Here is a 72,089-nt window from a genome sequence, read left to right on the forward strand (position 1 = left end):
TTATGAAATGTGGTTACAGATCTTCTTTAAATAGGACTTGATAATTTTATTCCTGCTATTCGACTGAGAAATATGCTTCTTGTTTGTGTTGTTTTTTTATTTTTGCTTTGTTGTTTTTTTCTGCTTTTTTTAGTTGTTTTGTTACCATATGACCCTTTTTATTTATTGCTAATTTTCATAGTCTCTACCAATAGAGCACAGCTTATAGGATCCTCAGGGGTGGGTCTTCAGACTGCGCTACATTATTATCCTGTGATGCATACCATGGTCTCTACCAAAAGAGCACCGCTCACATGATCCCTGGTGTGGGTCTTTACGCTACTCTACATTATTACCCTGTGATGCATACCATGGTCTCTACCAAATGGGCACAGCTCACAGGATCCTCAGGGGTGGGTCTTCAGGCTGCTCTGCATTATTACCCTGCGATCATGTCATGGTCTCTACCAAAAGGGCACAGCTCACAGGATCCTTGGGGGTGGGTCTTCAGGCTGCTTTGCATTATTACCCTGTGATGCATACCATGGTCTCTACCAAATGGGCACAATGGGCACAGCTCACAGGATCCTCGGGGGTGGGTCTTTAGGCTGCTTTGCATTATTACCCTGTGATGAATACCTCCTGGTAAAGAACAAAAAAAATGAGCTCTCTATAATAATAATAAAAAAACTGATCCCTGGACCTGTGCCGCAACTTTAAAAGAAAAAAAACGGGATACTCAGGGGAGTGGCATGAACAAAGTTAGAGTAAAACTCGACATTTTTAAATTTAGTGACTGGCTCCCTTTAAGACGTGTGATTGCCAGACTAATCTCACCAATTTGTCACCTTACCCCCTTCCCATATATCAAAAATGCAAAACTGGACCAAATATGAGATTTGAGATATGAATTGCACGGAGGAATGATATAATCCTGCCACAATGCAAACATTTCCGAGCTATCGGCAGCTAATTATAATGAAATGCTCGGCATCAAAATTCATTGGAGCAATTGAACACCGGAAATAAATTCCTTGCTGCAAATTAAAGCTTCTCCACGACTCCTAGTTTACACGGTGAGTGTTCGAGTAATTCACTAATTGAATCATATCGAAAGTGGGTATGAAGGAGCCCGGAATGTGGCGTGGCGCAGGACGGAATGTTGATTGCTTCCTGATTCTCTGGCAATACAAAGCAAGTTGATATCCAGCACAATAAAATGATGGGCTACCAAATGTCAGCACAGGGAGTCATGTTAACCTTTCAACAGTTAGGAGATAGAGTTGTAAAACTCGTGTTGCCTAATGACAAATAAATCTATCATTCTCTGCTCATTTGCATTTTCCCCATTGACGATTTCGCGCATTGTTCTGCTACGAAACAGCCGCGGATTCTTATTGTTCCACTTGTTTTGCTTGCACGCTGGATAGGATTGACCGAGGAGATATTTCCTTGACAAAAATATTGTTTTTCTTAAAAAGTCCAGTTAAGTTTGCATGTAGAAAGTTCCAAACACCAGGCAGAAAGAGACGTACTGTATTTATGGTGAAAGCCGGGAGTTAGGACCGAGCAGGCGGCTTGATTGGAATTCTGCACCAACACTGCCCTCTTTTGGAGGCTTGGAGCAAATATTAGAAAGATTCATCATTTTGTTATATAGGAATAATACACATGGAAGAGCATTTAATGATTTACAGAATTTACTTATTTGCTATAGTAAGGTGCAAGCTCAAATATGGGGTGGAAATAGGTTGCAGAAATTGGGAACCCAGACATGCCAATTTTGTCTCAATGGTGCAATTAGAACCTTGACAATTTTTAAAAAGAGAAAACACTAAACACAGTACAGTGGAACCTTGGATTAAGAGTAACTTGGTTTCAGAGCGTTTTGCAAGACAAGCAAAGCTGTTTACAAATGTGTAACTTGGTTTAAGAGCAATGCTTTGCATTAAGAGCAAATTGCCACCGTGCACACTTCCGGTTCTGTGCTTTCACCACGCTCTGACCCGCTCTGGAGGTAACTTTTTGTACATATGTACTGTATACTGAAATTCTGGTACAGCATGTTCATAAAAAAACAAATTTTATTGATCCATTAAAATCCAATAAAACGGACAAGACGCATTTCAGGGACACCCTTGTTCACAATAGGTATACAGTATACCATTGTACAGTACAGTATATACTATATAGCATTTCTATCCATTTGCAAATACAGTATTGTACTTTCTTTCGGCTAACCAGTACAGCACATTACTTGTACTGTACCTCTCGCGCACAATTCTATTGGAAGCTAATGTGCAGTTTAATTTGTTTTATATGTTTTTTCTGTACAGTATTTTGTATTAATGTATGGTAATAATGTTATATGAATACAGAACATTACTTTGTATTACTGTAATAAGTTTGTATAAATACAGTAAATATTTTTGGGCTGTGGAACGAATTGTCTGCTTTTTAGTTATTTCCTATGGGAAAATTCGCTTTGATATAAGAGTAACTTGGTTTAAGAGCACACTCCCGGAACCAGTTATGCTCGGAATCCATGGTTCCACTGTATATTTTTTTTAGGACTTATTGCAATTATTGGAAGCTCTATGACCCCAACGCAATGAGCAACCGAGCCCATCACCTACCATGCACAATTCTAAAGCTTCTTATAAAGGAGTTTGCACGTTCTCTCCATATTTTGGTGGATTTCCTCCGGATTCTCTGGTTTCCTTCCACACTCCAAACATTTACTGATAGGTAATTTAGATTGTGAGCCGCAATGGGTACAGTGATCATCACATCTGTAAAGCACTGTGGAATCAATAGCGCTATATACGGTAAGTGAGTACATAATAAATAAAAGGCAGTGAAATATTTGGTCACCTCGAGCATCAAAGTCTGGCTGCATTCCCATGTGTGCACCCCCTATAGATTCACTTTGACATTTTAAACATTTATATAGGATTATTTTTGCATTGAGGAACCAATAATTAATGCATAAGTGCCCATGATTGCTTAAAGGGAATCTGTCACCAGGTTTTTGCTCCCCCATCTGAGAGCAGCATAATGTAGAGACATAGACCCTGATTCCAGCGATGTGTCACTTACTGAGCGGTTTGCTGTCATTTTGATAAAATCAATGTTTTCTCTGCTGCAGATGTAGCATTTACACAGAGCTCATGAATATGCCGGACTACCTGGCAGCATGCCAAGTAGTCCTGTAATGATAATCTCCTGCTGATTAAACTGTGATTTTATCAAAACTACACTAAGCAGCCCTGTAAGTGACACATTGTTGGAATCAGAATCTCTGTCTCTACATTATGCTGCTCTCAGATTAGGTGGCAGAAATCTAGTGACAGATTCCCTTTGAATGAAAATACCATCATCTCAATATAAGAGCATGCTCTTCTGCCCCTGATATGTTACAGCTAAGGGGTTTAATAAAAGATTTTGAGCTAGGTCTCTGTAGCTTAAAAGCCAAGAGTAAAAGCATGCTCGCGCTGCCCTCATCTCCCAAACCTACGGTTGACATGCCGGTCTCATGTGTCCAGAAACTGTTAAAATTCTCATGCTCTGTAATTAGCCACTCACTGTTTTTGAGCATGCAGTTTATCTTCATCAGCATTCTGCCAGCACTATAGGTGCTGGAATTTCTTTCTCCTCATTTCCTAACATGCAATTGTCCAGTAACTTGCCTGCCTTTAACTGAACATGACCTGTCTGCCATGTCTGTATCCAGTCTGACAGCCAGACGAGCAGGACCAGAGCGACCAAGACCCTACCTCAAGTCTTCCAACCTGTCTCATGGTCTCTGCTCATAGACACAGATTGTACTTGACAATAGGCAGATGACAGCAAGTTAAACGAAGGGAGACACCTTGTAGAGTGATTTTTGGTGGCAGAAATAGATTAGTGTCACATGCTTCTCTCCTCTAGATGTAAGGCGGTATGATCTCTTTTGCTATATTTTTAAATAGACTTAACACTTATCCACTAGATAAGTCATCAATTTAAAAAATTATTGAAGGGGTCCAATATCGATTAGTAGGACCCCTATCGATTTCTATTGAGCAGTTCATGGGAGAAAACCCAACAACATAAAGATGAAGCTGTGTTCTAGGGAGAAAAATTCCTAAAAGCCAAGAACTAATTATCGGAAATGTGGACTCACACTAAATACTAGAAGCAAAGGTTCTCATACTTTTACCACTCACAGACGTGATACTGTAATCCCTTTCCTCACTACAAAAAAAGATAAAAGTTGAATATTTTTTACTCAATTATTGCATATCTACTTTTTGGACTTCTTTTTGGATTCTGAAGAGCTCTAATCATGGTGCCTGAGAGTTTGTGAAGTTTGGATGTAGGATGAACTTGTATGCTGCCACTCCATACAAACTGAGTGCACTGACACCTCCCCCCAATATTCCATACAAACTGAGTGCACTGACACTCCCCACAATATTCCATACAAACTGAGTGCACTGACACTCCCCACAATATTCCATACAAACTGATGCACTGACACCTCCCCCCAATATTCCATACAAACTGAGTGCACTGACACCTCCCCCCAATATTCCATACAGACTGATGCACTGACACCTCCCCCCAATATTCCATACAAACTGAGATCACTGACACCTCCCCCCAATATTCCATACAAACTGATGCACTGACACCTCCCCCTAATATTCCATACAAACTGAGTGCACTGACACTCCCCACAATATTCCATACAAACTGAGTGCACTGACACACTCCAAATATTCCATATAAACTGAGTGCACTGACACCCTCCAATATTCCATACAAACTGATGCACTGACACACTCCAATATTCCATACAAACTGAGTGCACTGACACCACCCCGCTATGCCATACAAACTGAGTGCACTGACACCTCCGCAATATTCCATACAAACTGAGTGCACTGACACCTCCCTCCAATATTCCATACAAACTGAGTGCCCTGACAAAACCTTACTATTCCATACAAACTGAGTAGACCGACACCCTCCAATATTCCATATAAACTGAGTGCACTGACACCTCCCTCCAATATTCCATACAAACTGAGTGCACTGACACCCTCCAATATTCCATACAAACTGAGTTCACTGACACCTCCGCAATATTCCATACAAACTGAGTGCACTGACACACCCTCAATGCACTTCCTGACTAATTTGCATATAGCTTCAAAGTTCGATTTTTCAGCTCTGGCACATTGGATTGGATCAAAACAATTTTCAATTTTATTGTTGTCCTGGAGCACATTCAGCCTTACCACTAGTTTGAGTGGTAAGATCGTTCTGACAGATTCCCTTTAATTCTTTATATTCTACCATGTCTTACTGAAAGTGCTTAGGAGTAGAGGTGAGCGGACCCATGGAAGTTCGGTTTGATGGGTTCAGCCAGAATTTAAAAAAAGTTTGGTTTGGGACCTGGACTTAACCTGAACCCCAATGGAAGTCACTATTTGTGTAGTTTGTTCTCCGCCCACACATAGCCAGCCATAAACAGATCACTTCACACACCTGCAGCTCTTGGCAGAAAACTGTTTTTTTTTTGCCAGGAGGTGAAAATTTGGTGCTGCAATTTCTGTACCAGATTTCAGTACAAAATTTGCACCTTCTGGCAGAAAAACACTCCAAAACTGCGTCAACACCGTTGTTGTTCATTTGTTTTTCCCAAGAGATGCAGATTTGGTGCTGAAATTTATACACCATATTCCTGCACCCAATCTACATCTCTTGGCAAAAAAAAAACACTTTTTTTTATGCACACTACATTTGATCACGCTGTTGCTATCCCCAGTGCGAGCAGTTCACATACTGCAAGAAGCTTGCACTGGGCTGAGCATCGAGCGTACCCGAGCACAGCGATACTCACACGAGTGGTTTGCACCTGAACTACAATATTTGTTTTGTAAAGTCTATGTTCGGTTTGAACACCGAACATTGATCCTCAGGTTCGCTCAGCTCTACTTAGAAGGAATTTGTGAGAAATGTAAGGTGAAGCTTTATAGGTTTCAGAGGTCCCACTCCCTGGCCATTTGCTTTTTTTGCCTTCCTATAATCCGGCCATCGCAGCATTAACTAATAGACTTATTTACGCAATCCCCCAATATATTTATAATATACAATAGCCAATTGCTTGGCTTTAATTCCAAAATCTTAAGAAGTGTAGAGAAGTTGTGTTATGAATATGGTTTCCTTTCTGTCTAGAAACATCTTTAGTTCCGTTAAGTAAGTTTCCAAAATTTCCATGTGAATGCTCCTGATACTTGTTATATAAAGGAGCTTGCATCTTAGGTTTGGCTGTCCTTTAGATCTTAGTCATTTTTATACAACAATGTCAGATGTGATTGATGTGGACACAATTGTCCCCGCAGTAATGTGTCTGGGACCTTATCTGCAATGTTTTATGTCTAGATTTTGGTCAAAGCCAATGACCACAAAAGTATAAGCAAATTAAGGAAAGCGAAGTTACAAAGGTCAAATGACCACAACACGATCAACATCCAAAGAGGCTACAAATCAAAGTCAATTACCTTTCCCAAATAGATTCCTACAAAGTTTTACAATTCGAAAGTTATTTAATTATTGAATGATTGGTAACTCTTTCTTTGCCAAATGATATAATATACACGATCGTCGCAGAAATTTATCTTCGAACCGCACGGATAGGAGACTATGGCTGGGAATCCCATTAATGCTTCTCATTAGGTAGCGCTCGACTGGAGATGTGCGGAATCTTATCCACATTCCCTGTACACATGGCTAAATGCAAAGCTTATTAGTATTGAGGGACATTTTGACATTTATGAGGAAAATGAAAACAATTGTTAGACAAGATTTATTTGTATCTGACAATTTAGAAAGAAACAGAAAAAAATTACTGGCTTTTTCGAGTACAAGGCTTATTTATGACAGCATCTTCTAGACATGGATAGTTGTTGTTAAAGGGGTTGTCTACTACTTTGACATTGCTTAGGATAGGTCATCAATGTCTGATTGGCCGGGGTCAGACACCCCACATGCCTGCCGAACACCTGTTCAGTCCTGGCGGTGGCAGTAGGCAACCTGAAATGCTCAATGCCAGAGCTGCTCCGTCTTCTGATAGCGGATGCAGCTGGGTTCTGCCCATTGCCCTCCCGTTCTAATTAATAGGAGGCGGATGTGCAGTACCCGGCCGTGGTTACTACCAGAAATTGTAGCAGCTCCGGCACAGAGTATTTCCAGCTGCCTGCTGTCACAGCCGGGAACGAAAACAGCTGATTGGCGGTGGTGCAGAGTGTTGGGCCATCAATGTCAAAGCAGTGGACAACCTCTTTAAGGTGGACATATCTACTAATCACCCAAAGAGGCCAACTTAGGTCAGTCTATTGTGTATAGGGATGTCCCAACTCTTCCTCAATGGCAGATGGAAGGGAAAGAAGGGTCAGTCTTGTTGAATTTCAACATGTATAATCCTTTGTGTACAAAGGAGGTAAATGCTCTCAGATGAGTCTCATATCTACTGGTTTTCCACTCCAAACTTAGCTGGGAGGTCAGAAGGAATTGCCCTTGGCTTTTAACTCCATTGACTACTTGACAACCTTAACAAAATCCAGTTTGGGTGGACCTCTGACTGAAGGCCGTGAACTGCGCTTTGGATAACCATGCCCTCTTTCCCAGGCCATGTCTCCTGCATATTCAATTTTTCTGCCACCTAAATGTTGACTTAGATGCCAGGTATCTAGCTATCAGTACAGAGTTGAGGTATCCTGGGGTCACATAAAAGAAGCCTCTTCGAAGCACAGGGTTTGGTGGTGCCCTTGACACTCCTCAACTCATCTGGGAATTGAGCATGTTGACCTTTTTCTGAGAGATTCCTAGACTTTTCTGGATGAGGTGTCAAGTATGATTAAGGATGAATTGTAGAGGTGAGCGGTTCAGGCAAAATTCAAGTTTGCCAGTTCATGCTGATTTTCTCAAAAAATTTGATACAGAGAAAAGGTATTTTCTGCATATAGAATTTTGATTATTATGCCATCAGGTCTCTACAGATCCAGAGCATAAGAAATGTAAAAAATAAAAATACTTATATCCAACTCACCGCTCACTTCTCTGGCCTCCCCTCTGCTCCTCACCATCACCCGTTCGGTCCTCGTCACATCTTCTTATCACTGCTGCTTGTGCTGAATGACTGGATCTCTTAACAAAAGATAAACTTTTGATGTGGCTCAGGATATTCCTGCATAAGTGAATGTAACATCAAGGCGAAATGACGTGACTACGTGTGACCATGACCCATTTTTGTGCATGGTAACTTCCTGAGCCTCATCAGAGCTGGAAGTTTTAGCACAGTTTGAAGAGGCCAAGATGTCCCAGGACTGTAACCAGGACTGGTATAGGCACAAGTGCACGCAGGTATACAGGTGGGATGTCTGAGGCAGACAGGCAGGGAGGTATGGAGAGGTATGGTGGGCATGGTAGGGACAGATAGGTATGGGAAGGCAGGTACAGGGAGAGGGACCCAGGGATAATGGGACAGATGCACAGGACGCTAACTAACTAAAGGTGTTGCACAGGCACCTCCCCTAATGGGAGGGTGCCTTAAATACACAGTGCCGTTCAGCCATAGGCTGAGAGACATTTCCTGGAAATAGCATGCCAGTTCTTTAAGAGGAGGGTTGGTGCGTGTGTGACCTAAGCATACTCGAGGGAGACCTGGGCTACGTGCACAGGCCTTGGGAGTGGAAGGAGTCAGCAGCACACGTGGATGGCTGGGGGAGTGTAGGGGAGGGTGCAACCCGGCAGGGGCGGTGAGTAAGTTGGTGTCTCCGCAGGGATGCCTGGGCTACATAATTAAAAATAAGTATAAGTTTTTCTTAAGCGGTGTATACATCTGGGGTTTGTATTTAATACATTGTTTTCATTAAAGGGGAGTGCAGCTAATAAAAATTATTTTTTAAAGGGCAATGACATATTTGTAAGATATAAGAAGTAATATTGTTCCTCATGGATCTTTCCCTTCTTCAGCCAGTGATTGGCTGAGCAGGGACTTCCTGTCATTTCCTGTGTATAGAGAATGGACTATAATATAAGGATCAGTGCGGATAGGGAACAGAATGGAAGCGGAGGGGGATTGTTCACTTCTTTTATTTTTTGAAAACTAATCTAAATCCTTCAACGAGTACTTTTTAACTACTGGACAACCCCTCTATATCACCTGCCCAAATGTGATATAATCATACCCCACCATAGTCTAATCGTTTTGATGATAACAAAACTGTCCTAATATTGTAAGTTATCCCCTGTTGCACCCCATTTTCGGGATTGGTAAGGGTCCCAATGAGTGCAATTAGTAAGTTATGCCATTTCTGAAGTTTTGCAAAAGTTTATTACGTATAAATGGATGTGATCATAGAATGTACGGTATATCATACAGTTAACACCGTAAAGAAAAGGTTAAATAAATGAATAAACAACAATAGCACAATATTTTTAATATCGTCATCTTCTCTAATCTCATTGATAAAAATAAATTTCTATGTATTCAATAATAATTCCAAAAAAATCTATCAGTATGCAAAAATGAAAATAAAAGCACAAAATAGGTCACATCCAAAGAGTAAAGGGCGCTTTACACACTACAATATATCTTACGATGTGTCGGCGGGGTCACGTCGTAAGTGACGCACATCCAGCATCGTAAGGTACATTGTAGCATGTAACAGCTACGTGCGATTGCGATTGAACGTTCATCGCACGACGTTCAATTCTGAAAAATTGAACGACAGGTTGTTCATTGTACCCGGGGTAGCACACATCGCAGCGTGTGACACCCCGGGAACGATGAAAAGATCTTACCTGCGTCCCGCGGCTCCCGGCCGGCAATGCAGAAGGAAGGAGGTGGGCGTGGTTTACGTTCCACTCATCTCCGCCCCTCCGCTTCTATTGGCCGGCTGCCACGTGACGTCGATGTGGCGCCGAACGTCCCTCCCACTCCAGGAAGTGGACGTTCGCCGCCCACATTGAGGTCGTATGGACAGGTAAGTACGTGTGACGGGGGTTACTCGTATGTGCAACACGTTCAACAAATTGAACGTGCCGCACATACGATGGGGGCGGTTACGATCGCATACGATATTGTATGCTGGATCGTAACATGTAAAGCAGGCTTTAAAGGGAAAAAGGGAACCTGTCCCGGATGTAGCGACTATAAGCTGCGGCCACCACCACTGAGCTCTTATATACAGCATTCCAGAATATTGTATATAAAGAGCCCAGGCTGCTGTGTATAAAGTAAAAAAGACATTATACTCACCTAGGGGGCGGTCCGGTTGTATAGGAGTCGCTGGTCTCCGGTTCAGTGCCTCCTCTCTGCTGCAATGGCCGTCCTTCTTTGCCGACCCATGTGGATGACGCGCCAAACGTCATCCACCTAGGCTGGCTTTGAGGTCCTACCCAGGTACACTTTGATTAGACCTTTCCTTGGCCTGCGCATTACAGTACTTTCATCTTCCCTCAGAGGGGCAAATCAAAGTGTGCCTGGGCAGGACAGCAATGCCAGCCTGTATGGATGACGTAGGACATGTCATGCACACTGGGCTGGGTAGAAGGAGGACGGTGATTGCCAGGGAGAGGAGGCGCCAGACCTGTGAGCAGAAACACCCATCGGACTGTACTGCCCCCTATTAGTATTATAAAAGTGTTTTTTACATTACACAGAGCGGCCTGGGCTCTTAAGGCCTCTTTATACATTGCAACATCGCTAGCGATATCGCTGTAACGTCACCTGTTTTGTGACGTAATAGCGACCTCCCCAGCAACATTGCAGTGTGTGACACGCATCAGCGACCTGGCCTCCACTGTGAAGTCGCTGATCGCTACAAGTCGTTCAGGACCATTCTTTGGTCTCTTGTTTCCCGCTGCGCAGCATGTATCGGTGTGTTTGACACCGTTACAATCACATCGTTAGCAACCCAGCCCATAGGCGTGCTAGCGTTCCCTTTCCAGCAAGGTCATTCTGCAGGTCCGTATCGCTGCTGCGTCATTGGCCAGATCTGCCTGTTTGACAGCTCACCAGCGACTGTTCGAGACTTTCCAGCGATCCCGGCCAGGTCGAGATCGCTGGTGGGATCGCTAAAAGGTCTCAGCGTGTAAAGGGACCTTTATATACAGTATTCTGGAAGGCTGTAGATAAGGTATATAAGAGCTCACTGGTGATGACTGTAGTGGATAGTCGCCAAATCTGGTGACAAGTTCCCTTTAAAAGCATCCAAAGCCATACAATGCAGTAATTAATCCCAGATAACAGGATGGGATAACATAATGCCCACTTTCCAGGTCTAATTATTAGGTATTAGGACAGTTTCCCTTCATACCGACAGCAGATATGAATTGGCATTGGTGGATTTTCTGTTATTGGACATGTCATAGCTACAAAAAATATTTTACGTGTTTCCTGTCAAGACCTTATCACTGTGTCACACAAGTGGAGTATTTGCTTAGGAAATGTACTTAAGTCTCAATGTCATTCACGAGTCTACTGTAATGATGTGTTGCACGTGGGTATATAGACGACGCCGTGTACACCTACCTGACACTGCGTGCTTCATCAAGTATCACAATCGCACTGATGATGGACGCTGTTTAGATTATGTCCTTCATATAGTGAGAATGACAAGATTTAAATAGGGGCGACTGCCAATATAACTTCAAATGCATAAATAATCTACAGCAACATCTGTAACTGTTGTAGAGATATTCAAATGTTTTGAAATTCAAATTAATTTTAATTTTTAAATTGGTTTGCTGCAAATCCAAATACTAAAAAGCCTCCAATAACCTGAGTAGATCTGTGTCACAATCCAAGGTCTACTAGGACTGTATTCATCCTTGTTTCGAGAAACCCTTTAATGCAAACACAGACTTCGTAATATCTAAGTGACCCCAAAGAAGCTGATGGTAATCTAGCAGTAACCAACAGCTCATTAAACAAAACATTGCACCTACAGATTTTTCATGTTGTTTTAAAAATAAAAAATGTTCCAAAAATTATCCCTCTTAGTCATTTGTGATCAGGCAGAAAGTGCTATGTCAACCATTGACTCAAACTGATGCAGTTGTTGTCAGAGGTAACATCAGAAAGCAAAATGTGTCAGTGAGCCGCAATATAGGTGTGCCATGTACGAAATTGGAAATTGTGAAAATTGGACTAGTAACACAGGTGTGCAAAAAAAAAGCACTAAAATGTCTTTGTTAAACATTTTTAACAAATTTCACACCACTTTCCAAAAACAACATGAGAATGAATGATAGGTAGATACACATCCAAAAACTATGGACCTGCAACAGAGTATTGGTGTCATGTGTAAAAATGTGAAGTTTGACTAGATCTAGATGTGCAAAAAAATTATTTCTGACACACACACACTGAGTCAGATAGTCCCAGTTAATGTATAGAGAAGAGCGGACCCATGTAAGTTCGGTTTGGCAGGTTCAGCCTTTAGGTAAAGTTCGGTTTGAGACCAGGACTTGACCTGAATCCCAATAGGAATCACTAATTTAGCAGCTCAGGTCTCCGCCCACATGCAGCCAGCCATACATAGAACACTTCAAGGAGAGGGTAGGCAAGGTTTTTCCATTTATTTTTTTTTTGAGCCATTTAAACACTGGAAGTGGCTCGCACTGGGCTGAGCACTGAGAGTACCTGACCACAGCAATGCTCGCATGAGTGGTCAGCATACATAAAGCACCTGAACTTCGATCCTGAACTATGTTTTTCTGTAAAGTCTGTGTTCGATACGAACACCAAACCTCGGGTTCGCTCATCTCTTTATTGTGACAAACAAGTGCACCATTACTAACAACAATTTCAGTTCATGTTTTTATGGGAAAAATATTGCGTTGTCTTGCTGCTGCTTTTTAGTGCATTAAGAATTGAAAAAAAATAATTATAATTTAAATGCAGCAAGATAAATGCTAGCTAAACTATTTGATTCATATATCACACTGAGCCTGTTAGGACTGCTCTTATCTATCTCCAAATATCAATTGAATCTTTGTATTATTCATAGACAACTACACTCATTTTCTTCACTGCTGCATTTGTACAACACATTACTTTCGGGAGTATTGTTTGTCCAATGTTTTAGGGCTTTCTCTTACCATCTCTATTACAGAGCTGTGAGCACTGACTTCCTCTTACTTATGCCACATAAAAAGTCTATAAAAACTGTATTCCCTGCCACAGCTTTTATACAGGCTATGAAGTCACTATTGATTGGCGGTGCAATATCATGTGATGTGATATCTGCAAGGCATTATGAGGAAGCCTGCGCGGTCACGCCTGAGCTCATGTGAGCCTCTTCTGTCTACTGCAATCTTCTGCAATATGTAAAAATATGGGGGTGGGACATCTTTTTTGCCGATTCATGCAAATTAAATAAATTGCCTGAATTTGCTACAACCTGTGAATTTCACTCATCTCTAATAATTACCAACAGACTTTATTGTAAGAACGAAAAATCTTATTTCCAGTGCACTCTTTGCAGTCTAGGCTATGGCATAGAAAAGAAATATATACCTGACATTTGGTTTCATGAAAGAAAAGATTTACTTATTGCAGAAAGAGAAAAAATTAATTCATGTAAAACCCAATGCAAGATATATTTCTATGGTAGAATATGAATGTTAGTTCTCCATTGCAGGCTGTATATTAAACACAGAAACAAAGAAATAAATTAATTCTGCTCTGGACATTAAAGGGAAGCTGTTAACCAGGTTTTTCCCTTATAAAGTGCGTCCACCACCAGTGAGCCCTTATATACAGCATTCTAGAATACTGTATATAAGAGCCCAGGCCGCTCTGTGTAATGTAAACAACACCTTCGTTTTACTCCTATAGGGGGTGGATATGTCCGATGAGTGTCACTGCTCTCAGGCCTGGCGCCTCCAATCCTTCGTCCATCACCATCCTCCTTCTTAGCTCTCGGGTGGATCACGCGTCCTACGTCATCCACACTGAGGCCTCAATGGTGCTCCTATGCAAGTGTACTTTGATCTGCCCTGCTAAGTAGTGATGGGCGAACCCACAGATATCTGGGATTGGCAAGCCCAACCGGATATTTAAAAAATAAATAACAAATAAAAAAAAATGGTTAGGGCCTGGAATTAATCCCAGATTTTTTGCGGATGCTAATCCCCATATAAGTCCATGGGAACCCAAATCATGCGGTTTAAAAAATGGTGGTAGAAAACTAGGGGAATTAGAGCAGGCACATTATATGTACCAGTCTCCGCACAGCTGTAACAGTCCCTCTTGCATATGCACTGCTTCCCCCGCCCACCAGCAGTCCTGGCATCTGTGATTGGTGGCAGTCCGACCGCGTCCCCACCCTGTGTGACAGCGTGCCTGACTGCTTGGAATCACAAAAGGCTGTGTGCTTGTCTATAGTGGTGTAAAAATTAATAAATTTAAATGGCGTTTTTTGCTAATAGATACAAATTTGGTGCTGAAATTTATACACCATATTCCTGCACCAAATTTGCATCTGCTGGCAAAAATCTGCATCACTTTCGCATCAAAACCTCATTGTATTTTGATGTGTTTTTTTTGTCAGAAGATGCAGATTTGGTGCAGGAATATGGTGTATAAATTTCAGCACCAAATCTGCACATTTTGGCAGAAAAAGGCAATTTTCTGCTAGGAGATGCAGGTCTGTGAACTCAGTTCACCTGAGGTAAGGTAACTGTGTTCAATGAGGTCACCTGAGGTCAATTCCGTGCCCGCACGCTGTTACTTCAGTATGTATATAGCAGAGATGGAATTATCATGGGACCATGTGTGGATTACGTCGTAACTGGATGTTTGGGGTATAAAAAGGTGAGAGAGGTTGGGTTTTTTTCGTATTTTATTTCAAATAAAGGATTTCTTCAGCGTTTGAGTTTATGTCTTTTCACTTACAGATTAGTAATGGGGAAGTCTAACAGATGCCTAATCTAAGGCTTAGTGGCAGCTGTGAATTGTCATTAACCCCTGATATTACCCTGATTGCTGCTGCACAAAGGCAATTGGGATGAATCGGGTAAAGTGTCGAGATTGCCACATTGCAGGCTGCTATTTCTAGGCTGAGGTGGCCAAATAACCATGGGCCTCCCCAGCCTAAGAATACCAACCCACAGCTCAGTATTAGTGATGAGCGAGTATGCTTGTTACTACTCGGTACTCGCACGAGTATCACTGTACTCGGGCTACTCGGCGGGGACCGAGTAATCTCGCGATACTCGTGCTGTACTCGTGGTCTTCATCCCTGCATGTTGGCGCTCTTTTGAGAGCCAGCCCTCATGCAGGGATTGGCTGGCAGACCACTGCAATTCCACAGCCCTGTTAGTTGTGGAATTGCAGTGATTGGCAGGCCTGCACAGCGTGACCGAGCCTTTATACCGGCGGGCGCGCTGTGCTCTGCACACAGCCATCCAGACAGTGAGTGCAGGGAGAGTGTTGCTGCTTCAGGGAAAGGTTTGCGGCCCTTTATAGTTAGTTCCGGAGCAGGGCTGCAAACAGTGTGACCAGAAGTCCTTCTCAGGACTATTATAGTTGTATACAGGCAGGCAGGGTATAGCCAGGTCGGAGTACAGTAGCAGAGTCCTTCTCAGGACTATTGTTGCTGTATACAGGCAGGGTATAGCCAGGTCGGAATACAGGCTAGTGACCAGAAGAGTCCTTGTCAGGACTATTGTAGCAGTATACAGGCAGGCAGGCAGGCAGGCAGGGTATATAGCCATTCCAAGTGGTGACCGTATACCAGCCTTCATCATATCTGGGGCTGGTGTACACAGTCTAAAACAGTCCAGATAGTGTCAGACTTCTCAGTAATTGTCGCTCCTAAAAACCTGTTAGGTTCTTAGTGCGTCCGTGCTTGCATTTAAAAACCGCACGTGTGTGCCTGTCGGTGGCAGCGTCAGGCTCCATATTGTCCCTGGATAGAGACGTGCATGATGGCCTGTAAACCTGAAGTGCCCATTGTAAGGAAGTGGGTCTATTGTAGTATAGCCCTTAGGCAGGGCAGCCAAAAATTTGGAGGCTCCACATTGTCCCTGGATAGAGATGTGCATGAGGGCCTCAAAACATTGTTCCCATTGCAAAGGAGTGGGTCTCCTGTCATTGTAATGCCCATTCTGAAAGAATGGGCGAAAAAATTTACCACTGGGGGTATACCTGAAACAACGGCCTAACTATTGTAACGGTCATCATGATGGCGCATGAGGAGAAGGAGGAGCAGTGCAGCGATTAGCCAAAGTCCAGAAGTGTGTTACCATGGGTGAGTGGAGGTACATGGCAAATTCCCGTTACAAACTTTAAATTCCGCTGTCATTTGCTGGTGGTGTGGTGAAGTCTGGCCCAATCCAACCCTTGTTCATCTTGATCAGAGTCAGCCTGTCAGCATTTTCAGTTGACAGGCGGGTGCGTTTATCTGTAATGATTCCACCTGCGGCACTAAAAACACGCTGTGACAAAATGCTAGCGGCAGGGCAGGCCAGGACTTCAAAGGCGTAGAGAGCCAATTCATGCCACGTGTCCAGCTTGGATACCCATTAATTGTAAGGCACAGAGGAATGTCGGAGTACAGTTGTTTGATCTGCAAGGTACTCCTTGAGCATCTGGGCAAATTTAGGATTTCTTGTGGCACTACCCCGCACCTCAGGGGCTGTGGTATGTGAGGGGCTGAGAAAACTGTCCCACATCTTGAAGACTGTTCCCCTACCTCTGGCGGATTGGACTTGTGCCCCTCTCGGCTGTACGCCTTGGTTGTCCACTGATTCCTGACCTATGCCGCTAGCGTTTTGTGAGGGGAATGCTTTGCCTACTTCCGTGACTATGGCCTTCTGGAACTGCTGCATTTTGCCTGACCTCTCCGCCTCGGGAATAAGAGACATAAAGTTCTCCTTTTAGCGTGGGTCTAACAGTGTTACCAACCAGTAATGATTGTCGGCCAAGATGTTCTTAACGCGAGGGTCACGAGACAGGCAGCTTACTATAAAGTCAGCCATGTGTGCCAGACTCTTAACAGCCATCACTTCAGTATCCTGACCAACACGATGACTGAACATGCTGTCCTCCTCCTCCTCATCATCTACCCTGTCCTCTGGCCAGCCACGCTGAACCGAGGATATGACTGCATGTCATATCCTCAATTTGGCCGGAGAGTTGCTCCATGTCTTCATCCTCCTCCTCGTCATAGTCCTCCACTGCACGTTGTGATGAGACGAGGCTGGGCTGTGTGTTATCATCACCCACACCCACTACTGTTTCTTGCTCAAACTCATCGCGCTCCGCCTGCAATGCATCATGGTTGTTTTTTGAGCAGAGACCATTTTAGAAGGCAGAGAAGCGGTATGGTGACGCTAATAATGTCGTCATCGCCGCTCACCATCTTGGTGGAGTCCTCAAAGTTTTGGCGGATGGTACATAGGTCGGACATCCATCTCCACTCCTCAGGTGTTATGTGTGGAGTTTGACCCATTTCCCTACGGCTTAGGTGATGCAGGTACTCAACAACTGCCCTCTTCTGCTCACATATCCTGACAGCTCTGGGTATGACTTTAGAAACCGCTGAACCACGAGGTTGAGCACATGGGCCACGCATGGACCATGTGTCAGCTGGCCTCGCCTCAAAGCCGCCACCAGGTTCCGGCCATTGTCACACAAAACCTTTCCTGGCTTTATGTTCAGAGGTGTGAGCCAGTGATCTGCATGCTGTCCACACCTCTTCTGCATTGTGGGGTTTGTCACCTATGCAGATTAGCTTCAGCACAGCCTGTTGCCGCTTTGCCGAGGCAGTGCTGCAGTGCTTCTGTGTCGCCCTGGACAAGCCAGGGGCCACAGAGCACAACACTTACACACCCCACACTCAGGGCCGGATTAAGGTTGGTGGGGGCCCCTGGGCAGAAAATCTGGTGGGGGCCCCATAACGCTAACATTTTTAGCCATAACAGTAGAGCGCGAACTGTAGCATTTAGATAGAAATCCAATGAACATTTATCCTGTTCTGCCACATTCAGATTTACAGTACTACAATACAGACAAAGTCCAGGATCACTCACAGCCGTCACTTATACACGGAAAGTAGAGTTAAGGCTGCTTTACACATTTCGATCTCGTATGCGATCACACCATATGTGCGGAACAGGCAATTTGTTGCCCGTGTCGCACAAACGATTACCCCCATCACACGTACCTTCCAAACGACCTCGCTGTGGGCAGCGAACATCCACTTCCTGGAGTGGGAGGGACATTCGGCGTCACAGCAACGTCACACAGCGGCCGGCCAATAGAAGTGGAGGGGCGGAGATGAGCGGGGCGTAAACATCCCGCCCACCTCCTTCCTTCCGCATTGCCGGCAGTACGCAGGTAAGCTGCAGTTCATTGTTCCCGGGGTATCACACGGAGCGATGTGTGCTGCCTCAAGAACGATGAACAACCAGACGTTCAATTTTTAGAAAATGAACGACGTGTCAGCGATCAACGTTTTAACGCACAATCAGGGTCGCACGTAGCTGTCACACACTACAATATCACTAACGATGCCGGATGTGCGTCACTTACGACGTGACACATTGTTAGATATATTGTAGAGTGTAAAGCTTTACTCACATTTTTTACTGATCCCAATGTTAAGGCAGCCAGGGCCGGCTCCAGGTTTTTGTGGCCTCCGGGTGAAAGAGTCTCAGTGGACCCCATCCACACACAGACACGCACACACATACAGGCATACATATACATATTTGAAGACAAATTCAGAAAAATACATATAAACAGACAAATATATGCACAGTCATATACACTGACATATATGCAGACACAGACGCATTAGGGGTCGTGCGCACGTTGTGTAATTCCATGCATTTACACTGCGTATAGCACTGCAGTGTAAATGCATGCGTTCTGCGTCCCCTATACAAGCTATGTAGATTGTGCATGATACGCGCGCACGTAGCTTTTATGAACGCAGTGATTTGGGTGCTAAAATGTTGACCCAAATCTGTGCGTTCATAAAATGAGCATGTCAATTATTCCGTGCGCTATGGATGCAGCTCCCGCTCTGTCTATGGTGGGGGCAGCAGCCATAGCGCATGAAATCGGATTTTCTGTACAGAAAAACTGAATCCATTATGCAGTGTTTCTGCAGCGATTTGACGCGCACATGTGCTGTCAAATCGCTGCAGAATATTCAGCAGTTACGTGTGCATGAGCCTTTACAGGTATTAATATGGGGAAGTCGCCAGCAGCCTCACTCACCTCTCCCGCTTGTTTCCGTCCAGCTCCTTCAGGACATGTGGCTGTGTTTCACGATGGCTGTCACTAACAGACATGACTGCACACTGACAGCACTGCTGTATATACATCACAGGAGGGGCAGGGGGCATAGACGTTACTGGAGTGGCAAACAGCTCTGGTGGTGTACTCATTACTGCGATGGGTGACATAGCGCTCTGGGGGACCCATATAGTTCTGGGGGGGGCCGCACAGACTGCTCTAATTCATATATACACACACACAGTACTGCTTCTTACACACACAGCTCTGACACACACACACTACAATGCACCCTCTACACACACACACAATGCACCCCACATCACCTCCTACACACACACAATGCACCCCACATCACCACACACTACAATGCAGCCCCCCACACACACACACTGCACCCCACATCATCTCCTACACACACACACACACAATGCACCCCACATCACCTCGCACACACACACACACACACATAATGCACCCCACATCACCACACACATACACACACACAATGCACCCCACATCATCTCACACACACACACACACACACAATGCACCCCACATCACCTCACACACACACACAATGCACCCCACATCACCTCACAAACACACACACAATGCACCCCACATCACCTCACACACACACAGAGAATACAATGCACCCCCCATTACACCTCCCCCCACATAAAATACAATGCACCCCCCATTAACCCTCCCCCACACACAATACAATGCACCCCCCCATTAACTCTCCCCCACACACAATACAATGCACCCCTCATTACCCTTCCCCACACAGAATACAATGCACCCTCCATTACCCTTCCCCACACACACGATACAATGCACCCTCCATTACCCCTCCCCCCACACACAATACAACCCTCATCACCCCCTACACACACAAATTACACTGCCCCATCACTACACACTCCTCCCCCCTTCCTCGGAATACAGTACTCCTCCTCTGCCTGTCACAGAGCTGTGTTCCTTCACAAATGTTCCCCGTTGTGTCCTCAGCCCCTCCTCACTCATCCCCATTAATTACACCTGTCTCTTCAGCTCCTTCATGGAGCGCTCGCTTCCTCTTGTCCCCTGTGTGGCGCCTGCAGCATGTGACGTCAGCAAGGTGCTGATCTCATCACGTTGCTGCACGTCGGGGGCGGGGCTGGGTCCCGGCACGCTGTTCAAATGTATTTACGTCTGAAAGATGCAAATACATTTGAATAGGAACGGAAAGAGGAAGCTGCGGTCATCGGCTCTGCTGCGCTCCTCTACACTGGGTGCATGCCGAGCACAGCACACAGCAGAGCCAACAGAGCACAGCGCGCTGCCTCCTGCTAGTGTGCCTGGCATGCACACAGTGTAGAGGAGCGCAGCGGGGACAGCAGATACAGCAGCGCACTACACCGTGCCCCTGCTTCTAGGGAGGGGGAGAGAGGGGAGGGGGGGCAGCTGCCCGCCCCTCGCTGGGTACGGCCGCAGCACATAGCAGGGAGCATTAGCACACCTGACCCCGGAAGTACAAGCGGCCGCTGGTACTTCCGGTGTCAATCAGCGTCCTGTGCCCGCAGTTTGTTTTTGCGTCTTCAAGACGCAGATACAAATAAATAGCGGTGCTTCAACACCCCGCGCCTCCCCCCCCCGAAAACACAGCTGATTTATTAGACTGTCTTTACGGAGGGGGAGAGGGTGTGAAGAAAAAAAAATGCTGACAGGTGCCAAGTATGGTGGGGGCCCCCTTAAAAGCTCTTTTGGTGGGGGCCCCTGGGCTGGAGCCCCGTCTGCCCTGCCTATAATCCGGCCCTGCCCACACTCCCTGCAGGCACATCATAGTCAAAGCACAAAATCCTTGTTGCCTTCCCCAGGGGCTGTTGTCCACACCAGGGGGTGGAGCCAGGCGGTTGGTCTCCACCCACCAAGGAGTTCACAGTCCTGGAAGAGGGAAAACACAGGCAGTGAGAGTTAAGCTAAGCAAGTGGAAGGAGGAAAGTAGTAGAGAGGAGAAAAGTGGCAGCAAAGAGCCTGAAGTTGGTCTGGGTGTGTGGCCCGGACAGGACAGCAAGGTTGGCAGGATGTGGTGACCGTCTGCAGTGGAGGCTGATTGGAGTCTGCCGTAAGGACCGTGGGCGGGTGGTGACCCGGCCGTACCGGACCTGTATACAAAGAGAAGCCAGCACCATTGGCAGGGGCCTTCCGGATCCCGGCAAGGCTTGGTGTCGCCGTGAATTTGCCAAATCCGTTAGTGAAGGGGACCTCCGGGTTTCTAAACAGCCAAGTCCCGATAGAAGGCAACTGTCCAACCGTGAAGGGGAGACACCGCCACCGCCAAGGGCAACCGTCTCCCAGGGCCAGCGCCTGTGGGCAAAAGGGGCTCCTCCGGCCCATATCCAGGTCAGGGAGCGGGTTACCGGTGGGAAACCATCACTACCAACACTGAACTTAGGTGCAGGGAGAGACAGTCATCACTAACCTGCAGGGAGGAACAACCGCAGCCGTCCGAGGGACCCGTCCATCCAGCCACTTGTTTTACCGTGAACTGTGTCATCATCATTGGGCTGAGTGAGTACCCCCGTGCCGTGCGGCACAGTGCTGCCCCTGCGACCCTGCACCTCATCAGGCCCCGCAACCCGCCTGTCATCCATCTCTACCCCATCACCGGGCCCCGGGACAACCAACCCCCCTACCCACGGAGGGGAGAAATAACAACAAAGCTGCTCCCTGTCACAGGCTCCCGGGATCCCCGTCCAGAGCAGCGGTGGTGTCCACACAATCACCACAACCGTGGGTGGCATCACAGACAATATCCCCAAAACCCAAACCACCCCTTTTCACTCACGGGCGAGGAGCGCCGCTCGAGTCCCCGGGATCCGGCCATCGCTCAGACTGGGTCCCAGCTTCCACAATATTAACCCAGTGTGCCGTCAACGAGATGTAGTGGCCTTGCCCACAAGCACTTGTCCACGTGTCTGTTGTTAGGTGGACTTTGGCTGAAACAGCGTTGTTCAGGGCACGTGTGATGTTTTGTGACACGTGGTTATGCAATGCGGGGACGGCACACCGGGAGAAATAGTGGCGGCTGGGGACCGAGTAACGTGGGACAGCTGCCGCCATCAGGTCGCGGAATGCTTCTGTCTCCACCAGCCTAAAAGGAAACATTTCCAGCGCAAGCAGTCGCGAAATGTTAGCATTTAGAAGTGTGGCATGTGGGGCGTTGGCAGTGTATTTGCGCCTGCGTTCAAAGGTTTGCTGAATGGATAACTGAACGCTGCGCTGGGACAAGGACGTGCTTGATGATGGTGTTATTTCTGCGTGGGCAACTGCAGGTGCAGGGCCGGAGGAGGCTTGTTCGCGGGCAGCATGGTCAGGGGATTGGCTTGCATGCACAACAAGCGAAGACGTAGCAGTGACATCAGCAAGCACTGCTCCTCGACTCTGTTGTACATCCCACAAAGTCGGGTGCTTGGCTGACATGTGCCTGATCATGCTGGTAGTGGTCAGGCTGCTAGTTTTGGTACCCCTGCTGATGCTGGCATGGCAGGTGTTGCAAATGGCCTTTTTAGAATCATCTGGAGCCAACTTAAAAAACTGCCAGACTCGGGAAGACCTAACATTTGTACAGGCACCTTGTGTCGTGTTGTTGTTCCGGGGAACGGTTGCCTGACGTCTGCCTGGGGCCACCACCCTGCTTCTTACTGCCTGTTGGGATGCTACGCCTCCCTCCCCCTGTGCACTGCTGTCCTCGCTCTGCATATCCTCCTGCCAGGTTGGGTCAGTTACTGGATCATCCACCACGTCGCCTTCCTCTTCCGCACCCTGCTCCTCCTCCTGACTTCCTGACAATTGTGTCTCATCATCGTCCACCCCTTGTTGAGACACGTTGCCAACTTCGTGAGAACGTGGCTTCTCAAATATTTGGGCATCTGTACATACAATCTCGTCATGGCCCACTTCAACATGAGCTGGCGAGAGGCCAGAATGTGTGAATGGAAACGTGAACAGCTCTTCCGAGTGTCCAAGTGTGGGATCAGTAATGTCCATGGACGTGTACTCGGCCTGGTGGTAGGAAGGAGGATCAGGTTCTGAAATGTGCGGTGCAGTATCACGGCTACTGACACTTGACCGTGTGGAAGACACAGTGTTTGTGGTGGTGCCAATCTGACTGGAAGCATTATCCGCTATCCAACTAACAACCTGTTGACACTGGTCTTGGTTCAAGAGCGGTGTACTGCTGCGGTCCCCAAGAAATTGGGACAGGAAGTGCGAGCGAGTAGATGTGGCCCTTTGTTGTGGCGAAATTAGAGCTTGCACACGACCTCGGTCTCTGCCTGCACCACCATCACGTCCACTTCCTTGTTCGTTGCCAACGCCCTTGCGCATTTTGCAATGCTGTGCTGATGTGTATTCACTAGACTTGTGCGTTATATCCAAGTTTTTGCAAAACGCACAAAAGTGCACCTTAACGCTGCCACCAACAGGCACACACGTGCGGTTTTTAAATGCAAGCACGGTGACGGAGGCACTAAGAACCTAACAGGTCTCTATCCAGGGACAACGTGGAGCCTCCCAATTTTTGGCTGCCCTGCCAAAGGGCTATACTACAATAGACCCACTTCCTTACAATGGGCACTTCAGGTTTACAGGCCCTCATGCACGTCTCTATCCAGGGACAACATGGAGCCTCCCAATTTTTGGCTGCCCTGCCTAAGGGCTATACTACAATAGACCCACTTCCTGACAATGGACACTTCAGGTTTACAGGCCCTCATGCACGTCTCTATCCAGGGACAACGTGGAGCCTCCCAATTTTTGGCTGCCCTGCCAAAGGGCTATACTACAATAGACCCACTTCCTTACAATGGGCACTTCAGGTTTACAGGCCCTCATGCACGTCTGTATGCAGGGGCATTGGTGAACCTCACAATTTTGGACTGCCCTGGCAAAGAAAAATACTACAAAGACTCACTTCCTCAAAATGGGCACATTAAACTCAAGAGGCCTTCATGTACGTCTCTTCTCAGGGACATCGGAGTGCCACACAATGTTTTACGTAAAATCTTTCATGTATTAATCTCAAAAAGTAACATACACCAGCTCTATCTCACTATTGGGTATGTGCCCTTAACATTTCTGCCATGAAAATTCATTTTGGTGTCATTTTTGAAGGTTTTCTGGTGAGTCCGTAAAAATGGCGTAAAACGCGGACAAAATTGTTCACAGCTGTGACTTTTGAGTGATAAATGCTTCAAGGGGTCTTCCCCATGCTGTTGCCATGTCATTTGAGCACTCTTCTGAGACTTTTGTGACATTTTTAGAGTTTCTACATGCTGCCGGGGGGTCATTTCATAAAAATACTCGGGTCTCCCATAGGATAACATTGGGCTCGGTGCTCGGGCCGAGTACACAAGTATCTTGGGATGCTCGGCCCGAGCCTCGAGCACCCGAGCTTTTTAGTACTCACTCATCACTACTCAGTATCAAAATTGGGGGGGGGGGGAAATTGCACTCCATTTTTTTTAAATTATTTATTTAAATATTCTTTTAAAAAGCCACATGCGGTCCCTCCATTCTTTCACCTTTGAGACCTCTGTGTAGAGGACATATGACGCATTATCCACACGGAGCTAGGAAGGAGGACCATGATGGGCAGAAGAGAGGAGGCACCGGACCAGAGAAGCGATGACCTCTGGACCCAACCACCTCCTAGTGAATAGAAAATAAAGGTGATTTTTACACTACACAGCAAGGCCTGGGCTCTTATATACTGAATTCTGGAAGGTATACACATAGTTAAGATGGTGTAACATATCTCTGCCACAAGAAAAAAAAAATACAATTTTTGGTGTTTTAATTATATTTATATTCATATCCCATGAACTTTTCCACTTTGTCACGGTATACCCAAAAACTTAAATATATCTTGTTTGCTTTTATGTGATATACCAACACAAAGTAGAAAGTACTTGTCAAGCGTAATGAAAATGATACATTGCTTTCTAAATATTTTAAAATTAAAATTTATGGTGTGCATTTGTTTTCAGGCCCCCCCCCCCCCTCCCATTGGTAGTTTGATGACCCCAAATAAAATCCTGAATGTCCAATTGCCTCTAGAAGTCACACAATTAGTAAATTGAGTCCATCTGTGGGTAATTTATACTCATAATAACTATAAATGCTCTGTGAAGGCCTCAGAGGTTTGTTTGAGAACATTAGGATGAAACAGCATCATGAACGCCAAGGAACATACCAGACAGGACAGTGATGGAGGAGCTGCAGAAATCTACAGCTCAGGTGGGAGAATCTGTCCACATGACAACGATTGGTCAAATACTCCACAAATCTGGCCTTTGTGGAAAAGTGGCAAAAAGAAAGTCATTTTTGAAAGCCATTAGAAGTCCAATTGCAGTTTGCAAAAAAACATGTAGAAGACACCAAAGTAGGACTTTTTGGGGTAAATGCAAAGAGCTATGTGTGGTAGAAAACTAACACTGCACATCACCCTGAAAACACCATCCCCACCATCACACGTGGTGGAGGCAGCATTATGATTTCTTTTGAGGCTTTTCTTCAGCAGGGGCAGGGAAACTGGTCAGAGTTGATGGAAAGATGGATGGAGCTAAATACAGGACAATCCTTGAGGTAAACCTGTTAGAAGCTGCAAATGACTTGAGACTTGGGTGTAGGCAACATGACAACAACCCTAAACATCTTGCTAGAGCTACGATGGATCGTTTTGATCAAATAATATTCATGTGTGTGAGTGGCCCAGTCATAGTCTGGACTGAATTCCCACTGAAATTCTGTGGCAAGACTTGAAAATTGCTGTTCACAGACTCCTCCATACAATCTCACTGAGGTAGAGCAATTTTGCAAAGAAAATTCTGCAAAATGTCACCCTGTGGATGTGGAAAACTGGTAAAGACTTGCAGCAGTAACTGCAGCAAAAGATGGTCCTACAAAGGGGGGCTAAACACAAATGCAAGTCCCAATTTTCAGATTTATATTTTTAAAATGTTTTTAGAAAACCATGTAATCATTTATTTACACTCCACAAATTTTTGTTGGCATATCACATAAAACCCAATGGTTATATTTGTAAAATTTGACTGGGTTAGTCACAGTGTCTGGCTGCGAATACTGCTCCCTGACTTTCCATTGTTCCTGCTGTCAGAATTCATTAGTATAGGTAGCTTTCCTGCTCGATTCATCTTTCTCCCTTTGGACCCAGCAGGAGCTCCCTTTCCACCCAACTGCTGATCATCAGCATTATCTTGGTGCTTAAATACGCCTTCCTTCCTGGGACTAGTACTGGTGATATTTTCAGTTCATTCAAACCTAGGTTGCAAGCAGGTGGCTTGTTCTCCTCTGTGGTATCATGGCTGAAAATTCTGATGAACTCCTACCGGAGTTATCTGATAAGTAGTTCATGCTTTTCCCCTCTGTGTGTCCTCCTTGTGTCTTCTAAAATTGTTAAGTGGGGTTGACAATGAGCTTATCCCATCCATTCACTATTTAGGGCCCAGCATTAGGGATATCTAGGTTCAGGTATCCGGCTCTGCACATAGGTGCAGAATCTATCTAGTGTGATGAGGGACTCGCCGTAGGTTCGGTCAGGGGTCACCATCTTCCCTTTACACAGGGTTTACTCTTACCTTCCCTTTCGCCGTTCACCTGTACTCGCCCATACCTAGTGTGACACTGTCCTCCAATAGAGGATTTTAAGGGAAGAGAAGGATCTGGCATGTGGATTTCCAAAGGGAAAACTTTGGGGGTTCTCCAAGAGTAAAGCCACAATTAGAAAAGTCTGACAGCAATCCACTCAATAAGAATACAAAAGCGCTAAGCCAAGCGGCGGGTGTCAGGAGTCGGAAGAGATAGCTGTAGACCTAACAATCGCTATAGCTGACATCTGTCTATTGTGTATGGGGAGCTTACTGCCCATACATTACAGGGACAGCCTAATAATTGCAAATGTGTAATATTTGTTTTCCCCACAAGTTGTTGATCGCCAAGAATCCAAGTTGAACACCTCATGATTATCATTGCAGGACCCTTTGAACCAAAAATGGATTGTCAAAATCGGAAAAACTGTTTAACTAGCATCAACAAATTTTTGCATTTTTAATAAAAAAAATTGCATTTTTCCCCAAAAAGTGTAATATTTGGAAAAAAATAAAAAAAAACATCTCCTGTATATAAACAAAATATTCTTAAGTAAGGGGACAACATATTGATATCTCAAAAATTGCAAGTGCAAGTAAATTCCCCCATAATACTCGGATTTCCCATAACGGGACCACCTCCTGCATAAAGTACCAAAACAAATGTGTTAAAAACGTGTGGTGGCCCTTGAAAAATGAACACGAAACGTGCGTCGGGCATTGACTGCAGACTGTATTCTCCTGCCAATCAACACTTGGGGTAAGTACTAACCTTGACTTGTGCACGATGTGCACTATATCTATGGCAATTCATTTTTCCCTATAACCGCTTAATATATGTCATTATGACAACATGACTTTGTCCACATGGATGCGGTTCCACTATGTTGATTGAGCAGGATTTTGCGTACTATATGGAGTTAGAGTGGGGCTGGATGCTTTAATACTGATTGATAGCATACTTCTTGCCCCACTTTAACTATCATTGACACTGTATTTTTTATATTACAGTCCCGGTCCCCACCTTGATGAGGTTCTAATTTGCTCCTTGGGTTTGTGTCTAAAATTATCGTGACACTTGGGACTGTGCCACGGGAGTGGTATACACTTGATTATATGTCTATCTAATATATAAAGCTGAATGTGTGTGTGTGTGTATGTGTGTGTGTATGTGTGTATGTCCGGGATTGGCATCCGCACCGTCGCAGCTACAGCCACACTTCTGGACCCGAGAGCGTCATAGGCTATGTTTCGAGGGGAAATTTTAACCCCGCTCTTTACAGTTATTCGCCAAAAAACCTGCCTCCATTAAAGCGAATGGAGCTGGGAGCCACAATGCAGCCAGAAATTCAGAAGAATGCGCAGCCACGCCCTTATATGGAATGTTGGCATGTCACAATGGAGCCAGGGAAAGAGGCAGACACAGACAGGGTAAAAAACAGACATAGACAGGGTAAGAGACAGACACAAAGAGACAGACACAGACAAAGAGACAGACTGACAGGGAAAGAGACAGACAGGGAAAGAGAGGGAAAGAGAGAGACAGATTAAGAGACAGACACAAACAGGTAATGAGACAGACACAGACAAAGAGACAGAGACAGACACAGGAAAACAGACAGACAGGGAAAGAAAGGGAAAGAGACAGACAGGGTAAGAGACAGACAAAGACAGGTAAAGAGACCGACAAAGAGACAGACACAGGGAAAGAGACAGAGGGAAAGAGGGAAAGAGAGGGAAAGAGACAGACAGGGAAAGTGACAGACAGGGAAAGTGACAGAGATAGATAGACAGGGAAAGAGATTGAGACAGATGGAGAAAGAGACAGACAAAGAGATAGAGAGAGAGACAGAGAGATATATACAGAGGGGGAGACAGACATTATATAATTACATTTCTATCTATTTGTTTTGTGTTTTTTGTGTGCAGAATACATTTTTGTTAATACATTCTATTTTGTTAACAGCAGTTATTAACTGCCGGGTAGTACAGCTAGTGTTCTATATATCTGAATAAATTGTTTTTTGGACATTTTGTACTCCACTGTGTGTTTTTTAACACATTTTTGGTATCTCCTGTATATAAGTAACATAAAGCTCAGTAATAATCATTAGGCCGGGCCATTCCGTACGAGATTGATTTCGTCCATATGATTTATGTGACTCTTTTCACACAGCAATTAATACTGATGATTTTTTTAGAACTTTAGTCAATGAAAATCACCTCCATAATAGATTTCAGTTATTTCTCCCATACAATGAGCGCCTGATAGAGGATTGTGTATTCCACTTGTATTGAAGTCTACATTACATTCCGGCAGCATTAATCTACAGCTCTACATTCTCGTCGTGTCCTAACCTGCCTCTGAAATGCCACGTATACAGGTTATAGATCTGACACAGTGATCTATTAAAAAGTTACATTTGACTATTCTCAATGAAAAATGCAATGATTAAATACTATCATTTCAGCATGCCGAATGATCCATTAGAATAATGATTTCTAGACATATTAAAATCTAAAAGCTTCAAATCTGCTTCCCTGCAAAGTTAATATGTTGATTAATCACCTGCAGGAAGAGTCATTTTTATTTAATTAAGAAAATCTGATTTTTTTTTCCCCTTTCATTTTTGCTAAGACCTTCAATGAAATGCTGATTGTCAGGCTAGAACAAGGATTAGCTAAGCTGTGGCTCAGTTATTAAGGAGCTGGAAGACCTAGCATGGCCCCGGAGCTATAAAAAAACCCCCCAAAACGGTGGCTATGATGGGACTTGTAGTTCTGTCGTAATCAAAGTACTTTGCATCCTAACAATCATGGTCTCAGACAGTATTCTTGTCCAGTGTCTCTACCAATATAACCAACCGTATTCTGCCCATTAAAGGTATATGTGAACATTGGATAAATGAATTTTGAACTTACTATTGCTCTATAGACTAAAACTACCGTATTTGAGTTTCTTAGCATACAGTTTGATTAAATTGTGTGGGCCCACCTGTCATGAGTGACAGACACAGGAACTGCTAAAGAAAATCGGGGATCATCGCCGCGCTTATCACCATTGAATCCAATGAATAGTTTTCAGGTCATTTATTGAAGAAGTACAAGTCTACGCGTTTCAGGGGTCTCTGCCCCCTTCCTCAGGACAAGTAAATGATGACACAGAAGATCCTTCTGTGTCATCATTTACTTGTCCTGAGGATCTTCTGTCAATAAATGACCTGAAAACTATTCATTGGATTCAATGGTGATAAGCACGGCGATGATCCCCAATTTTCTTTAGAAGTTCCTGTTCCTATCTGACGGGTCCGCAGCTGTCTCCACCAGCCTCAATGCTCTATTAGGTGTTGTGACTGTCTTACAACATCCATAGGTGAGTGCACCTTACAATCCCTCTACTGTTGTTTATCGGTTAAAACCCTATGCGCCTGTCTTTCGCCCACTACCTCCTAGATGAGTGACAGACAGTCATGTGATTTCTGGCCATAGAAGGTCACAGCGTTGGTTGTGCATAATGCTCCCTGACTTTTCATTGTTCCCTCTATCAGTATCCATTGGTATAGGTAGCTTTCCTGCTGGATTCATCTCTCTCCCCTTTGCACCCAGCAGGGGCTCACCTTCCACTCAAATACTGGTCATCAGTATTATCTTGGTTCTTAAATACTCCTTCCTTCTTTTGACTGGTGCTGGTGATATCTTCAGTTCCTTCAAGCCTTGGTGGCAAGCAGGTGGATTAAAAAACTCTGTTGAACCTCTACCAGAGTTATCTAATGATAAGTAGTTTATGCTTTCCCCCCTGTGTGTCCTCCTTATGTCTTTTATAGTGTTTATTGGGGTTGACAAAGAGCTCATCCCATCTGTTCCCTATTTAGGGCCCAGAACTAGGGATAACTAGGGTCTAGGGATGAGCGAGTACTAAAAAGCTCGGGTGCTCGAGGCTCGGGCCGAGCCTCCCAAGATACTCGTGTACTCGGCCCGAGCACCGAGCCCAATGTTATCCTATGGGAGACCCGAGTATTATTCTGAATTGACCACCGGCAGCATGTAGAAACCATAAAACTGTAAATTAAAAAAAAAACCGTGCGTGTGTGTGTAAGCGTGCATATATATATACACGCGGAGTGGAGTGCGGGAGGGGCCGTAGCCGAGCGGGGAAGTGTCGGGCTAAAGGCACGGTCATGCTGTGAGGGCCGGCCAATCACTGCAATTCCACAACAGGGCTGTGGCATTGCAGTGGTCTGCCAGCCAATCCCTGCATAAGGGCTGGCTCTAAAAAGAGCGCCAACATGAAGACCACGAGTACAGCACGAGTATTGCGAGATTACTCGGTCCCCGCCGAGTAGCCCGAGTACAGTGAGACTCGTGCGAGTACCGAGTAGTAACAAGCATACTCGCTCATCACTACTAGGGTCATGTATTCAGCTCGGAACATAAGTTCGGAACATATCTAATGTGGTGAGGAACCCCAGGGACCAGCAGTAGGTTTGGTCAGGTGGTCACCATCTTCTCCATCCCTAGACACAGGAATTAATTTCCCTTCCCTTTCGCTTGGTATTTCCCATTACTTAGCGTGACACCACCTTCCTACGACAAGCTGGCCTCTGTAAATGGGAAGTAAAAAAAAAATCTCACCAAAAACAGCCAACAGGTCAAACAGCAAAAGCACTGGCAGGATGCAGCCGGTGAGTTATGGACTTCTTTTGAATTTACGTCCTTCTCTGTAAATGGGAGCCTACACGATCAGACTTATATTTCCAAAGTCTAGGTCATGAAAACATGTTGCTCCCTCAGTTGTCTCATTGTGGTTACCCTTTCATGTATTTCTTTTGTATCAGGTCATATTTATTGAGTTCTTGGAGTCAGTGGCACATGAGCAAAGAATGAGAGGAGGATCAGATAGGGAGCTGTGGCAGTCCGAACAGGCAAACAGTGAGGGGACTATAAAATTGTATTATTTTCAACCCTTTTCCAGCATTCAAAAAAAACCAAAAAAAAAAAAAAAAAAAAAACCAGCAGCAAATTGATATCCTCTGTCCATCCTGTGCATCTGTGACGCCCTGGCACAGCCAGGGTGTCACATAAAGAGTTAATCCTCCTTGGTAATATGATCTCACACGGTGCAGCATGACAAAGCACAGCCCCCAGTGTAAGGGAAAAGCAGAGGAGAGGGGAGGGGCTGGAGCAGAGAGTGTGTGGAGGCCAGAGAGGACAGACGTCTGAAGTGTAGCTCCCGGCTGGGAGTGAAGGGTTCTCCAAGAGGGCCGGGGCAGGCCGTAGTGAGGAAGGGGCCAGAACAGGTAGCCGGAGCCGGGCGGTGGCCCCTCGGTACCTGGGTACCCGGATCACTACAGGGGAGTGATTCCCCGTCCCCGGCTGAGGAGAAAGAGGAAGAGAGAGAGGAGAAAAAGACACTTGCTGCAGGGAAAGAACAACCAGGGCTGCTGCACCGTGTGTGGGATACAAACACCCCCGTACCAGAGGCCTCGGACACCGGCAATTCTTAGTTCACCAGTGACTCCGTGTGACTTTATTGTGAGTACACTCGTGCCCTCGGGCACTGCACTGCAGCACTGCGCCCTGCCGCCCCCTGCTTACCCCATCATCGGGCCCCGGGATCACCAACCCCTACCCACGGAGGGGCAACACAACACCTAGCTGCTCCGCTTCACCATCCCCGGGATCCCCATATTGAGCAGCGGTGGTGCTACACATCACCACAACCGTGGGTGGCGTCACGGACAATCTCCCATCCCCAAATCCCCTTTTACTGTGGAGCCTGGGATCACAGACCGGGTCACGCCGCCGTGATACCCACAGAAGTGACTCTGTGGCCCGGATCTGAGTACCCCTGGTCCCCGGGCGAAACACATCTAGTGGTTGTGACTCACACAACCCCTCAAAGTGAGCACCCCCAGTTTATTTATATATTTTTACCATCAGGCATATGTTTTTCTCATATGCAAAAAAAGAAATGTTAGACTTCTCTTACCAATTAAACAGTAAAAAATTATGGCATCTATGTGCGGTCCAATTTTTTCCATGGATGCATCGATTTCAATGGCGAGTTTGATTGGTGACTTGCAGGAGACTTGGCCTGTAAAAAAAAAAAAACAGACATGTGAACAACCCCATGGACGGTAAAGGGTACGTGTATTATTTGTGAAAAAAACAACATCTGACTGAGGCCTAAGGGGTACTTTGCACGCTGCGACATCGCTAGCCGATGGTAGCGATGCCGAGCGCGATAGTCCTGATATCTTGTGATAGCTGCCGTAGCGAACATTATCGCTACAGCAGCTTCACACGCACTTACCTGCCCTGCGACGTCGCTCTGGCCGGAGAACCCCCTCCTTCCTAAGGGGGCGGGTCGTGCGGTGTCACAGCGACGTCACACGGCAGGCGGCCAATAGAAGTGGAGGAGCAGAGATGAGCGGGACGTAAACATCCCACCCACCTCCTTCCTTCCGCATAGCCGGTGGAGGCAGGTAAGGAGATGTTCCTCGCTCCTGCGGCTTCATACACAGCGATGTGTGCTGCCGCAGGAACGAGGAACAACATCGTATCTCCTATTGGTGCAACATTATGAAAATGACCGCTTTTGCAATCGTTTATCGGCGCATCTAGGCTTTACACGTTGTGACATCGTTACCGGCGCCGGATGTGCGTCACTTTCGATTTGACCTCGACGATATCGCAGTAGCGATGTCGCAATGTGCAAAGTACCCCTAAGATGTGCATATTTAACCAATTAAAGGGAATCTGTCATCAGGTTTTTCGGCTTATAAGCTGCGACCACCACCAGTGGGCTCCTACAGTCATATGAAAAAGTTTGGGCACCCCTATTAATGTTAACCTTTTTTCTTTATAACAATTTGGGTTTTTGCAACAGCTATTTCAGTTTCATATATCTAATAACTGATGGACTGAGTAATATTTCTGGATTGAAATGAGGTTTATTGTACTAACAGAAAATGTGCAATCCGCATTTAAACAAAATTTGGCCGGTGCAAAAGTATGGGCACCCTTCTCAATTTCTTGATTTGAACACTCCTAACTACTTTTTACTGACTTACTAAGGCACTAAATTGGTTTTGTAACCTCATTGAGCTTTGAACTTCATAGGCAGGTGTATCCAATCATGAGAAAAGGTATTTAAGGTGGCCACTTGCAAGTTGTTCTCCTATTTGAATCTCCTATGAAGAGTGGCATCATGGGCTCCTCAAAACAACTCTCAAATGATCTGAAAACAAAGATTATTCAACATAGTTGTTCAGAGGAAGGATACAAAAAGTTGTCTCAGAGATTTAAACTGTCAGTTTCCACTGTGAGGAACATAGTAAGGAAATGGCAGAACACAGGTACAGTTCTTGTTAAGCCCAGAAGTGGCAGGCCAAGAAAAATATCAGAAAGGCAGAGAAGAAGAATGGTGAGAACAGTCAAGGACAATCCACAGACCACCTCCAAAGACCTGCAGCTTCATCTTGCTGCAGATGGTGTCAATGTGCATCAGTCAACAATACAGCGCACTTTGCACAAGGAGAAGCTGTATGGGAGAGTAATGCAAAAGAAGCCGTTTCTGCAAGCACGCCACAAACAGAGTCGCCTGAGGTATGCAAAAGCATATTTGGACAAGCCAGTTACATTTTGGAAGAAGGTCCTGTGGACTGATGAAACAAAGATTGAGCCAGTTGGTCATACAAAAGGCGTTATGCATGGAGGCAAAAAACCACGGCATTCCAAGAAAAGCACTTGCTACCCACAGTAAAATTTGGTGGAGGTTCCATCATGCTTTGGGGCTGTGTGGCCAATGCCGGCACCGGGAATCTTGTTAAAGTTGAGGGTCGCATGGATTCAACTCAGTATCAGCAGATTCTTGACAATAATGTGCAAGAATCAGTGACGAAGTTGAAGTTACGCAGGGGATGGATATTTCAGCAAGACAATGATCCAAAACACCGCTCCAAATCTACTCAGGCATTCATGCAGAGGAACAATTACAATGTTCTGGAATGGCCATCCCAGTCCCCAGACCTGAATATCATTGAAAATCTGTGGGATGATGTGAAGCGTGCTGTCCATGCTCGGCGACCATCAAACTTAACTGAACTGGAATTGTTTTGTAAACAGGAATGGTCAAATATACCTTCATCCAGGATCCAGGAACTCATTAAAAGCTACAGGAAGCGACTAGAGGCTGTGATTTTTGCAAAAGGAGGATCTACAAAATATTAATGTCCCTTTTATGTTGAGGTGCCCATACTTTTGCACCAGTCAAATTTTGTTTAAATGCGGATTGCACATTTTCTGTTAGTACAATAAACCTCATTTCAATCCAGAAATATTACTCAGTCCATCAGTTATTAGATATATGAAACTGAAATAGCTGCTGCAAAAACCCAAATTGTTATAAAGAAAAAAGGTTAACATTACTAGGGGTGCCCAAACTTTTTCATATGACTGTATAAACAGCATTCTAGATTACTGTATATGAGAGCCCAGGCTGCACTGTAGAACGTAAGACCTTTTTAATACTCACCTAGGGGCGGTCCAGTCCAACGGGTGTCGCTGCTCTCGGTCTGGCGTCTTCTCCGTCTTGTGCAGTTGCCGTCCTCCTGCCCAGCCCCATGTGCATGATGCGTTCGGCATTCACACAGAGGCCTCCATTGAGCTCTGGCACATGCAGACTTTGATCTGCCCAGCTCAGAGCAGCACAAAGTACTGTAATGCGCAGGCGCGAGGAAAGGTCAAACAACTCCTGCACATGCGCACTACAATACTTTTATCTGCCCTCAGCCGGAGAACAATGGAGGATTTTCTGTGGATGATGTAAGACACGTCATGCACATGGGGCTGGGCAGGAGGACGGCGACTGCACAAGATAGAGGAGGCACCTGACCAAGACCAGCGACACCCATCGGACCACCGTCTAGGTGAGTATTTTAAAGGTGTTTTTTCTGTTATACAGAGAGCCCTGGGCTCTTATATACTGTATTCTAGAATGCTGTTGTGCCGCCCCGTGCCAGCAGCTGGCGCTGCTCGGTTCCGGGCATTCAGGGGTGGTGGCTCGAGGGTCTCCGGACCCGGGGGTCTCGCGCACACGCTGAATAAATGGGGGGGGGGACGTAAATGTACGGGCTGGGCCCTACTAAGTTCGTGACGCCACCCATGGTGTGTGGTGAATTGGGACACCACCGCTGCTGTGATGGGGCACCCGGGGGAGGTGTGGCGGCAGCAAGTTGTTAACCCCTCCGTGGGCAGGGATGGTGGCCCTGGAGCCCAGTGGCTGTAGTGCAGGGTGTAGCGACGACAGGGGAAATGCGTGGTTACTCACAGTTAATAATTCTCACAAGTCTCTGGTAAACCAAGGTGATGGTGGCCGATGCCGCGGCTGGTTGCATTCGGGTCCCCCACCCGGCTGGTAGTCTCAATTCTTTTCTTCTGCACTGTTTTGTGTAAGAATGACTTCCTAGTGTAAAATGTAGGAGTCCGCTCCCGACTGGATGTGGCCTGAGGAGCCGTGCCCGCAGACGCTGGCCCGTGGGATCTATGGGCCTTGGCGGTGGCCTCCTATCCCTTTCGGTGGGCTATTGTCTTCTATGAGGGACTTTGGGTGGGACAAAACCTCTAGTACTGGCCTAAATCGGTTAATTAACAAGGTCCACTGGTTTCTGGTCCTGGCTTCAGGGTCCGAGTACCCCCCTTGTGCTCCGGTTTCCGGGTCGGTTCCCCGTGTCGGTACTGGCGGGCTACAACCCTGGCCCGGTCCACCTCGATTCCACTGAGCCGTCTTGCCATCTCCTGCTGATGGAGACCACCATCTGCCACCTAGCCAGAGGCACCAGGACTCCTACCCTGGTACCGTTCAATTTGGACTACTCCTGCTGGAGGTACACTTAGCTCCAGCCCACACTCCTCTCCAAACAGAACTCCAAACTAGACTGCTTGTTTTCTTGCCCTGGGCTGTCTAGACCCCTAGGTGGGTGTGTCCCAACCGCCTGGTCCCGCCCACTGGTGTTTCTATCTTTCCCTAAGGGGGGTGAGTAGGGTTTCAGGTCGGCTGTGTGTTGCCTAATGAGGGAAGGTGTTATGCGGGGGCCTACTGTGACTACCAGGTTTTGCCAGGGCATCACACTGTATATAAGAGCTCACTGGTGCTGGATGCAGCTCATAAAGGAAAAACCTGGTGGAAGGTTCCCTTTAAGAAAAAAAACTATAGAAAATAAAAAAAGGCATTAAATTGCCCATTTATCATCAGCTTATAAACTTTTAATTGAAGATTTTTCCCTAGGCCTCATCCAGACTTCCATGAGTCACATGTTTCTAAACTCATTTTTCACGGATAGAACACGTACTTATTATAGTCTTTGGAACTGCTCACATGTCCAAGATTTTGCAGACTGCGTGATCTGGGAAAAAAAAAAAAACTGGAGACGTCTGTTTTTTTGCACAGTCACAGATCAAGATCACCCATTTAAGTCTATAGGTCCGTGAAAATCACGGACGGCAAACATATGGCATCAGTGTGCAGCCCATTTGCTCTCTGTGATTAACATTGTAGTGTACAAGTTTTGTCATTTGTTTATTTTTTCAGACGACACAATAAGGTTGAGTGTACATGTGCTGTAATCATCCGTTAGATCGGATCCTGCAGAGATCCGTTGGCAAAAAAGTTCTGCAAACACAACTATTTTGTCCGTTGTTAAATAACGGATTTCTACCGGATCCATTTTTAAACTTAAGAGCCTATAAGGGTCAAATACATTAGTGAATAGCTATTTTGCCATCCGTTACGGATCCTGCGTAGAACTGTTGGCAAAAAAAAATTCTGCAAACACAACTTTGTCAGTTTTTACATAACTGATGTGTGTTGGATCTGGTTTTTTTTAACAAGTGAGTCTATAGGAGGATGGATCCATTAACGAATTTCTATTTAGCCATCCGTTATTCTTGCATCTGTAACAGGATCCGTTGTTTTCTTAACGTATCCGTTACAAATGGAAGATAAATAGCAATTCTATAACGGATCCGTCCTCCAAAGACTCCCATGTTAAAAAACGGATCTGGTAGAAATCATTTTCCCAATGGATCTCTGCAGGATCCGTTCTAACGGATGACTACAGGATACGTGACCTCAGCCTAACTGACGAAACCCTGATGGTAAAAAGTGACACACAAACAACACCAATGAAAATCTGATAAAAAAAAAAAAAAAAAAAAAAAAAAGATTACCGTACTTTTTGGTTTATAAGACGCTTCAGATTATAAGACGCACCCCAAATTTAGGGGGAAAAAAAGGGAAAACTAAAATGGGGTCCGTCTTATAATCTGGTGGTGTCATACCAGAGAGGAGGCAGCAGCAGTGGTGGAGCGAGGTCAGAGGAGCCAGGGGTAGTGCTGGAATAGGGCGATGCTGCAGGTGGTGCGGTGGGTGTCCCAGATGCTTGCTGTGACGCAAGAGGAGCATCCAAAAACTGTTAGCGGTGTTGGCTTCAAAGAAATGGTGCCTGGAGTCGGTGTATGTGCAGACGGAGCTCTCGACTCAATAACAAGCCAAGATCTCATCAGCCCATGTGTCACCTCCGGGAGCCATTTTCCTTAAGTCCGCATCAGGGAGGTGGCACGTGCGCAGACGATATCTTGAGCCGAGAACTCCATTTGCACACGCGCCAACTCTTGGCACCATTATTTGAAGTCCGCACTGCCGACATTTTCAGAATGGTGGCCCCTGTCTCACAGCACAGTGCACCGCCCTCAGTAAAGGGTGCTTTACACGCTGCGACATTGCTAGCGATCTCGTTAGCGATGGGACACGCCAGATCGCAGATATTTTTATAGCGCCGGTCACATGTGCAATCTCGACAGATCACATCTGTGATCTGGCGTGTCACATCGCTAACGAGATCGCTAGAGATGTCGCAGCGTGTAAAGCACCCTTAAGTCTGCAGCACAGCGTCTGCGGCCCACAGCATCTCCTGTGAACCCACTCCACCTCCCCCGGTAAGCTACATTCGGATTATAAGACGCACTCCTCATTTTCCTCCCAAATATTTGGGAGGAAAAGTGCATCTTAGAATTTGAAAAATATGGTAAATTCTCTTTATTTAACCAGTAAAATCACTGATGTTTGAATAAAGCCTCAAAATAAGTCAAAATCCACGATTCTGATATTTTTTTTCTTAATTATATTTCAAAATTTCCGTTTGTTTACACAGAATCCAAGTAACTGAAATAAAGATATATTAAAAAATAAAAATCTTGAGCTATTTTTAGACTAGTTATTCCCGAGCGTGTGATTCTTATATGTTAATTAATTAGAGTGGACTAATAAGAATTCAATTAATTGGACATGGCAGTGCTTACTGTAAGGGGATAATGTAACAATGGCGGGGGGTCACTTACTGCAAAAGTACGGATGTAACAAGAAATGCTACCCAACTAGTTACAATGTGCGCGGCCGGATAATGCACTTAAAACAATACTAATTAGCAGGCAAAGACAAAGGGTTTAAATTAAAGAATGAATGCTAGGCGCCTTGCCGGCGGCTTGTAAAACAGCATTAAGCCAAGGTAATCCTGTTTTTTAATTCCGACGCGATACGCAAAGTGCAAATGAACTGGATTCGAGGGGTCGAGTTCAACTTCTGAAGAAGTGTGATACATTCACCTGTGACAATTCTTTGCGGAATGATAAAGTAAAAGAGAGTCTCCGAAGGGGTTCTGCGCGACTCCATCGGGTCCCCGGAGATCAGGTGTCAAACTTGTCTATCAGATGCCTGAAAAGGGAAGAGAAAAGGATTACTCAGTGCTATTGTGAGACAGTTGTCATTGACTGATCAGGCCTTTTACGCCAGCTTCCCCAGTCAATGAAACCACCTGAATGGATGAAAGCGAGACAGCTCCGAACAAACAAGAGGCTCTGGAATATTCATTGTGCATCTGTGAAGGAAAGATTAATGTATTAGAAATTAAAATGGGACCGGGACGTATGATCTTGCTCTAACATTTGGCCAGACCTGTGTCACCCTCTGCCTATTGCCTGAAGTCGACAGACAATTCTGCCAGGGTAGCGGGGAATCATTAAGCATCCTCCTATTGTGCACGCTGAATAATAAAACTTTCCCCTATTCTCTGCCCGCAGCTGACAATGAATAATTCCGGAGCTATTTGCAATGTTAACAGCACCTATCTGGCCCATCCATTCCTTTACGATAAGGATGGAAATATGCATTTCAACAGCCTGTACAGATACAGATTCGCATGCATTTCAAAGGACACCTGTCATTCAAGAGAAGGACCTGTCAGTCTTTAATGTATGACGCTACCAGGAAAAGGACCAAAAGCGATTATCAGTCCTTTCCAATTTTTTTATTTTCGTTTTTCAGCCACAGATTATAACACAGTTACATTGAGCGCGAACTGACAAGTGATTTACTCTAACGACAAAACGGTGTTCCGACCAAGACGGAGGCCATTCTCTTTGGCCGCCGTCTTCTTTGAGCGTTACATGATATACAAAATAGAATATCAAAAGATCTGATCTCGATCCGCGCCCGAATGTCATTATGTGATGTGTTAAAAGCGTTTAATCGGCTGAAAGGTGACAGTGATAAAAACGTATTCTAGACGTCATAATCATGAGAAATTAAAGAAGTCGATACGGACTGTCAAGTTGGTTACTGAAAATAGAGCGTTTCTTCCTTAACACATCTGTTAAAAAATATATTGTGAAATTACCCAGAACACAAAAACCATAAATGGCATTGATTACCACATTACAAATGGCACCTCTTATGGAACCAGCAAGTGGACAATCAGTTCTTGAAGTTGAAGTTTTGGAAGCAGGAATCTTGGTCAAAGGGACAAACTTTGATGGCTTTGATTGGTGTGCTTACCGGACGATGGAGACTGTTTCCCCCAAAACACACTGCATTAATTAACTACATTGTATTAAATTTTAGTGCACTTGCGCTCACTTTCAGCTCTACTTGCAAGCTTTGACCACTGGGTTTACAAAATGGCAGGTGTTGTGGGGCATTATGAGATATGCAGTAGTTAGCACCAACCAAAAGTGGTCCAAGAAAGGATAACCCATACTCATGGGTGACAAGGCTCACTAACATGTGACCTCCCTATACATTATGTGGATGGCCAGGTGTGTGATTTGCTTAATTGGAAAAGAGATGGAACCAGGATAGACCATAAAAAGACGTGTCAGTGGAGACAATGTTCTGCTTAGAAACCTTGGATTCTTGCATTAAAGTAGAGATGTAACATAACACCAATCTAATCACTCTACACATGAAGTACGGGTCTACAACTGCACCATGCAAAGAGCACAACTTTCACCAATAAGTCTGGGACACCACACCTTACAGACCAAAATAGAATAAACTGTAGCTGGCATGGGTGAAGCAGATGTTCTTAGAGAAGTATCTTGCTTTGCTAATATCCCTCATCATCTTGCAAAGATTGTTAAAGGATCAGACGTTGACTTATAAGGGACCTACCTAAAAACAGTAGCACTGGTGACATTGCTGGATCTGTCTGGTAAAGCTCATGATAACCACCATTGGAATTTCATTAGTGGCCATGTTCGTTGTTGCCCAACTCTTTTGTAAACAGATGTCACCAAGTAAAAAAAGAAATATAATAATATATTCTGGCAAATTGCAGTAATACATCTACTCCCCTTCAAAGCTAAAAAAATAAAGTAGTCTTTGAAGTTGGATGATTACATGTTTGGCAGGAGTAATATTGGTCATTGTGGTTTTAACTCTGCTAAATAAATCCTAACTAAAGGCCCCATTACACGCAACGGCATATCTAATGATATATCGCCAGGGTCACGGATTCCGTGACGCACATCTGGCATCGTTAGCGATGTCGTTGCGTGTGACAGCAACGAACGGCCGTTATCGATGGAAAATACTCACCAAATCGTCCATCGTTGACACGTCGTTCCTTTTCAAAAATCACTGCTTGCTGAGGACGCAGGTTGTTCGTCATTCCCGAGGCAGCACACATCGCTATGTGTGACACCTCGGGACTGACGAACTACAGCTTACCTGCGGCCGCCGACAATGAGGAAGGAAGGAGGTGGGCGGGATGTTACAGCCGCTCATCTCCGCCCCTCCGCTTCTATTGGGCGGCCACTTAGTGACGTCGCACGGACTGCCCCCTTAGAAAGCGATGTCGCTGCGTGTAAAGCCCCCTTAAGGAAATTTCTCAGCCGGATTTCAACTTTAAATTATTTGTAGAGGAAAAGAACTGTAGTGACAAAGGCTTCAAATCAACTGGACTAACACTTCACAGACTTAAGGGGGCTTTACACGCTGCGATATCGTTAGTGAATTATCGTCGGGGTCACAGTGTTTGTGACGCACATCCGGCGTCATTAATGATATCGCAGTGTGTAACACTTAAAAGCGATCTTAAATGATCGCAAAAGAGAGCAAAATCGTTTGCCATGGAGAGGTCATCCTAAAACCAAAAAATCGTTCTCTGCTAATTAGCGATGTTCCTCGGTCCTGCGACACCACACATCTCTGAGTGTGACACCACAGGAGCGACGAACATCTCCTTACCTGCCTCCACCGGCAATGCGGAAGGAACGAGGTGGGCGGGATGTTCGTCCCACTCATCTCCGCCCCTCCGCTTCTATTGGGCGGCCGCTTAGTGACGTCGCTGTGATGCGGAACGAACCGCCCCCTTAGAAAGGAGGCGGTTTGCCAGCCACAGTGACGTCGCTAGGGAGGTAGGTGTTATGATCCGGAACCATGGAAGATCACCACAAATCATTGGCAAAAAGGTGACAAGAGCCTTGGCAACTAATCTGGCCGCCATCCCCTTACTAACCAACACAACTAGAAGTAGCCGAGGGGTGAACTAACATCCTGTTCACCACGAACCCAGTCGGAGAACTATCCTAAAGGAAAGATGAATAACTCTCTGCCTCAGAAAATAGACAAGAATAGCAAGCCCCCCACATTCAAAGACTGCGGTGATATAGGAAAAACACAATACACAGGTAGATGACAGGATTAGCAAAAGGTGAGGCCCCCGCTGACTAAAATAGGAAAGGACAGGAAAGAGACTGATGGTAGCCAGAGAAAAACCCTGCAAAATACCAACTTCCTGATAGTACAAAAAGGCCCTCAGATCGCTCGATCTGAACTCCGTCCTATACCAGGTGCCCTTGTCATACCAATGAACAGAAAACAAGAATTATACCAAATTCAACAAGCCATAAACACATGGACCCAAAGCAGCTATACTCCACACAGAACTGCAGGGAGTTCCTCAACAATCCACTGAGGGGGAAAATCCCTGGAAGGAAATAAACTGAAACCAACCACAACAAATGACAAACCCAGATAAGCAAAATAACCAGGCAATAAATAAAGAGCAAGAACTTATCTGGAGTGGATGTGATGTAGAGCAGGATTAAGCATGCAGGAGATACAAAGGACAACTGACATCCGGCAGCAGCCTGCAATCAGACCAGGACTTAAATAAGCAGAGAGTTAGGAAAGGAAACACCCACTGCACAACCCACCTGGTCTCAGTCCAAACCCTTCCTGGCCACCAGAGGGAGCCTCCCAGCAGCCAAGACATAACTAACATTCACAACAGTACCCCCCCCTTGAGGAGGGGTCACCGAACCCTCACCCACACCACCGGGTCGCTCGGGATGAGCATGATGGAAGGCGCGAACCAACCTGTCCGCATGAATGTCAGAAGCCACAACCCAAGAGTTATCCTCCTGCCCATAACCCTTCCATTTCACAAGGTACTGAAGCTGACACCTACTGCGACGGGAATCCAGAATTTTTTCAACCTCATACTCCAGATCCCCTTGTACCAAAACAGGGTCAGGAGGCGCTGCTGCAGGAACTGCCGGCTCCACATGTTTCTTCAACAAGGACTTATGGAAGACATTGTGAATCTTAAATGACGCAGGCAGAGTCTAACGGAAAGATACAGGATTATTAATCTCCGAAATCTTATAAGGTCCAATAAATCTGGGCTTAAATTTAGGAGACGGAACTCTCATAGGAATATTTTTAGAGGACAAACACACCGTGTCCCCTACTTTAAACCGGGGACCAACAGTCCGACGCCGGTTGGCAAACTTTTGGGCAGTTTCTTGGGACTGAAACAATTTATCCACTACCTGCCCCCAAATCTGCTGCATTCTGTCGACCACCGAATCCACCCCCGGATAGTCAGACGCCTCAAGCTGCCCTGAGAGGAACCTAGGGTGATACCCAAAATTGCAGAAAAAGGGGGACACCAACGTGGTAGAGCTAGCTCTATTGTTAAGGGCAAATTCAGCCAAAAGGCAAAAATGAAACCCAGTCATCCTGATCCGCAAAAACAAAACACCGTAAATAGGTCTCCAGGGTCTGGTTAGCCCTTTCAGTCTGACCGTTGGTCTGAGGATGAAACGCCGAGGAGAAAGACAGCTGAACACCCAATTTGGAGCAAAAAATCCTCCAAAACCTGGATACAAACTGCACCCCTCTGTCAGAAACAATGTTTTCGGGAATACCATGCAAACGGACAACATGTTGCAAAAACAAAGGCACCAACTCTGATGAAGACGGCAACTTAGATAGGGGAACCAAGTGGACCATCTTTGAGAATCTGTCACAGATCACCCAAATCACAGTCATTTTCTGAGAGATGGGAAGCTCTGAAATAAAATCCATAGAGATGTGCGTCCAAGGTTTCTTAGGTACAGGCAAAGGCAATAATAGCCCACTAGAACGTGAACAACAGGGCTTGGACCTAGAACAAACTCCACACGACTACACAAAACGACGGACATCTCAGGACAGGGAAGGCCACCAAAAAGAGCGTCTCACAAGATCCCGAGTACCAAAAATGCCAGGATGACCAGCCAAAACAGAGCAATGAACCTCAGAGACAACTCGGTCTCTCCATTGGTCTGGGACAAACAGTTTCCCTGTAGGACATCTCTCAGGTTTATCCCCCTGAAATTCCGCCAGTGCCAACCGCAGATCAGGCGAAATAGCCGAGAAAACTACACCATCATTCAGGATAGTAGATGGTTCGACAACCTCCAAAGAGTCAGCGCAGAAACTCCTGGAAAGGGCATCGGCCTTAACATTCTTGGTGCCCGGCAAAAAAGAGACCACAAAATTAAACCGGGTAAAAAACAAAGCCCACCTGGCCTGCCGAGGATTCAACCTCTTGGCCGATTCCAGATAGATGAGATTCTTGTGGTCCGTAAGCACCACAAACCTGATGCCCAGCCCCCTCCAACCAATGCCTCCACTCTTCAAATGCCCACTTCATAGCCAATAATTCCCGGTTCCCCACATCATAATTCCGTTCAGAAGGAGCAAACTTCCGAGAGAAAAAGGTACAGGGCTTAAGTTTACCTGAAGTAGCGTCTTGTTGAGACAGAACAGCACCTGCTCCGATCTCTGAGGCATCGATCTCAACTTGAAATGGGCGAGACACATCAGGTTGCTGCAGAACTGGGGCAGAAGTGAATCGCCTTTTAAGCTCCTGGAAGGCCACAATAGCCTCAGGGGTCCAATGCTCAGCATCAGCTCCATTCTTTGTCAAATCTGTCAGAGGTTTGACAATGGCAGAAAAATTGGCTATAAATTTACGGTAAAAATTAGCAAACCCCAAAAACCGCTGCAGGGATTTTAGAGAAGTCGGTTGCACCCAGTCGTAAATAGCCTGAACCTTAACCGGGTCCATTTCAATAGCGGAGGGAGACAGGATGAAGCCCAAAAAGGAAATCCTTTGCACCCCAAAGAGGCACTTTGACCCCTTAACGTACAGTACATTATCCTTAAGTATCTGAAAAACCTCCCGTACTTGCCCCACATGAGAGTCCCAATCATCAGAAAAAATCAAGATGTCATCCAAATACACAATCAAAAATTTACCAATAAGGTCCCGAAAAATATCATTCATGAAGGCCTGGAAGACAGAGGGTGCATTAGTGAGCCCAAAAGGCATCACTAGGTACTCAAAATGCCCCTCAGGAGTATTAAAAGCCGTCTTCCATTCATCACCCTCCTTAATACGGATGAGATTATACGCACCCTTGAGATCCAGTTTCGTAAACCATTTGGCACTCTGCACTCTATTGAACAGATCAGACATCAGAGGCAAAGGGTACTGATATTTGACTGTAATTTTATTAAGAAGACGGTAATCAATACAAGGCCTCAACGACCCATCTTTCTTAGCAACAAAGAAGAAGCCAGCACCCAAAGGAGAAGATGAGGGCCGAATGTGCCCTTCTCCAATGATTCTCTGATGTATGACCGCATGGCATCATGTTCGGGCACAGACAAGTTGAAAATCCGCCCCTTGGGAAATTTACAACCGGGCACCAACTCAATGGCACAGTCACAGTCCCGGTGTGTGGGCAGCGAATCAGATTCCTGGTCATTAAATACATCACGGAAATCAGACAAGAAGGCCGGAACATCAACTGCCTGAGCAGACGTGGAGGACACGGAAAGGTCCTGATGCAAACCTTGACAACCCCAACTAACTACCGACAAGGATCTCCAGTCAAGAACCGGATTATGGGTCTGCAACCACAGAAATCCCAGTACCAAGGTATCCTGTAGATTATGCGATACTAAAAATGTACAAGTTTCCTGATGCGCTGGTGCAACTCTCATAGGCACCTGGGTCCAAAATTGGGGTTTATGTTCTGCCAAAGGGGTAGCATCAATGCCCCTTAAAGGAATAGGAGTTTGCAAAGGGACCATAGGAAAACCACAATCCCTAGCAAACCCAAAATCCATCAAATTGAGCGCTGCCCCTGAGTCCAGAAAGGCAAATGCAGAAAAGGAAGACAATGAGCAAATCAATGTGACAGACAAAAGAAACTTTGGTTGCAAAGAACCCACAGTAACAGAAGTAGCCAATCTCCTTTCACGTTTAGGGCAGATAGAGATGTTATGAGAAGCGTCTCCACAATAGAAGCACAGTCTATTCTTCCGTCTGAACCCCTGCCGACTATCATTAGAAAGGACCCTATCACACTCCATAGGCTCCAAAGGCTGTTCCACAGGCACAAAACCAGCAGGTATCTTCCTGCGCTCACGTAAACGCCTATCAATCTGAATGGCCAAGGTCATAGAGGCATCAAGACCAGAAGGGACGGGAAATCCTACCATTACATCCTTCACAGCATCCGCAATACCCTTGCGAAAAAGATCCGCAAGCGCATCATCATTCCATTTGGTAAGGACTGCCCACTTATGAAATTTCTGACAAAACGTTTCTGCAGAATCCAAACCCTGAGTTAAGGACAACAAGACCTTTTCTGCTTGGTCCACAATATTGGGTTCGTCATATAATAACCCCAAGGCCTGAAAAAAGGAGTCCACATCATTGAGAATCGGATCATCAGACGCTAAAAGAGAAGGCCCAGTCCTGAGGGTCACCACGCAGCAAGGAGATGACAATCTTAACCTGCTGTACGGGATTCCCTGAGGATTTAGGGCGCAGGTCAAAAAATAATTTACAATTATTTTTGAAGCTCAAAAATATTGACCTATCTCCCGAAAAAAATTCAGGAACGGGAATTTTAGGCTCTGCAAGGGGAGTCTGTGCAAGATAAGACTCTATATGACGAACCTTAGCATCAAGATGAGCAACACGCTCACCCAATTCATCCATGCTAGACAAAAGAAATCTTCTACAGAACCCAAAGAAGAAGAGGAAAAACACCAAAAAAAAAAAAAAATGTTCTCAGCAGCTTTTTTTTTTTTTTTCTCCTTCTTAAGAGTACCCTTTAAATTTGTTTGGCCGGATGTACTGTTATGATCCAGAACCATGGAAGATCACCACAAATCATTGGCAAAAAGGTGACAAGAGCCATGGCAACTAATCTGGCCGCCATCCCCTTACTAACCAACACAACTAGAAGTAGCCGAGGGGTGAACTAACATCCTGTGCACCGCGAACCCAGCCGGAGAACTAACTATCCTAAAGGTAGGAAAGATGAATAACTCTCTGCCTCAGAAAATAGACAAGAATAGCAAGCCCCCCACATTCAAAGACTGCGGTGATATAGGAAAAACACAATACACAGGTAGATGACAGGATTAGCAAAAGGTGAGGCCCTACTGACTAAAATAGGAAAGGACAGGAAAGGGACTGATGGTAGCCAGAGAAAAACCCTGCAAAATACCAACTTCCTGATAGTACAAAAAGGCCCTCAGATCGCTCGATCTGAACTCCGTCCTATACCAGGACCCAAAGAAGCTATACTCCACACAGAACTGCAGGGAGTTCCTCAACAATCCACTGAGGGGGAAAATCCCTGGAAGGAAATAAACTGAAACCAACCACAACAAATGACAAACCCAGATAAGCAAAACAACTAGGCAATAAATAAAGAGCAAGAACTTATCTGGAGTGGATGTGATGTAGAGCAGGATTAAGCATGCAGGAGATACAAAGGACAACTGACATCCGGCAGCAGCCTGCAATCAGACCAGGACTTAAATAAGCAGAGAGTTAGGAAAGGAAACACCCACTGCACAACCCACCTGGTCTCTGTCCAAACCCTTCCTGGCCACCAGAGGGAGCCTCCCAGCAGCCAAGACATAACTAACATTCACAACAGGTAGGTATGTTTGACGGGTGTTAGCGATGTTGTGCACCACGGGCAGCGATTTGCCCGTGACGCACAACTGACGGGTGCGGGTACGCTCTCTAGTGATTTGATATCGCAGCGTGTAAAGTGTCCTTTACACTCAAGAGATGAGTGTATCAGGCAAAATTTCAATTCACCTGTTCATCTGGATTTGCAAAGGAAATTTGATTGGTGAACACACTATTTTCTGCAAATTTATTGTCCTTTATTATGCTCTGGGATTTCTAGATTTCTCCTGACCCCAAAAGCATAATAAAACGTAATATGTAAAAATAATACAAAAAAAAAGGAAAGAAGTCCGGCTCTTCAGTATATGTGAATAAATATAAAAGTCTTCATTTTCTAGGACAGATTAAAAAGTATATCCAACACATGGAACATACGAATAATTCTTACCCATTTCGAGCACAGAGTGTCCTCTTAGTCATTGCCTATAGCTATTGGCACACCATGTGCTCGAATCACGTAAAAATATTTCCTCTGCTCCATGTATTGGATATGTGTTTTAATCTGTTCTAGAAAATAACAAAGACATTTTTAGATTTTTCCCATTTACTGAAGCGCCAAACTTTCTCCTTTTTTTCTGCTGTTCATGATGGCATGCTAAGCCCATGCACCTGCCTCTTAGAAACGCTGGCTATTTTTCCTGTTTCTCCCTAAACAAAGATTATATGGGTGAAATTGAACGTGACCAGCTAAAGCCTGCTTTACACAGGACAACCGTTTGTGCGATTTCACAATCGATCGTACCTGCCCCCGTCGTTTGTGCATCACGGGCAAATCGCTGCCCGTGTCGCACAAAGTCCTGAAACCCCTGTCACACGTACTTACCTGCTGAGCGACCTCGCTGTGGGCGGCGAACGTCCACTTCCTGAATGGGGAGGGACGTTCGGCATCACAGCGACGTCACACAGCCGCCGGCCAATAGAAGCGGAGATGAGCGGGATGTAAACATCCCACCCACCTCCTTCCTTCCACATAGCCGGCGGGAGCCGTGGGACGCAGGTATGCAGAGTTCATCGCTCCCGTGGTGTCACATGGAGCGCCGTGTGCTGCCACAGGAACGATGAACAACCGGCACAAGTAAAAATAAACGATATTATGAAATTCAGCGACGAGTACACGACTCACGATTTGTGAGCGATACTGCGTCGCTAAGAGGTTTCACACGAGACGACGTCGTGTATGATGCCGGATGTGCGTCACGAAAACCGTGACCCCAACGATGCATCGCACAATCCGTCGTCTCGTGTAAAGCACCCTTAAGACTCCTCACTGGACTGCTGGAATGGTGTGTCAGTCTCCATAAGGAGAATAGCTTCCCCTTTAGACCTTAGGGCTGTTATGGTGCCCGGTAGAGTTCTGCGCAAGTGCATGGGAGTTCAATGGCATCATTGTGATGTCACGACGCTATTCTCCTCCTGTGCACTTGGGCAGAACTCTACCTGGAACCACGAAAGCTGGAAATCCGACACAGGGTGAGAGCCAGAGGATGTTATTATGCGCGGCGGGTGAATCAGGATATGTGTCAACAACTTGATTAGCGGAAGTGAAGAGCTTGGGGTGGGCACATAAAGGCAAGTACAAAGATTTTTTTGATAGCCCAATATTATTCAGAAAAATTACCTCCATCGCCATTTTGCTGAATCCATGCGGAAACAAATTCCAAAAAAAATCCAATTTGGCAAATGTGGATTTTTGTAAAATTTGAGGAGAGTTAAAATTCCACATGAATTTATTCGCTCATCGAACACTTTTCAGTTTGAAATCCCGCTGACAGATTTTCTATAAAGGGAAAATCGTAAATAGAATTCATGAATGTTTGATTCCTATACATGATATGTATACATTTTACACACTATCATTTTACATGTGTGGTGAAAGGGTTACATTTCTACTAGTTAGACTTCATTATTCGGGATGTGTCCATCAATCTCATCATTCTTCACATGTCAGTGTTTTACAATTTCTATAAAACACGGGACTCTCCCTACTCGCTGTGCACACAGAACAATCCTCCCTGATAGATGTGCACATTTTCCAAGTTTTATATAACTATTTTGCTTTATAGTTTGCTGTAAAAAAAAGGAGGGAAAAAACATTATATATTCTTTTTACAGGCCGCTGTTTTATACCTATTGAGGTTTCTGTTAACTATAAAGTTAACCTTCCTTATCTTTTAAAAAAAAAATTAAGCCATATTTATTCTTTATTTAGGATGTTTGTATAGTTGGCTTTTTAATTGCGATTTGCATAAAATCTAGCTAAAATAGAACTGTGGTTATACTGTAAAAATCTAAAGAAATGTGTTTTGATAGGATACATAGAGATGAGCAATTGATTTGATGCAAATTTGAACCATTTGCAATTTAATTCAGGCAAATGGCTAAAACATAATGTCCACCAACAGTGTACACAAAGCTCAAGATTGCGTGAGCCAGGAAGGGCTCACATGATGACAGATGTAGCTGATAAGGCATCAAATCAGGGGGAAATTGATATAGAAGGGTTAATAGTTTCTATATTTCTTCATTTTAAATATCTCATTGTTCCATTAGTATATCTGGTGTTAGTTCATAGTTATTGTGTAGCCATCAGAATAAGAAATAAGCTCAAGGATTATTATTGTCTGCTAAATGTTCTTCTTATCCCATATGCATGACTCTACATTTTTGTTTTCCTCAAACTTAAAAGGTCATATGATCAACTTATAAATTTCCAGCTAGAAGCCTTTTTTGCAATATCACATTGATCTGTAAATGGTAAAAATAATCTATACCTTGGCTGAATAAACAGAAAACTGATCATGCTCACTTGAATGCAGATCTTTTCTCAGAGCGCTCGATATTGACGTAGGCAAAGAGGCCTACGTCAACAGGACCTCACTGGTGATCCCATAAGCTGACTTCTGACAAAACAGAACAGCTACAACACATGGTATAGCACAGCCAATCAAGAGGGACTATAAAAGCCAGTATAAAAGCAGAAGCAGGGAATGCAACAGATGTGTTTGTTGTGAATCTACAGGAATACATCACAGCTCATTGCTTAGCAAGGAGAAAAAGATAAAAGACAAGGAGAAAAACAAAAAAACTGAAGAAATATTACATATAGTGTGTGACAGCACAGCAGTAATAAACAGATACCATAAGATTACACTTAGCCAGGTCACTTGGACATTACTAAGGAGGAGTTTGCATTAAAGAGCTTAAAAAGTGTTCAGTACATTCCTAGGAGCCTCAGAGAGTTAGGCCCCCTTCATACGACCATGATAAAAACACACATTTCTCATGGTCTGTGGTATGGGTGTGTGTGTTCAGCATGTGCTATCTGTGAACGTCTATACTCACCTGTCCCCGCCTCTGCTGTTTCCGGCATTGCTGCTTCTGGGTCTGTGGTGCAGTGAATATTCATGAGCATAATGAGCGAGCCCAGAAGCAAGCGACCGCAGCGCTGGAGACAGGTGAGTATAGAAAATCACTTTATTTCAAAGACACTTGTTTTCTCTGGCACATGTCACACTGATATCACACATATCACATCAGTGTGTGGTCCGTGTGACACCAATGTGGACGGAGAAAAAAAAGACTCGCCGTGAGTAGCACATGGACACATGTCTGTGAGAAAACATGGATGTGTGCTCAGACCCATTGATTATAATGGGTCTACGTGTGTCCGTGTCTCCGATACATATGAAAATGGACGTCATATGTACCAGAATCATGGACGTGTGAAGGCGGCCTTACACACAGATCTTCAGAACAATTGGAGGCTTTGCCATACTTGCAATTCGACGTGAATTAAATTTGCTGCTAATCAAATTTTTGGGAAAAATACTGTATGACAAAGCTGTAAAATTTGAATCTCTCTATTAGGCTGTATGATTATGTAGCGTCCCGCGTGGCCTAAGGGGAGTTTACCCATCACCGGGCCAGTGGTATTTGGGGTTGGTGCTGTGACTGGCCCGTGGCCCTGTCGGCTACATGAAAAGACAAACAGGTGGGTGCAAGGTTGTCCGGTGTAGAGGGGATTTGGAAAGAGGGTGAAGGTTCCCTGGTGAGCGTCACCGGTGGTGGTGGTGACTAGAGGTCTCGGCCGCTGAGCCCTCCTGCGACTTCTCCTCTCCCAGGAGCGTTGTTTGATTTGGATGAGGGATGCTTTACAGCACCACCCATGGTGCGCGGCCAGGGATTAGCCGCCGCTGGGAGATGTTACCTTCTTTATACTCTTTACTTCTAGTGCCCCCTCCCCCTAGAGGACTCATTTTCCCCAAGAAGTTCCCCACTGCCATGGTAACCACCTTTGCCCTGATTTCAGTGTGACTGCACCCGGTCCTGCTTGTGTAACACTCCAGACACCAGCGATTAACTCAGTCTTACCTGGATCAGTACAGCACCAAATCAGATGCAATACTCTGTGGCGGCTGAGGCCTCAGGGGCGCCACAATACATAGCCAAAATACAGTGGATTTTTGTACCCCTTGGATATTTTCTATGCACTTGTTGAAGATCCACCGTGTTTTGCAGAGCCAGGAAACTGCAGGAGATTTTCAGAAATCTGATGCATATGCTGCAAAAAGAATGTGCAGCATAAAAAAGGACGAGTTTGAATTCCACAGCATGTCAAAATATACTGCGGATTTACAGTAATTGCAAATTTCACTTTTTCGCATCAAAGGATAAAATATGTGGCTTTGCAGCACCGTTGTCACAAAAGTATCCACTGCGAGTATCACTGCAAGAGGTCTTTGGTAAATATGTTTTATCGAAACAAAGCCTTGTACTATTTTGTATTTGACACCATTATGAGCTTGTTGGCTAAACTGACATGTGTCAATCATTACTAATGGGAACAGTGGTTTTCCTTTATTTAAGGTAGTTTGGGGTAAGTGTGGCGCCCCTGAGGGTCCAGTTGCCACAGAGGTACTGCACCTCAGCCAGAGGTGTGGTATCCCACACATACACAGACACTCTTAATTTAGCGACACTCCATTAGGCCATGGTTAGGCCAAGTTGCAACCTAAGCAGTCGTCTTAGGGAAAGCACTGACCCGAAACTAGTCTGGAGGTGGAGTTTAGTTAGTGGGAGCAAACTGTAGAATGTTAGTGAGTCAGGAAGTGGACGTGGAGAAGAAAGGTCCCTAGGGTCTGGCGCTGGAGAGCTCGTCCCAGGATCAGGTAAGAAGGAGAAGGGCGATTATCAAAGTAGACTCGAAGGAGTCTCAGAACCACGGGAAGTGCGCCATACACCCGTGGGCTCAAATCTACAAATCTACAGCCGATTTACCAGTGTGGAAGGATTTGGCCACAAAGGGGACCGGCCCCTCAACTAGTGGAGAACTACAAGGCTCAGCTAGCAAACCAGAGGTTGAGTTTACTGCAAGTACCGATGCCACATCCACCCACATCCACTGAAAAGGTGACACATAGGACCAAGGGACAAGACAGGAAAGCCACCCACTAAAAGGATCCGCGGACACTGGCTCAGGGCTCTGTGTGTGAGGCGCGGGGCAGGCGGGAAAGGCCAGCGCAGGCAGACGACTAGGGAAGGAACACAGCAGAGTGTACCAGGTTGTGCCTCCGAACTATCCCATCACAGCAGGACTCAGCCCTCCAAGGGCAGCCTCTGACTAGTCGTGGTAACCTGGAACTCTTAACTGTGAGTAAAGACCTTTTGACTGCATTCCTGTGTTGCCCAGTTATTGTCTGCACCTCCGACCCTGCATCCCGCCATTGCATCTCAACATCATAGACTCCAAGCTCCCATCGACAGTCCTGAAGCCCAGCTCTGACTGTGGAGAGCTATTGTAGCACCCAGGGATATGGGGTACTTGATTCCGAGCAGTGTACGTCTTGGGAATATCACGATGGTGGCCATTACCCAGTTCCGTGCCCTGGGCCCTTTTTTGTAACGAGGATATTTACAGGGGATTGGTGAATAAAGTTTATTTGTGATGCCACTTGCGGTGTTGCGGCTAAGTGTAGAGAGCCGCCGCTGCAGAATGTCTCCACTGGGTCTGATGGTTTTAGCAGCTAGTATGGTAGTCCCTCTGCAAGTAGGGTTTTGCCCCAGCGGGTGTATGTTACAGTGGGCGGCGGAAGAAGGGAGTCCAGACAGGTATTCAGTGCAACTGGTTTACTCACTTGCGATGTTAACTGGCTGCCCGAGGCCGGCTGGTTTCTCCTCCAGGTCCCCTTCGTTCCAGTGCCAATCTGGTTCTCTGGTACCTTCCTCCCCTGCACCTGTATCTGGTAAGTGGATCCCCATGGTATAGAACACTGCGGGTCCCCGTTCTGTGGTTTGTCCACTTCTGTCCGCCTGATGGTAGCGTGAACCCTGTGGGGTTGGAGTCTCTGGTCCTGTCCCCGGTTCTCCCTTTGCTACTGAGTCTTCGGATTCTTTAGGGTCAGCGAGGTCCATGATAGCAGATAACCTTTGTTGTGCAGGTGTTAACAGGTCGGCTTGAAGCTCTTTCTTGTCGTCCTATGGTCCTGTACCCAGTTGGTGCGTAGTTCCAGGAATACTCCACTGTACTCCACCGGGAACCACTTCTCCTGGGCACCAGGTCACCATTAACCCGAGTCAGGACGTTGCTCAGTCACACCTTCACACTCCTGCTGTCAACTCTGTTCTCACTACTCTCCACAGTCTGCCCCTCCCACCTGGTCAACTAGTGGACTGGAGTGGCTCCACCTCTAGGTGGCCATCCATTGGTCCCACCCTAGCCAAGTACCATTGTATGGGAGAATGTTGGGGAAAACTGGTAATACCTGGGTTTTTGGTGTTACCAGCACTGGGGTTTTGGGTCCCTAAAGGGGTAGGCCCTGCATCATGGTGGGGTTGCAGAACCTTGTAGCACCCTGATGGCTTCAGGGGCGCTATACTATACCAAATAAGCTGCATCACCACTAACCCCAAGGGAACTGAATAGCAGCGGCAGCACCTATCTTGCCGCATAACACAGGTGGTGTCACAGACTCATCTCCCCTTGTAAATACTATTTCTCCATTTAATTAACGACATCGCCGGGGTCACGGAACAGGGCCCTGTCGCCATAACATCCTCCAAGCAGAAACAGAGCCGGCTCGGTTCGGAGTGCCCCCAGGCCCAGGTGAGGCATGTCATAAGTTCACACATTATATATTTGATGCTGTTTTCTTCACCATAGCTGCAGGAAAAGATTTTCATAATTGTGTGCAGATTTAGATGAACAAATCAGATTTTTCAATGCAAAAGATAAAATCCATTCTGAATTTCAGGCAAAGAATTAACAAGATGCAGATGATAAGATCTGTACCAATCTAGACCTCAGGGTACGGATCGTCCGGAGCATAGCTTCTGATGCGAGAGCATGGGAAGTGATATGCTAATGACCCTCTGCTGTGAGCGTCAGCCGAGGGTCATGCAACTGTGATGTGATCTTGCGATCGGATCACAGCTGTGGAGAAGAGGGAGGGAGCACTTTCTCCCCATCTCCTCCGCTGCCTGTCTCTATTTCTGTAACGGATCTCATTTTTTTCTTACAAGATCCATTACAAATATAGAAATTTGTAAACGAATCTGTTCTCCATAGACTCCAATGTTTAAAAAACGGATCCGGTAGAAATCATTTTGCCATCAGATTTCTGCAGGATCCGTTCTAACGCATGATTACTGGACATGTGAACTCAGCTTTTGCCTGTGGGATTTTTTCTGCTTTGTGGGCGACGTTTTAGCATGTCCAGATATTTTCAACTGATTCATTAATTGCAACTTTTTTAAAAGTTCCAAACTTCAGTGCAATTCCACTTCAGTCCCCTCCCTCCCAACCCCTCCATTTACTAACGATTGCACCTTCATCACATATGTGATTGTGCCGCCCCAACGTCAGCAGCCGGGCTGCTCGGATCCGGACCCGTGGTGGCTCGAGAAGCTTCCGGACCCGGGGGTCGTGCGGCCACTCAAATAAAGGGAGTATTTACAGGGGATTGTAGATTTAAAGTTTGTGACGCCATCCGTGGTGAGTACCAGGGGTGATGACGGGGGCAGCCGGGTGTTGCGACCCTCCACGGGCAGGGGGGATGCCCCGGTACTCAGTGATGGTGTTGGGAAGTGCTGTTGGAGGTGAAAGGGTCAATTGCATACTCACGCAGTCCATAAAGCTGACACCGACAACTTGGTAAACCAAAATTCTGGACACCGCTGCCGCCGAGGGGAGCTAGTTTGGGTCCCGTTCTCACTGGTGTTGCCTGATGATCTGTGACCTTTCCCTTGGCACTGAGTTCTCTTGCTAGTTGGTCCCTGTAGTGTAAAACTAGTCGGGTCCCGCTCCCCAGTGTGGCTAACTGTGGGACCTTGCTCTCAGGGATCACGCTTGGGATTTTCTGGACCGTTTTTTGTGGAAAGTCCTATCCCCCTCGTTGCGCTCGTACCCCGATTTTGGAGCAGGTGGAGAGCAGATCTTGAAGTCTCCGTTCTCGTTGGGTGAATTGTCAGATTGCCTGAAGCTACTCCCTGACCTAGGGTCCACGTACCCCGTCGTATCCTGGTCCCAGCCTGGTGATGGTACAAGGCCGCCGGCTGTCGTCCTCAACAGTTCCGTGCCCCTTGTCACGATCCCCTGCGACCGGGGGTCCAGCTCCTACTGTTCCCAGACCCACCATCTGTCACCAAGTCACTTCGAAGGAGCCCGGCTCCTGACCTCCTCTCTCCTTCACTTCCCACGCTTCACTGACTTACTCCTGACCTCCCCTTACCAACCCCCCCAAGTGGGAGACCCTATTCCACTCAGGCCGTCCACTGGTGTGTCTGGTGGGTGTGGTGCAGATTGTTCCTAGGATTTTGATTGGCTGGCATGGGCAACACCATAATTTGAGGACCCGTAACCAAGGAGGATGTGGATATTGCACAGAAGGGCAGATTGCACAATACCCTGTGATGACCTGATAGGCCAGGGCGTCACATGATAACTGTACAAAATGAGAAGCAACGCTTTTATGTTCTGTTGCCATATGACACATATAGAATTCTATAGGTGCCATATAGTGGCTCCATACCACATGTGCCAACAAAGCCATACAAGCGAGTCTTAACTGTCACAAAAATAGAATGTTTTTCGGCATTTTTGTTTTCCTACCATATAAAATGAAGCACAATTCCATGATCTTTCAGCATTGCTGGAATAGTGAAGTGACATCGCATCGGCCAACTGGCAGCGGTAAATAATTCTGGCTTAGCACATTGCCATTTGTGCTGGCTGCACTTGTACATGACTGGCAAAAGCAATTACATTCTGTATCTCCGAAATAGTATAAAACAAAGTGTAATTGTACAATGCGGAAAGGTGCAGGTGTTTCGGTTGTCATATACATGGCAGTAACGTTATAGGAACTTCTATCCAAAGTTTCTTTAGGGCTTCGTTGCAACTGTGGGATGTAGATAGTATCCGAAAAGTAAATTTCCATTATATATTATACTGGCTGTACTACCCGGCTTCGCCCGGGTTAATAACTGTTGTTAACAAAATAGAATGTATAAACAAAAATTTATTCTGCACACAATATCCGATGCCTGGGATAATAACTGTCTCACTGTTTCTCTCCCATTCTCTGTCTGTCTCCCCCTCTGTATATATCTCTCTTTCTCTCTGTCTGTATCTTTCCATGTCTGTCTCTGACTGTCTCTGTCTCTTTCTCCGTCTGTCTCAATCACTTTCCCTGTCTGTCTATCTATCTCTTTCCCTGTCTATCTATATCTGTTACTTTCCCTGTCTGTCTCTTTCCCTCTCTTTCCCTGTCGGTCTCTTTCCCTCTTTCCATCTGTCTCTTTCCCTGTGTCTGTCTCTTTGTCTGTCTCTTTACCTGTCTTTGTCTGTCTCTTACCCTGTCTGTCTCTTTCCCTCTCTTTCCTTGTCTGTCTGTTTCCCTGTGTCTGTCTTTTTGTCTGTCTGTCTCTTTACCTGTCTGTGTCTGTCTCTTAACCTGTCTCTCTCTTTCACTCTCTTTCCCTGTCTGTCTCTTTCCCCATCAGTCTGTCTTTGTCTGTGTCTGTCTCTTTGTGTCTGTTTCTTACCCTGTTTGTGTCTGCCTCTTTCCCTGGCTGCATTGTGACACGCCAACATTCCATATAAGGGCGTGGCTGCGCATTCTTCTGAAGTTTTGGCTGCACTGTGGCTCCCAGCTCCATTCGCTTTAATGGAGGCAGGTTTTTTGGTGAATAACTGTAAAGTGCGGGGTTAATATTTCCCCTCAAAACATAGCCTATGACGCTCTTGGGGTCCAGAAGTGTGAGTGTGCAAAATTTTGTGGCTGTAGCTGCGACGGTGCAGAAGCCAATCCCGGACATACATACACACATACACACATTCAGCTTTATATATTAGATTTAGCTAAAATGCAGCAAAAAACAAAGCCAACATACATGGTTTATAGATAGGATTTTCAATCACTGTGTGGTTTTGTCATTGTTTTATAACTTGCAAATACCATACATACAGTAGTTGCAAAATTTTACATGGAAACAGTAGTTTTACCTTAAAAACCGCCATTAACAGTCACGTTGAGAACACACAGAGCTCTATTGTGACACCCCTAGACTAGTCAGGGTGTCACAGGGTACTGAACTCTTATCTTTTGGTGCAGGACTCAACCCCCCCATGGTTCTGGGATCCTAACTATTGGTATTGCTCCATCAGCATGCAAATCCTAGTTACACCTTACACCACACCCTGTCAGGCACACCAGTGGGTGGTCTAGCTGGAACAGGACCACTCGACTAGGGGTCAGGTAGACTGGTGGGAGGGATTATAGTCAGAACAGTGGTAGCCCTCAAAGAGTGAGGAGCTAGGGGAGTTGGAGCTACCTGTGAGACGTGGGCTAGGTCGCAGACAGTGGTCTGGGACTGAAGGAGTCGGAGACCCGGTCGCAGGGTACTGGAGAAGGGTGCCAGGCTTAGTTTAGGGGAACGGTGGGCACCGGAGTACCTAGTAACCGAACCAGTACCGAGCACGGCGGGGTACTGGACCCTAGATCAGGGAGTAGCTTCACGCAACCTGATAATTAACCTGTGAAGGATAGTATCTTTATGAACTTTCCCCAAGAGCTCAGAGATCGAAGGCATCAACAAAACAAGGGGGATAGGGCTTTCCAATTTATGTGGCCAACTGAAATCCCAAGTGTCAGCCATCGAGAGCACAGCTTCCCTACTTGACAGTGGGGAGTGGGACCCGGACAGCTTCAAGCATAGGGGTCTCTCAGAACATCTAAAATACAGTGCATGGAGGCAAGGTACAGATCACTAGCAATACCAATGGGAGCGGACTCCCGGACGAGCTCCCCTGAAGTGGCAGCGGCACCCAGAGACTTGGTTTACCTTCGTGTCAGAGTCTGCTTTGCGGTCGCATCACTACCAGCACTGCCTGAGTGAGTACACTGTCCTCCCCTGCTTCCAACCTGCACCACGCTCCCCTACACCTCCATCATCCAGAGTCTCAGGGCCACCCTACCAGTGGAGGGAACGTCGTCTGGCTGCCCCACTCCATCTCCCCCGGATACTCCTTTCGTCAGCGGCGGTACTCCCCTTATCGCGAACCATAAGTGGCGTCACAAACTCTTATTCCCTTTAAATACCCCCTTTTCGTTTGAAGTGGCCGTAAACCCCAAGGTCCGGAGACCCTCGAGCCACAGCAACCCCCAGATCCGAGCGGTTCAACCGCTGCAGGGGCGGCCCACTATTCATCAAAGCTTTGAAAATCACAAAATTTAGTCAATCAGAATTGAGCCTACATTTTGCAACTTTTTTCCTCTTCAGTCCAGTTTTTACCATCTTTGACAAAATGGGTAAGCTTGGGGCAGGAGAGGGGTGGGATGCCATCACTCATTTAGTTCATGAGGAGCAGTGTCATTCTGGGACCATTGAGTTGGGGGTCCTCTGTCCAGATGCAGATACAGTTGAGAGCAATTGTGGAACAGGGAACCATCCGTTCCCTCCTCCATCATTCTCGCTGTGCATCTGAGACTTCTCACGGCAGCAGGTGCAATGACGTCACTACATCGGGCCCATTCTGAAGAGCAGTGCAGAGCTGCAGACCCCATGATGAAAAAAACAGAGTAGCAAGGGAGTGGGAAGAGGGGACTATTTTTATTTACTTTTTTTTTTTTTAAATCAATGAGTACATTGTTGGGACCACTATACTGATTGGAGGGCTATATGGGAGCCATTATACTATTTTAAGGGGTATGTGGGGGCCGATATACTGTTTGTAAGGCTATGTGGGCCAAATATACTGTTTTGAGGGCTATATTGGGTAAATTATAATGTTTGGAGGGCTATGGGCTATGTGGGGGGTCATTATACTGTGTGGAGGGCTATGTGGTGTTTGAAGAAGGCAATGTGGGGCCATTTTACTATTTGGAGGGCTATTTAGGGGCTATTATACTGTTTAAAGTGCTGCGTTGGGTGCCACTATTTTGTTTGTATGGCTATGTGTGGGTCATTATATTGTTTGCAGGGCTATATGGGGACCTATATACTATTTTGAGGGCTATGTGGAAGCCAATAAACTATTTTGAGGGCTATGGGGGTAATATACTGTTTGAAAGCTATGTGCGGCCAATTATAGTGTTTGAGGGCTATGTGGTGATCATTATACTGTTTAAAGGGTTATGTGGTGTGCCATATATTGTTTGGAGGGGACTATTATACTATTTGGTGGGTTATTTGGGGGACATTATACTGTTTGTAGGGCTATGTGGGTTGCCAATTATTTTGTTTGGAGGGCTATATGGGGGCTATATACTTTTGGCAGGGCTATGTGGGGGCTGTTTTACCATATGCGGGTAATTATACAGAGTGGAGGGTTATGAGGGGGTCCATCATATTGTGTGAAGGGTTGTGTTGGGGCCTTTACACTGTACTGAGAGCCATTATTATGGGAGTGGTAGAAATAAATATTTAGTAATTTTTGTGTGGAGATCTGTCCATTTTCATATATATATATATATATATATATATATATATATATATATATATATATATATATATATATATAGATAGATAGATTGATAGACAGACACAGTACAGACCAAACGTTTGGTGGACACACCTTCTCATTCAAAGAGTTTTCTTTATTTTCATGACTCTAAAAATTGTAGATTCACATTGAAGGCATCAAAACTATGAATTAAAACATGTGGAATGAAATACTTAAAGTGTGAAACAACTGAAAATATGTCTTATATTCTAGGTTCTTCAAAGTAGCCACCTTTTGCTTCGATTGCTGCTTTGCACACTCTTGGCATTCTCTTGATGAGCTTCAAGAGGTAGTCACCGGAAATGGTTTTCCAACAGTCTTGAAGGAGTTCCCAGAGATGCTTAGCATTTGTTGGCCCTTTTGCCTTCACTCTGCGGTCCAGCTCACCCCAAACCATCTCGATTGTGTTCAGGTCTGGTGACTGTGGAGGCCAGGTCATCTGGCGTAGCACCCCATCACTCTCCTTCTTAGTCAAATAGCCCTTACACAGCCTGGAGGTGTGTTTGGGGTCATTGTCCTGTTGAAAAATAAATGATGGTGCAACTAAACGCAAACCGGATGGAATAGCATGCCGCTGCAAGATGCTGTGGTAGCCATGCTGGTTCTGTATGCCTTCAATTTTGCATAAATCCCCAACAGTGTCACCAGCAAAGCACCCCCACACCATCACACCTCCTTCTCCATGCTTCACGGTGGGAACCAGGCATGTAGAGTCCATCTGTTCACTTTATCTGCATCGCACAAAGACACGGTGGCTGGATCCAAAGATCTCAAATTTGGACTTATCAGACCAAAGCACAGATGTCCACTGGTCTAATGTCCATTCCTTGTGTTCTTTAGCCCAAACAAGTCTCTTCTGCTTGTTGCCTGTCCTTACCAGTGGTTTCCTAGCAGCTATTTTACCATGATGGCCTGCTGCACAAAGTCTCCTCTTAACAGTTGTTCTAGAGATGTGTCTGCTGCTAGAACTCGGTGTGGCATTGACCTGGTCTCTAACCTGAGCTGCTGTTAACGTGCGATTTCTGAGGCTGGTGACTCGGATAAACTTATCCTCTGCAGCAGAGGTGACTCTTGGTCTTCCTTTCCTCGGGCAGTCCTCATGTGAGCCAGTTTCTTTGTAGCGTTTGATGGTTTTTGCCACTGCACTTGGAGACACTTTCAAAGTTTTCCCAATTTTTCGGACTGACTGACTTTCATGTCTTAAAGTAATGATGGCCACTCGTTTTTCTTTACTTAGAATTTGTATTATGGCAAGAAAAAAGCAGCTAACAGTCTATTCAGTAGGACTATCAGCTGTGTATCCACCAGACTTCTGCACAACACAACTGATGGTCCCAACCCCATTTCTAAGGCAAGAAATCCCACTTATTAAACCTGACAAGGCATATCTGTGAAGTGAAAACCATTTCCGGTGACTACCTCTTGAAGCTCATCAAGAGAATGCCAAAAGTGTGCAAAGCAGTAATCAAAGCAAAAGGTGGCTACTTTGAAGAACCTAGAATATAAGACATATTATCAGTTGTTTCACACTTTTTTGTTAAGTATTTCAAGGCGTGTCCAAACTTTTGGTCTCCGGACCTCTGCAGCTCACAATGGGCGTCATGGATCTTCATGGGGATGGTACCTCCCCTCTTTGGGCGGTGCACTTCTCTCACTCTGAGCTTCTTCCTCCGCCCAGGCCAGCCCCGCACTTTGCGATCGACGCCAAATTTTCGCGCCCTCAACAAGTCCATAAAGACGGCTGCCATTTTGCGGTCCGTGCAGCACTTCAGGCACTACTTGGTCGTTCTCGCAGTCTCTGGTTGGGGTCTCTCGCATGCGAGCCCGATCCTGCCGACTACGCCAGTTTGTAACGGGGGCAGGGGGCACCTCAGGGGGTGTAGTCGTGGTCTCCTGCCCCAAGGGCGACAGGCTGACCCCCGGCCCGACCATCACTAGTAAAGCGGGAGTGTTGTTGGGGCAGAGTGTGGATGGCAGGGACACATTCATGTCAGCATATTGGCTTTCAGCAGCATCTCCCTCTTTCAGCTCTCCGGCTCCTTTTTCACTCACAGTAAAGAGGCGGTTGCAGGCAGTTGATAAACCAAACAATAATTTACTGTAAAAGGCTTCCATTCTTTGTTTGCACTCACTTCTCAGCAGCAGGTTTACTTCAGTACACAATTCTACGTTACAGGTTCTTTTTACAGACGGTTCCCTTTTTTCCTCCGGACACTTTCCTTCACCTGCAGGGGCCACGTGTTATCTCCCTGATAGCTGCACTCCAACCCGGATTTAGTCAAGCCCTATCTCAGGGGTTTTTCAGACTATGGGGCGGCTCCAGCACACACTACCGTCTCTGGACAAGTCCTCACTTTTCCACCTTTCCTCAAAGATTTATTCTGTTTTCTCGCTACGGGCGTTCCCGTCTCCCGAAGGTCCCTTCTACAGGCGTTCCTGCTGACCTCCACTTCTCTGCCAAAGCACCCACTCCCACACTCTGCCCCGTCACCTCAGACTGAGCTCTCTGGCATGTCACGTCTGACTAAACTCTGGCCTTGCATTCAAAGCCCATCCCCCAACTAGGCTACACTACTCCTCCCTCACTGCCACTGTTACCAGGGGAACCACCTACTCTCTACTGACACCTAGCGGGGAATCTGTGTACTACCTAGCGGGGAATCTGTGTACTACCTAGCGGGGAATCTGTGTACTACCTAACACAGCAGATAACATTTTATCATTACTGTTATACATTTTATCATTACTGTTATACATTTAACAAACATTCACCACCACACCGTGTGGCGTCTTCCCCTTACACATATATATATACATATATACACACACACACACTATGTATGTATGTATGTATGTATGTATGTATGTATGTATGTATGTATATATATATATATATATATATACACATACACACACACACACACACACACACACACACGTACTGTATATAAACAGGGGACGTCAGAGGAATTACGGGGAACATCATGAGATATTTACTATGGATTTCTATGCTCACAGCAAATGGAGATAGAATGCATAACTACTGTACAGTAAGTGTCTCTAGAAATCTTTCAGGAATATATATTAGGTGACTATGGACTAAAAATGTCAATCATCCAGCATTTAAAACTTTATTATTAATTGGCCACTACATCCGGACCCCTCATGGACATGATCACCCATGCAAACCACAGAAGGGGTAGGATAGGGGGCTTGTAAGATACATTCATACATGCCCATTAATGATTGTAATTGTGTCTGTTGGGAAATGCAGCAGTTCCAACACTGCAACTAATTATACATTCACTACATCATAATTAGTCAATTACTGTTCCAAGAAATAACTATAGATTTTTGCAGGAATGGCAATGTGTTCATTATATGGTACATTATAAAATAACCATACCACTGACCAACACATCATTGGTAATAAAATTTCAAAATAACATACATTGATTTAATGTGAGTCTTATGTAAGCAAAAAAAAAAAAAAACATCTACAAATAACTCTTTAAAAATTAGTCATGGTATATAAAATATTCCATATTAAAAATTACATTTGCCATATATTTTATTTATATAGTTAACATTTGCTACAGGCATTGTAGAGAAATCTCCAAGGTTTTTTTTTATAGTTGTTTGTATACATATACATTATTATGCTTCTTTGACATCTAAATGCATTCTGGTGACTACCGGGGTTTTGCCATGTATCAGGGAAACACTGGGGAGCGCTACAACACACAAGGTACACCATGGACACGATACAACAGTGGTCCCTGGCGCTAGGGAGAGGAAGGGAGGGGTCCTTTCCCATGTCGCCGATCACCTGCCTAGGCTTTACTTGCACTAAATTCACCCTGGCTAGTGAGAAGGCCAGTGAGAGCACTAGTCTCACCACTGCAATAATACAACACATTGGTAGGACCACAGACAGGGAAAAATAGACAAGAAGTAAAACACTAAGTAACTCCAATGCAGCTAACACCACAGCTGCAATTGTCACAAACTTCAGTTTCTTCCAGAGACTGGCTCCTTCCAAAGTGGTCATTATAATAATGATAAGATTCTATAACTGGCATCAGATTGTCACGGACTTTCCCTGTTGCGGAGTTTGGTAACATGTTCTGGGTCACCAGCTTACTTTAAAAGGAACCTGTCACCACTTTTTTGGTCTATAAGCTGCGGCCACCACCATCAGGCTCTTAGATACAGCATTCCAACATGCTGTATATAAGAGTCCAGGTCGGGGGTATAACATAAAAAACACTTTATAATCCTTGCCTAATGGTCACGCAGTGGGCTTAGTAGTCGTCTCTGTTCTCCGGTGCGCGCGCCTCCTCTTTCGGCCATCTTCGTCCTCTTTCTGAAGCCTGTGTGCATGACGCGTCTACGTCATACACACTTGCCGATCCTGCGCAGGCGCACTACAATACTTTGATCTGCCCTACTCAGGTCAGATCAAACTGCGCCTGCTCAGGACATGAATGCCGGCGAGCGTGTATGACATCGGACCCGTCATGCACCGCGACTAGGAGAAGGAGATCAAAGATGGTCAAAAGATGCGGCGCCGGGAACCGGACAACGGAGACGCCCATTAGGCCCACTGAGCAAACCGTTAAGTAAGTGTGACGCCCTGGACAAGCCAGGGGCCACAGATAACTACACCAACACACCCCACACTCCCGGTCAGGCACACCTAAGTCAGACAAAGCCCTTGTTGCCTTCCTCCAGGGGCTGATGTTCACACCAGGGGGTGGGCCAGGCGGTTGGTTCCGCCCACCGAGGAGTTCACAGTCCTGGAGGCGGGAAAAGCAGAGATGACTTTTGGAAGTGGAAGTGAGAGGAAGGAAAGTGGCAGTTGAGGAGAGAGAAAGTGGTCCGGGTGTGTGGCCCGGACGGAACAGCAAGGTTGGCAGACTGTGGTGACAGTCTGCAGGAGAGGCCGATCGGAGCTAGCCGTAAGGACCGTGGACGGGCGGTGGCCCGGCGGTACCGGACCGGTACGCAAAGAGAAGCCAGCACCATCCGGCAGGGGCTTACGGACCCCGGCAAGGCTAGGAGTCGCCGTGAATTTGCCAAATCTGTTAGCGAAGGGAACCTCCTGGGTTTCCCAGCAGCCAAGACCCGACAGAAGGCAACAGTCCAACCGAGAGAGGGAAACACAGTCACCGCCAAGGCTAAAGTTCCCATGGCCAGAGCCTGCGGGCAAAAGGGGCTCCTTCGGCAACCCTTAAGCTGGTGAGCGGGTTACCGGTGGGAACCCATTGAAACCGTTACACTACACAGGTGCAGGGAAAGGCAGTCACCATCAACCTGCCGGGAGAAACAACACCGCAGCCGCCTGTGGAACCCGTCCATCCAGCCGTTTGTTTTACCAGAGACTCCATGTATATCTTTGGGCTGAGTGAGTACCACCGTGCCGTGCGGCACAGCGCTGCCCCCGCGACCCTGCACCTCACCAGGCCCCGTAACCCGCCTGCCATCCATCCTTACCCAATCACCGGGCCCCGGGACAAGCAACCCCCTGCCCACGGAGCGGAGAACTAACAATCAAAGCTGCTCTCTGTCATCGCTCCCGGGATCCCCGTCCAGAGCACCGGTGGTGTCACCAAACTCACCACAACCGTGGGTGGCGTCACGGACAATATCAAATCCCCACAATCAACACCCCCCTTTTCACTCACGGGCGAGGAACGCCGCACGAGTCCCCGGGATCCGGCCCACCGCTCGAGCCACCACCGAGCAGCAGCAGCAGCCGGACCCGAGCAGTGGGAGAGCGCAGCGTCCCCTCCTCCACCCGCGACATAAGTATTATAAAGTGTTTATGTTAAACTCCCAGCCTGGGCTCTTATATACAGCATGTTAGAATGCTGTATAGAAGAGCCCGGTGGTGGTGGTCGCAGCTTATAGGCCAAAAAAGTGGCGACAGGTTCCCTTTAACAGATGAAATGAATTTCCTTTCCTTTGGGCAGGAGAGGGTTAATTCCAGCATCTCCTGACTCCTGGTCAGGTGTTTTTGGTGGGACCACAGGTTCTATAAATGCCCCCTACATCCACCAGAGGGTGCCGATTATTTCCTATCATTTGGAAGCTGAGCCAGGAGGTGGAAGGAGCTGATAGTTCAGTCTCTCAGTAGTGATTTGGCTGCAGCATTGTTTTTTTGCTGCAGCATGTTCAGGTGTGTCTGTTTAGATTTGGAAGTTTCCCAGTAGATTGTTTATTCCTCAACTTTTTATGTTGTTTACCCTCGTGCACTTTTAGAGGCTCCTTTGTGTGGGGTTGCCATGTGTACGAGTTTTTGTTCTGTTACCCCTGTTGGTCTATTTGTGTTGGTGGGGTGTAGTCTACTGTTAGTGACCATTCCCTCTGGGTGGTGGGGTTATGGAGGGGAGGTGCTCATAACATCAAGGACAATTACAGGAGATAGGGCCTAGGTTGGAGGCCCGGACCTCCCTGCCATTAGGGGTACCTCCGGGTGTTAGGGTGGGCTTAGGGGCCCCAGCCTTAGAGCTAGTATAGACTCCCCTGGGTTCAACGAAGACACCCGCTCCAATTACATCACAGACTGTATTTGGCGATGTTAGATTTTTTTGCCGATGATGCAATCAGAGATGATCCAACTTGTCCAACCAGTGTCATTTTTGTTGGTCGGATTGTCATCAATCAAAACAAACTGTTGTTTTCACATGTTTCAACGAATGAACTGAGAATGATTAATTATGATTTATATCGTCAGCCATTTAATTTACATTTCATCTAATCTGTAAGGCCTCTCTAAGACAATCACTGAGACCAGTCTCAAGAACTCCTCTTTACTTACTATTCAAGTGAATGGTGGATAAGTTGCAGATCTCCAATGTTCTGGCTGATAAGAGATAATTGGTGGGGGTCGCCAGATGTTGGACCGATCGGATATTGATGATGAATGGTCATTAGAATGTTAGCCCTGGATAACCCCTATATGCACGTAGCAAGAAAGGGTGCAGACGTAATCATCACAGTGCAGCCTTGGTTCTGGGAAGTCCAAAACCCTTCTGCCATATAAGAAAACACTGGTATTATAAATACATACTTGCAAATTTTTGAGAAGGGTCATCAGGGATAGCCTATAGATCAGATCACTTCCCTAAAATGCAGCATTTGAATCACAAATATTACACGGCCCCTTTCAGCATACTCCAAAATGAATACAGACCACACATCAATGCACCAAAACACATACAGAACCAGATCTCATTTTCCTGTTTACATGAATAAAATTGGGGTTCAATCTCCCCCATTACAGACCCCAGAACTATCAATGAAATACTCACTTCAGAGCAATAAAAAAGGAAAAAACATCAGGCACTCACCAGTTGCTGCTTGTGCAAGTTTTGTTGTTTTATTCGTGCAGGTTACAAGTGCATGGAGTGGAGGGGAGGGAGTGGACGCTACACACGTCCAAAGACGACGGCGGCCGTTTCGCACCTGTCTGGTGCTTCAGCTGGCCCAGTATAGGATGTTCTGAAAGTTTTTTGGTGTTGGGGCAGTGCCCTGAACTTTTCTCCTTTTTCGCATGAAATACTCACTTCACCTTGTTTCCATGCTTTACTCCATTCTGGGTTGATGCTGCAGGCAATGTCCGGATGCCAATTGTCTGCACCAACTCCTGGGAGCACAGGAATAGGGAGGTGCAGTCTGTGGGGTGCATGAAAGATTTGGCGGTTCTCCCATGAAGCAAAAAAATATTTCACTTTTCCCTTGAAGTGTCCTAGAAATTCCTGTCATGGGGGTGGTACTGACAGACCAGGGATTCCTTAGCTGGCCCTAAGACTGGGGCCCCTACGCTCACCCTCACCCTGGAGGTACCCTTGAAGATAGGGAGGTCCGGATCCCCGACCTGGCCCTGTCTCCTGTCCGAGCCCTGATCTTACTCCCCCCAGCCTAGGAGTGGACTGGAAACGTAATACAAAACCCCACAGAAAAGATACGGAAAAGGGAGAATGAAACCTGGTACACATTGCACTCAAACACAAAGGAGAGACAATATGTACACAGAACAAAATCTAATGTCTACCTCAAAGTCTATTGACGCTTTGCTTCAGAAAAGTCTTAGAAAATTCTGGAGTGCTCATCTGACTTGAAACCCATAAAAACATTTTTTTGATGGAAGATGAAGGTTGCAGAACTCAAACTCAAGAATATTAGTTATCTGAAGGGGCGGAGCATGCAAATTAGCCATGTGCTGCAGTGGAGGCAGGGTCAGTGGAGCAGAGCAGGGCGCGTTATCGCTGGACCGTGCAGCAGGGTGATGAGGTTATCACTCTGCAACCTCATTACACTCCTGCAAGAAAAGGACATTTTCCCCACAAGTAAAAACTGGATACGATGTGACGCAAGCATAAATTTAATAGTAAAAAAAGTTAAAAAATGTCCAACCATGGCTTGTATATACCTGGCCCCTTAGCTGCAACTAAATCAAAACAAAATTAAATATATTACATCTGAAATCTCCAGCCGATCGCTCCTATGTTGAATTTTGGGAAAATGAGCAGAATTTATGTGAATGTATTTAAATGTCACTTTGCTATCAAAGTAAACTGATCTATTTGAGAAAAAAAAATAAACAGCAGAATAATAAACAAAGCTGAACGGTTTATTATAGTTTATTATATACGCTGTCACGGAAAACACAATGGACGCGCAACTCATTATATTTCAAGAACACTGATCACTTCTAAAACAAGTGAGGCCTGTGTGTGCTGACTGCCAATACATGCAAGATAATGAGTCGCCCAGTGATTTCCCATAGGAAAGATAATTTATCCTAAGTATATAACATGTCGGATTGCTACAAGTTCTAACAAGGGTTTAGAAGGCAAATTCACACATATTTATGTAAAAGACTTAACTCTTTCATTAGCCAAAATTCTGGAATCTCACGTTGATACTGCTGTCATTTATGGATTTTAATGAAAGATTTAGCAAATTACCCAAACGTGGAAACAAAAAACAGAATAAAAAAAAACACAACTTGCATTTATTCTGGTTTCTAGGATATTAGATGAATGGGGTTGGCTGGGGGCAACGAGTTATCTGCAGGATAGGCGTTAACATATTGATTGGCGCAGTCTGAGCACTGGGACCTAAATCGATCGGAAGAATGGGACACTTTTATCCCCGTTGGTCCACATATGCGACCCCCACTCCATTCATTTCTATGGGATTGTAGTCAGCTTTTTCCCGGCAGTTCCATAATGAATGAATGAATGAAATGGGGGGGGGGGGGTGTCAAACATCCGACCTTCTGCTCCTTTTTTTAACAGGGATAAAAGTGCCCCTTCAAAACTAAAAATTACAAATTCTGACGATCTGTGAGAGCTCCAGTGGTCAGACTTCCACAATCAATGTTATCCCTCATTTAATTGATGGGTGATAACTAAGGATGGGCAAGTGTGCTCGATAGAGCATCAGGGTGATCGGGTACGCTCGGTGCTTGGCCGAGTATCACAGGTCCTCGGATGTGTCGTGCATGAAAAATCAAAAACAAAGCACCGGCCTCCACTTGTATTCGCAGATAACCTGACCTCAGGTGACCTCATTGGACTGAGTGACTTCAGGTGACATTACCTGCGATCACAGGTGGAGGACCGTGGGAACCTCCAGTTGTGACCGCAAATAACCTCGTCACCAATCGCATGATTCATTCTCTGGCTGAAGCTCACAGCGGGTGGTTATGTTCTAAGGCCGTATGCTGTCACTTAAGATTATTATTATTATTATTATTATTATTATTATTATTATTATTTATTTATAGAGCACCATTGATTCCATGGTGCTGTACATGAGAAGGGGGTTACATACAGAACACATACAAATTTCAATAGACAGACTAGTACAGAGGGAAGAGGGCCCTGCCCTTGTGGGCTTACATTCTAAAGGATTTTGGGGAGGAGAGAGTACCGTATTTTTCGGACCATAAGACGCACTTTTTTTCCCCCAAATTTTGGGGGAAAGTTGGCGATGCGTCTTATGGTCTGACTATAGGGCTGCGGCCAGGAATGAGGGTGCTGCGGTGGAGCGGGTCATCGGGGGCACGAGCAGGCAGCAGCAGCGCCTGCCGTGACCACGTGGGCCCACTCATTACATATGCACGCCCATCCTCCCGCCCATCTCTCAGCGCAGAAGCCGGCGCTGCCAGGTGGGCGGGAGGACGAGCGGGGACGCGCTCATAGTAAAGAGCCGGTCCGCATGATCCCCCCTGGCAATTACAGCCTGGAGTGATCATGTGCGGCTATATTCACTGCCCCCCGCGTGTCATCATCAGCGCGGGGTGCAGTGAATCAGTACACTCACCCGTCCCCGTGTGTGGAGCCGTCCCCCTGCTGCACGCGATGTCTTCCTGTCTGTGCAGGTCAGCTGATCTGTGCTGAGCTGGTCAGCTGATCGGCACAGACAGGAAGACATCGCGATGCTGCAGGGGAACG

This window comes from Anomaloglossus baeobatrachus, chromosome 7 (genome assembly GCF_048569485.1).
Source record: "Anomaloglossus baeobatrachus isolate aAnoBae1 chromosome 7, aAnoBae1.hap1, whole genome shotgun sequence".
NCBI lineage: Eukaryota > Metazoa > Chordata > Amphibia > Anura > Aromobatidae > Anomaloglossus > Anomaloglossus baeobatrachus.